We start from the raw sequence: 69,280 nt of genomic DNA, 5'->3' as shown, positions 1-69,280 counted from the left end.
ACAGAGTACTGTCCTCAGACCCGGGCACCAGGGTCCACAGCTGCTCGAGTTTCCCGGGGAACCTCCCTGTGCACGCTGTCCGGCGTGCCGAGTCCTCTCAGGAGCTCTGTGCAGTGAGGTGTTTCCTGTGTCATCAGGTGTGATGAGAAAGTGCGCACACTTGAACGTTCTCGAGATGCTCAAACCTGTGATGCGGAGCCATGATACAGAGGGCTGCATCGCCCAGGGCTGGCTCACACAGACCCAGCACAGTCACCGTGGGAGGAGGAGGCAGGACCATCGCGGGGGCTCTAAGGCAGGGCCCTCCCGCCTCCTACAGCTTCGGGGGGTTCCAAGCATTCCTCCACTCTGGGTCACAGCACTGTGGCCTCTGCTCCGCCTGCCTCGGGGTCTCCTCTAAATGTCTTCCCTCTACTTCCTGTGGGGGCACTTCTTCTGGCCCACTCATACAGTTCATTCAGGGAGGTCTCATTTCAAGATCCAGACTTAACATCCACACAGACCCCTTTTCCAAATAAGGTCACATTTGCAGGTTCAGGATTTGGTCATTGACGTGTCTTTTGAGGACCCCCTTCTGCTCTTCACTGTTTCTGGTAAAGATGGCTCACCCTGCCCTGCCCCAGCACCTTGTGGGATCAGAGGCCACTGATATCACGTAAAGGCAAAGTAGGCCGAGAGGAATGCCCTCAGTGGCCCACAGTGCTGCTGGAGAGCACCCCTGGGCTGGAGGAGGGAGCTTCCAGACCCTGCTGAGGGGCGAGGTGAGGAGAGGCCACTAAGACTGACCCAGGGGACCAGCAAGAAAACAGAGGACATTGTAAAATAAAACAGCACTTGGCTCTTGGGACCATCTGGAGTGAGCGTGTGAAGCCTCCCTGCAGATCCGGGCCCCCTGTTCCCGTGCAGCAGCAGCCCTGGGCCCACTTGGTGAGCGCCTGCTGTGTGCCACGTGTTTCAGGTGCTGGGTGACTGCCCTTCCAGGAAAGGGTAAGATTCCAGATTCCATCCAGGTGCAGCCCAGGACTTTGTGCTGTTGGGGAGGGACTGGGTGGAGGAGCTGCCCGGGGAGACCAGCTCCCGGAGTGTCTTCACACTCAAGTGGCCTGCACAACCACTCAGGTAACACTGATGCCGTGCCCAGGACTCGGGGCCCTGGTTGGTGCTCACTGCCCTGTGTCAGGACGAGCTCCTTTTTCCATCTGACCTCTCAGGCAGCAAATCCTGTGCCTTGACCCTGATGGAATAGGTCTCACTGTTCACCTTCCCTTCCAAAGGAGCCAACAGAAACCAGTCCTTGACTCTTTCTTTTTTTTCTTTCAATACCCAAAAATTGAACCCAGGAGCACCCACTGACGACTCACATCAACAGCCAGCCCTTTTAAAAATTTTTTATTTATTCTAATCAGTTATACATGACAGCAGAATGCTCTTCGATTCATGGTACACAAAATAGAGCCCAGTTTTTCACTTCTTTGGTTGTACAGGACGTAAGGTCACACCATTCATGCAATCACACATGTACCTCATTCCACCGCCTTTCCTATCCCCATGCCCCCTCCCCTCCCTCTTGCCCAATTCAAACTTCCTCCACTATCCCATGCCATCCCCCCACTATGGATTAGTATCCATTTATCAGAGAAAACATTAGGCCTTTGATTTGGGGGGATTGGCTTATTTTGCTTAGCATGATATTCTCCAATTCCATCCATTTACCTGCAGATGCCATGATTTTAGTCTTATTGTCGAGTAATATTCCATTGTGTATATATGCCACGTTTGTTTTTTTTTTAAATCCATCTACTGAAGGGCATCCAGGTTGGTTCCACAGTTTAGCTATTGTGAATTGAGCTGCTATAAACATTGATGTGGCTGAGTCCCTCTAGTGGGGCTGATTTTAAGTCCTTTGGGTATAGACTGAGGAGTGGGATAGCTGGGGCAAATGGTGGTTCCGTTCCAAGTGTTTAAAGCAATCTCCGTACTGCTTTCCAGATTGGTTGCACAATTTGCAGGCCCACCACCAATGTATGCGTGTACCCCAACCCTGTTTGAGACAGTCTGGCCAAGTTGCCAGGCTGACCTTGAACCTTTGACCCTGCACTGACACACCCAGCTTACTCTTTACTCTTGGTGAGGGGCAGTCAATGATCTCCTCTAGGCCCTACCTTCAGGTTGAGTGCTCTCAGGAAATTAAAGGAAGTGATCAGCTTAGGACGGGGTATGAACCCTGTGGGGCTGGAGCAATCCCAAGGGCTTGCACATGCTCCGTCCCCAGCCCCCTCTGATTTTTCTTTTAACCATGTACATCATTGTAACCCATTCAGCCCCATCGTCCTGGATGGGGGACACTTATCAAAACTTACATAAGCAAAAAATAAGTCACTTATATTATCTTTTGAAAGAAACATTTTTAAAAGAGTTATTTTTTGAGAGAAGTAATACGTGAATGATTGGAGCATTTCAAAGTACATATTTTATAATACATGAAAATGTATATGAAGGTTATATAAGATTTAGGTGAAGATTTCTAACTTAGGATAAATGCACTGGGGTCAACTTCACCAAAACATTTGCAGAATTAAAACTTGGGCTTGCTAAGTTCAAATGAAGCACACACAAGTCGGACACGTCCTGCTCGCTTTCTGCCCTGACCATGGGGACTGAAACCTGCCGATGTGCTAGGTGCGGCCTCCCGACTCCTCCAGGAGGCCCTGACTTTGGCCTCTCTTTGTGGTTGATGAAACTTACAGCGTGCAGAACCGTCATTCCCTCTCCTTTTCCCAACAGAAGTAAAGGTGGTTAGATCGCATGTGTGTTACCAGGGATTGAACTCAAGGGGGCTCTACTACTGAGCTACACCCCCAGCCCTTTTAATTTTATTTTGTGTCAGGGTCTCACTGAGTCACCCAGGCTGGCCTCCAGCTTGTGATCCTCCTGCCTCAGCCTACCAAACTGCTGGGATTACAGGCATGCACCACCACATGGTCCACTATTTCCATTCTTAAAACTATCTTTAGTTTCTTTTCCAGCATGAAGGGAGCCCATCAAAAATCTGGAAGAAGTATCAACTGTAACATGCAAATATTTGAATTTTCCAAATTCTGGCAAGTGTGTGGCGTCCATCTGCCAAATATGGTTAGGTATCGGTCCTCTAGGATTGACTCCAAGATTAACTTGTGGTAAAAAGGTCACACAATTTTGACATTGTTTTATTATTTGTCTAGCTTGTTCCTTAGTTATTTTAAAACGCTTTTGTAAAGTATTAGCATTGACATGGAACCTTTTATGAAAATTTGTAGCTTCTTCTAGTGTAGAGAAAATATGTATGTCATGTGTAGTTTTATCTGCTAAATCATTGCCCAAACTAAGGGCTCCAGGCAATCCTGTATGTGCCCTGATATGTCCTATAAAGAATGGATCTTTTCTGTCCCAGATTAGACTTTGTATAGTGGAAAACAAAGAGAAAACAGTAGAGGAAGGGGAAATCCTACCAGCATCTTCAAGGGATACTATAGCATTAACTATATACTGACTATCGGAAAATAAATTAAATACAGAATCTTTAAACATCACAAATGCTTGTAATACTGCATTAAGCTCTACCTTTTGAGCTGATTGTTTGGGTACTAAAAATGTAAAAGTTTGATCAGGGGTAACTACTGCTGCTGTACCATTATTTGACCCATCAGTGAATATATTTGGAGCATTCATGATAGGTGTTTTTCTTGTCATTTTTGGAAAAACTAGAGGATGCGAAGACCAAAAAGACAATAAAGGATTAGATGGTAAGTGATTACCAAATGAAACATTAGATTTACACATGATTATTGCCCAAGTATTTAATTCATTAGCTAACTCATCAATTTGATCCATAGTTTATGGAGTAATAATTTTATTGGGAGAAATTCCAAACACTCCCTTTGCTGCTTTTATTCCTTTGAGTATCAATTGTCCTACAGCCTCAGGATACCTAGTAAGAATAGTGATAGGAGAATAAGATAAATGTATCCACAATAATGGACCTTCTTGCCAAAATACTCCTGTAGGAATATTTTTTGTTGGTAGTACAATAAATAATAAAGGCAAACTTATATCAATTCTATCCAAATGCATATTTTCCATATATGTTTCAATGATGTTTAATGCCTTTCTTGCTTCAGGCGTTAACATGCGGGGTGAATTTGGATCTGATGGACCTATTAGGATATCAAATAAAGGTCCCAACACTCCTTTTGGTATGCCTAGATAGGGCCTTATCCAATTTATGTCTCCCAATAACTTTTGAAAGTCCGTTAAGTGATTTGAGTTGATCTACTCGTATTTGAATTTTTGGTGGATGGACCATGGTTGAGGATAATAGAACTCCTAAATAATTAATTGGAAAATCTAATTGTACTTTATCTATTGCTATCTCTAGATTATAATTTTTTAATAAATTTGTAAGTGTGGCATAACATTCTAGCAATATGTTTTTATCTTTGTGTGCTAATAATACATCATCCACATAGTGAAATATTTGTAGTTCAGGATTTTGATTTCTAAGTGGCTGGATTACTTTGTTAACATAGATTTGACACATAGTTGGGCTGTTAGCCATCCCTTGAGGGAGTACTTTCCATTCATATCTCTGATCAGGACCTTCATGATTCAGTGCAGGGATAGTAAATGCAAAACGTGGACTATCCTCAGGATGAATTGGAATTGAAAAACAAAAAAACAATCTTAAATATCTATAACTGAAACATACCAGATTTTTGGCAAAGCAGACAATTGGGGAATCCCTGATTGAGCAGATCCCATAATAAACAAATCATTATTAATGGCTCTTAAATCTTGCAATAATCTCCATTTACCAGATTTCTTTTTAATGACAAAAATGGGAGTATTATGGGGAGATACAGAAGGTTGGATATGTCCCTCCACTATTTGTTGTTTGACCAGGTCATGGGCTGCTTGTATCTTTTCTTTAGTCAGGGGCCACTGAGGAACCCATACTGGTCTTTCTGATTTCCAAGTAATTTTGATTGTCACAGTGACCCTTCCTGAAAACCCAATCTATGTCTATCTATTTCTTGATCTATTTGTATTGGCGCCGCTATACTTTGTCCTTTTTCTCCTAATCTTTTTCCTTTCCTAAAACCTTGTCTAGTCATAATAGTGGGTGCATTTTGGTTGATGTTATTTGTTAATGTCAAACCTAATTGATCTAGGACATCTCGTCCCCATAAATTTACGGGAAGATGATCCAATACATATGGCTGTATAGTTCCTTCACATCCTTCAGGATCCTTCCAACCTAATACCATTGCACTTCTATGGGGATTAGTCGCCACTCCTAGGCCCTGAAGCATTTGAGTGGCTTGTTGTAATGGCCAATGTTTCGGCCATTCTTGACGAGATATGATGCTAAGGTCTGCACCTGTGTCCAGTAACCCATTAAATTCATGTCCTTGAATATTTAGTTTTAGCATTGGGCGAGAATCTAAATTTAAAGACAGCATAGCCCAATCTACACCTGTGGAGCCTAATCCCCTGGAACCTCTTTGTACAGTACGACTGGATAATTTATCATGTAGGCTGGGTATTATTAGTAACTGTGCTATTCTATCTCCTGGTGAAATTACTGATATACCCTTTGGAGAACTGGCTATAATTTTTATTTCACCTTCATAATCGGGATCAATTACCCCAGGACTGATATCATAAGTCCTTTTAGAGTAGAAGAACTGCGTCCTAACAATAAGCCTACTGTTCCATGGGGAAAAGGTCCTTTCACCCCTGTGGGAATGATTTGAACTCCCATCTCTGGAGTTAGTACTGCTCTGGCGGAGGCACAGATGTCCAACCCTGCGCTCCCTCTGGTTTGTCTGATGAGGGATCTGATGGATAATGTGTCCTGGGCACTACCGTGATGGTGTTGCTGGGTTCCTCCATGGTGTTGCTGGGTTCCTCCATTGCCCCGTATATTTGTGGTCATGGGCCCCGGAGCATTGGACACCTCCTGTCCGTTTTTTGGCAATGGAGCCCGATGCCTTTCTCCATGATATTGTGGATAAACACCTGGTCCTTGTTCGTTTTTTGATAATGGAGTACCTTCTATGGTGGTTTGAGAACGGCATTCATTAACCCAATGTCTCTCTCTACGGCATCGTGGGCAAATACCTGGTATTCTACTCCTTTGATACCTAGCTTTGTTAAACCCTCCTCCTATGGGGTAATTCCTTTTAAAATGTCCTGTTTGTCACAATTGTAGCATGTTTTCATCCTGCATCTAAAACCTGTTGTACTGCAGCTGCCACGACTTGCCCTTGTTCATTAATGTCTACATAATTTAATATATGTGTTTAAATCTTCATGTTTCCATGGTCTAATGACTTCTCTGCACCAACGATTTGCTTGCTCATAAGCCAGTTGTTTTATTAATGGCATTGCTTTTTCTGTATCCCCCAAAACTCTGGTAGCTGTTTGAATAAGCCTATCTACAAATTCAGCGTAAGGTTCATTAGCTCCTTGTATTACCTTAGATAATCGACCTTGTAAATCTCCATGTCCTTGTAAAGTCTTCCATGCCCTAACTGCATCTGCAGCAATTTGTGAGTATATGGCAGGATCTTATGCAATTTGTTGCAGTTGACCCTCATAAGGTCCCTGTCCTAACAATATATCTAGATTTCTCTGAAGATAACCGGCTGCTGTATATCACCTAGCTGTCTCTGTGCAAAATTCCTCATTGGCTACCTTCCATAACAAATATTGCCCTCCATTTAGCACAGATTTACACATGCTAGCCCAATCTGTTGGCGTCATGTCCAAGTTGGTAATGGATTTGACCATGCTTTCAGTGAAGGGTGCTTGAGGACCATAGGTTGTTACAGCCTCCTTTAACTGCTTCACTGTTTTGAAATCTAAAACATGGTGAATTCGCTGCCCTCCTGCCTGTTCAAGTACAGGGCATGCTTATCTTTGAGGTCCTGTCTCAGGATCCCATCTATCAACTACAGGGGTTGGGGGCCCCATAGGTGGAGCAGTTGGTTGGACACTTACACCCTCTGGTGATAGAAAGGTGTTAGTAGCAGCCTCCTGTTGTAACCTTTTCCCTCCTGATGGCCCTTCTTCCTTTAAATTTTCTTCCTCTGTCTGACTAGCTTGAGAGACCTTCTCTTTTGCTTGATCTAACATGTTTTCTACCATAGTCTGGACCTCTAACAATTTACTTAACAGTCTTTCGGTTTGTTTTTTACTAATTTCTGATCCCATATTTCTACTATAAAGATAACACAAAGCAAAACCGAAACAGAATGGAACAAAAATGCATTGTATCAATTTTCCTATTTTTTTGAAATGTATTTTCGTGGTCTATCTTTATCTCTTCCTCAGGGCTGAACAACTTGAAACCTTGAGCCAACCATTTTTCCCAGTTTGCCTGAGAAATTTCTAGGGGCAGGCAGCTTGAAACAAAAACAAAACAAATCAAAACAAGAACACATTGTTTTTTGAAATGGTCACCCATTCTCTCGCCTTCCCTCAGGGGCGAGCAATTTCACTTACCTCTGAGCTTCAGACGTTCCCCGCACGGGCCACCAAATGCCGCAGTCTGGCTGGGCACAAATCACGAGCCACTCAAGCAGGAACAAACTTAATTTCTGAACTCCCACAGCACTCCACGCACACTCCCCGGGAACTCTCCCGAACGCCACCCACGCGGCTCCTCCAGGAACACACCACACACCAACCAGAACTCCCCCCCCCACCCCCCCGCAATCTCCCGGAACACCACCGGGCTGTGCACGCACTCACTCTGGGAACCCCTGGAGAACTCAATGGGAACTCCAAAGTAGTGGGTGCTGAGGCAGACAGTAAAGGTCTAATATACAATTGAATACGCAGCCTGTTTCAATCCAGCATCATCCAGTCACAGCAATTATAGACAGCTTAACTTACTATCCTCATCTTAATGGCGCGCCTCTCAACCATTACTTCTGGCAAAATGCCAGGGGCCATTCCGACTGGCTGTGGCTCTCGGCAGTGTACTTCCATGATAGAGCACTCTGGGTTCAATCCCTTACCAAGACAAAAAGACTCTTGTGGAACTTCCTATAACCTTTGTGTCAGGGAGACGCTCCTGGGCTAGGTCATCTCAGCCTGAAGTCCCTGGAAGCCCACCCTCTGGAGCCTCGCTCTGAGGAACCACTGAGCTCAGTGGCAGTCTCAGAGTGCAGCCCGCGGGGGGCCATTGCACGCTGTCCAGTCCAACCAGGGCCACTCCTGTGCCTCTTGGCACCTGAGGTCCTCATTGCCCCTCACAAGCCGTGGCTTCCTGGACTGGAAACACACAGCACAGGAAGGCGCGCCCACTGAAGACGGCCGCACGTCTCTGGCTCCACTCCCCCTTAAACTTGAACTGGCCTTGGTGACTGTCTTGGCCAGAAGAATATAGCCGGCACGGTGCACAGGGACTTCGGAAGCTAGGTCCTAAGATGCACTACGACACCCTCCCGGGTTATGGGGGGCTTGCTCTGAAAGGATCAGCCCCCAAGTGAGAATTCCACTTCAGCCGGGCGTGGGGCACACCTGGAACCGCGCGGCTGAGGCAGGAGGGTGGCAAGCTCCAGGCCAGCCTCAGCACCTGAGTGAGACCCTGCCTCAAAACAGGAAGCAGAAGGGGCGGGTGCAGCTCAGTGGCAGAGCACCCCCGGGTTGAATCCCCAGCACCAAAACGAAAAGGAGGAGGCGGGAGGATGAGAGGAGGGAGGAGGAGGTGGAGGCAGAAGGTGTCCACTCCTGAGCCACTGTGATGGGGGGAGGCTGAGCCAGCCTCCTTGAGACCTTGGGCAGGTGAAATGCCTGGTGGCTTCCCAGCTGCTCCTGCCTTCAGACTCTAGGTCCCAGACGAGTGAGTGGAACAGCCAACTTGACCCTGCAGCCCCCAGAGGTACGACAAGAAGACAGGAGGAGAAAGTCGCCCTCAGTCAGAGCCAAAGCCCCAAACAGGAGGCCCCGGACACTTCACCCCCCGGCCTCCGTCCCATCAGGCCAGCCTCCCCATCTGCTAGAGCCCCCAGGAGACACGGACGAGTCTCCCCTGTGCCCTGTGCACGTCTGGCCCCCCCTTTGGGTGGTTCCTCGCAGGGCAGCAGAGGCGTGTAGAGTGCACTGTCTTCTGTTCTGCCGATTCCGTTCCTGATGTCACCAACCCCTGAAAGACCGCTGACTGCTGAGGTCACTTAAGTGCTGCTACGTGAAAGTCCACCCTGGAACTTCATGGAAAACCAGGAATTCATTGTTCCTTCTGGTTCAGTGGGTTTGCAACCTGAGTGGCCCCTGTTGGTCTTTCCTGAAATCACTTATGTGACAGTAGTCACCTGGCAGCCAATGGGGGCCGGAGGGTCCAACGCAGCCTCAGTCACGTGTCCGGCACCTGCGCTGGCGGTGCCTGGGAGCCTTCATTCCCTGTCTGTGGGACAGACTGGGCTTCTCCATAGCACCATGGTCTCAGGTTCCGAGAATGGAGGGTGGGCCGCAGGGCCTGTCGGGGGCGCCATCCCAGAAGTCACACAGTGTCCTTTCTGCAGCAGGGCCAGCCCCAAGGCCTGCCTCCCTGGTTGGGAGGAGGAGCGCTGTCACAAGCAGGCCTCCAGGGAGGATGCCACTGTGGGCGTGACCGTCAGTCATGCTCCTGGCCAGACCACCCTGGCCGGCTGCCAGTCCTGCAGAAGACAAAGGCCCCAGTCAGCTGGACGCTGTAGCTGAGGCCCACGCCTGGACTGTTTCTTCTTGCACTGGTGCGACAGTGGAATTGGTCCCAGGGCTCTCTAGCACTGACCGGGCTCCCAGCCCTTATCATGTTTTATTTGGAGGTGGGGTCTCGCTAAATTGTTCACGGTGGCCGTGGGATTGCCTCCTCCTGCTTCTTCCTCCCACATGGCGGGGAGTAGAGGTGTGTGCCACCGAGACCCAATTTAGAGGTGGAGATTATTTTTGTAAGAACAGCTTTGAGGTAAAATTCACATAAAATGCAGTTCACTCTGTAAAATGTGCAAGTCAGGGTTTTCCTCCTCCTACGTTCACAGGGGAGTGCAGCCGTGGCCACATGTAATTCCAGTTATTTTGGAGACAAGTCTTGCCCAGACTGCTCTCCGCCTCCTGCCTCAGTCTCCCCAGTAGCTGAGGCTACAGGAGGGCTGCTGCACCCTGCTGATTGCACTTTCTGAATGCCATCGTACCTGCTGCCACATTTGCCTGGATGTCTGCATCAGGTCTCTTCCCATGCCTTCTCCACATTGAGGGACCTTGTTCTAATGCGAACTTCTGAGTCCCCGGGTTACAGGCGTGCACCACTAGACCTGCTCAGGCCTAATTTTTTTTTTTTGAGGGGGGTTGGTACCAGGAATTGAACTCAGGGGCACTTGGCCACTGAGCCATATCTCCAGCCTTATTTTGTATTTTAGAGACAGGGTCTCACTGAGTTGCTAAGTGCCTCGGTTTTGCTGAGGCTGGCTTTGAACTCTAGATCCTCCTGAGCCACTAGGATCACAGGTGTGCACCACCCCGCATGGCCAGGCCTAAATTCTCAAGCAGCACTAGAGTCTTACAGTCTAGGTGATTAATGCCTACATACATTCCTAGGCCCAGAGCAGCTTTCTCTGATCCCCAGTAGATTTAGGGTGTGCCTTCTCCCCAAGATGACTGTATAACTTTTACTCCTTTCATAATGTTTTCCTAATTTTATATCTACATTAGCATGCCTGACTCTCCTTCTGGGCAGGAAGGTTCCCGAGGACAAGGATCAAGTCTGTTCCAAGAATCCTATTACCCCTGACATATCTGAGCTTCGCTGGATGGTTGGATGGAAAATGGACTGAGGAATGGAGATGGCTGGGTGGACAGATCGATGGGGGGACTGACGGAAGGGCGGGTGAGGATGAAATGACTGGATGGGGGCTGGTGGCTGGAGAGATGGATGGGTGAAGACAGGAGACTGAAGGAGAGACGGGCGGGGGGACAGTTGGGGCGACGGCTGGCGCAGCGACGGGCGGGTGGCGAGATGGCAGAGTGGAAAGGGTTGGTGAAGTCGGATGGAGACGTGGAGGGGGATGGAGCGGGATGGGTGAATGGCGGGTGCAGAGAAGGACGGAGGCAGGATGCACGCCGGGGTGGGCCGTGTGGAGGCTGCTGCCCCCAGGGGCCGGCCCTCGCGGCCACCCCGGACCCCGGGGCCCAGCATGGACGCTCCCGGGCCCTGCGCGCGGCCGGCGGCGGACGGACGGCCCGCAGCCCGGGGCGGGGCCTCGCGCGGACCCGGATGTGCGCCCGCCCGCCGCCGCCGCCGCGGAACCGGAAGCCAGCGGTGCGGGGCGCGGCGGGCGCGGGAGCCAGGCCACCGGCGGAGGCCCCGGCGGCGGTGAGCGCGGCCCTGCGGCTCGGGCGGGCGCCGGCGGCCGGTTGCTGCGCTTCCGCTCGCGGTTTCGGGCGCTGGGCGAGGCCGTCCCGGCCCGCGGCAGGGGGATGCCCGGGGAGGAGCGGGCGGGGCGCAGGGCCCGGGAGGGCGGGGGGCGGGGTGCGGCCGGGCTCGGGGCAGTGAGGGGCAGGGGGGACAGTGGGGGGCAGGGCAGTGGGCAGTGGAGGACAGGGCAGTGGGCAGTGGGGGGCAGGGGGGGCAGGGCAGTGGGCAGTGGGGGGCAGGGCAGTGGGGGACGGGCAGTGGGCAGTGAGGGGCAGGGGGGGCAGTGGGGGGCAGGGCAGTGGGCAGTGGGGGGCAGGGCGGTGGGCCGCTGGCGTTTAGGGCAGTGCTGGGCAGGGCGGTCGGGGGCCGGGCAGGGCGGGTTGAGGGTTTAGGGCCTCGTGGGGGGCACAGGGGAAGCGGGTTGGGTCAGTGCCCCCGAGGTGGCTGGTGAGGTGGAGAGCTCTGAGGGCCCAGTGCCTCCGGATGGCCCCTCCTGGGTGTGTGCCAGTCACCAGAGGGTGCTTCCCTGCGTTCTGTTCCCATTTGGGTCACCTGGGCTGGCACCGCACTTGTGCCTGCTGCCCAGCTGGACAGTGTGTCGGGGAGGCCATGGCCGCCACCTGGGGAGAAATTTAGTTTTCTGCTCAGCAGCTGAGACCTGGCGCTTGGTGTGGCCACCTTTTGAGGTGGCTGGACTGTGCCTTATCCGGGCACCCTGTCCTGCCCTGGCCAAGCAGGGCTGTGGGATGGGAGGGCCGCCCAGCGGCGTGAGTCACGAGCTCCAGGGCCTGAGTCAGTGCCCTGTTCCCTCCGGCTGGAGAGATAGTCATCAGAAACTCCAGGGACAGGGAAGCCACCGAGTGGGCTTCGGGCATTCCAGAATGCGGAGCTGGGTTGCCGGCTCTGGTTAGGCAAGCTCACCTCTGCTGGGCAACTCGGTTGAAGCCTAGTGGAGCTCTGAGCACTCACACGGCACGTGAGCACGGCTGGCAGTCAGCCCTTTGACCTGTGCCGCCCAGAAGGTGCTGGAATGCAGGAGCACCCGGTCCCAGGCCGCAGGGGTTTGCTCAGCTGCCTTTGCGTGGTGTCTGTGAGCAGGCCCACTGCCTGTGCCCAGGCCCAGCCCCTGGTGGCCTTCAGTGGCTTGCTGGGCTGGGTGCACAGAGGGGGCCTGGGCCTCTGTTTCCTGTGCCATAGGGGGAGGGCCAGGAGGCTGAGTGGGTCCCTGCCTGTCTGCCACTGAGTGTCTGATAGTGCAGCTGATCCCCCGGAGTCTCTGCGGCATGGGTTGGTGAGGGACGTTGAAGGGAGGTTGATGTCGGTGCTGCTGGATGGAGCGTCACCTTTTTCTTTGAACAGTAGTTTTCCTGACAGCTTTGTTGAGGTCCGTGCCCTCGCCCATTTAAACTGTAGTTCAGTGCGGTTTAGTGCGTTCACTGAGCATGCCACCACCACCACAGTCACGGTGGAACAGTTTCCTCACTTCAGAAGGAAACCCTAGAATGTGTGATTGTGGTCCAGCTCCTTGGGAGGCCCTTTGCGGGGGGGGGGGGAGGAAGCTCTCCACCCTGTGGCAGACCCTCTCGGCCCGCAGCCCTGGGCAGCCCGGTTGGCCCTCCCCAGCCTGCTTTCTGGGGTCATGGCCTTGAGCTTGGTGTTCTTTAGCATGATATTTTTTAAAGTTCTTTCGTATCATAGCTCGTGTTACTACTTTGTTCCCTTTTATGTATTTCTTTTTAAGTTATAGGTGGACACAATATATTTTAGTCTATGTGGTGCTGAGGATCAAACCCAGTGCCTCGCATGCTCTGAGCCACTACCCCAGCCCTACTTTGTTCCTTTTTATAGCTGAATACTATTCCCATGTGGAGTTAGAGTGCACGCTCCGCATCCCTTCGTCAGTTGGCAGACAGATGGATTGCTTCCATTTTGGGTCATCATGGATAATGCTGTTAGGAGTGTTCACAGACACGTGTCCATGGACCTGTGCTAGCTGTGCAACTGCTGGGCGTGTGGCACCAGGTCTCACTTGTTTTTGGTACTGGAGATTGAGCCCAGGGGTGCTTAACCACTGAGCCACACCCAGCCCTTTTTATTTTTTGCTGGTTCCTGAGGCTAGCTTTGAACCTGTGATTCTCCTGCCTCAGCCTTCCGAGTTGCTGGGATGAAAGGTGTGCACCACTGCGCCCAGCCCCAAGATTGTTTTTCAGTTATTTTCATGAATTTTTAAAATTTAAAATACCGAGAGAATAACGAGTGCAGACTGGAGCCTTCGCCGGCCGTTCTTGGGTCGCTTTTTCCAGCTGCTTGCTGTCCTCCCTGACAGCTACAGAGGCTGGGCTTTCCAGTGGGACCACGCGAAGGGAACGGACGGGGAGTGAAAGCTGGGGGCTGGGAGGGCCAGCTCCGCCTGCGCTGCTGCGGCGTCCTGCCTGTGGCCGGCTGGACCCTCTGGCTTCCTTGCCTCTCGAGGGCTGCCAAGTCTGACGTGGCTGGGGAACCGAGTGCTGCCCTGTGCGGGAGCCCAGCCTCCTCCTGCTCCACAGGCTGCCCCGCGCTGGTCTTTCCTCCCAGACCTCAGAGTGTGTCCATCGTGTTATCTCTAGACCCCGGCGGTAGAGTTGCTGTTCCCAGCCGCGCCCTGCAGCAGCGCCAGCCAGGTGGCAGCAGGCGGGCTCGGCCCTCGGGCAGTGTGCTGGGTCCGGGCAATGTGGCTTGGCCATGAGTGAGGGGCAGGTCCCCGTCTCCCTTCAGGGTCCGCTGCCAGCCGGCTGTGTTCTGGAAAGGCCTCTGTTGGCCCCGGACCGCTGTTGGCAGGTCTCCTGAGCGTCCCCCTTCGTCTCTTCACAGGTAGAACCGTTGCCAGATGCCTGGACACTGCTGGCCCTGTCGCTGTGTTTCAGGTGGAGTGCTGTGACCGGGAAGAAAGGTGCGTGCCCGGGGGCATTCTGATGCCCTTGCCCTGGATGGCGGGCACCCTCCAACAGGAGGGTGTTCTCCCAGTGGGCCTGCAGGGGGCGGACAAGATTGAGACCAGCCTGGGCAGCGTAGAGCAGAGAGGTCTGGGACAGAGGACTCGGAGGCGCTCCTGTGTCGGTGGGGACCAGCCTCTTCCCACTGTGCCCTCCTGCCCACTGGGAAGCCACTGCAGAAGAGATGAGCAGTGGGCTCTGCCGGATGTTCCTTGAAGAGTCTGAAAAAGTGACAAGCCGGGTGCCGTGGCTGTGCCTGTCATCCCAGCAACTCTGGAGGCTGGGGTAGGAGGATCTCAACATTGAGGCCAGTCTCAGTAACTTAGCGACACCCGTTTTCAAATTAAAAAGTGGCTGAGGATGCCGCTCAGCAGTAGAGGGCCCCTGGGTTCAGTCCCTGGTATGGGGGGAACAAACAGGTGCCCCTTCCCCTTCTCACCTCTGGTGCAGGGGGCAACTCCTGGCCCCATGGGACCCCGTCCCCTGACAGGGAGGCCCTGCCTGGGACAGTGTGGCATGGAGGGCAGGTGACAGGCACTGAACAGGCTCTTCCAGTCCTGTTGAGAGCAGGCCTCTCCGACGCCCTTCCGGTTTGGGACACCTGGACGAGGCTCGGTGGCCCGCCCCCTGGTGGCAGGTGGGTGCTGGAAGGCCCTGGGCCTTGGGAGCATGCGCCCTGCTGCGCCCTCGCTGCTCCTGGGTGCTGGCTGGATTCCAGCCCTGTGGAGCTGAGGGAGGGGCCCTGTCCCCAGGCCCGGGCCCAGCGCTGGCTCCTGCGGTTGTTTCATGGCCTGAGTGAACCACTTGGTTTTGAACCGGGGTTGGACTCGGGCCCTTCACCACTGAGCCACGTCGCAGCCTTTGTTTTTTATTTTGAGATAGGGTCTCACTAGATCACTGAGGCTGGCCTCAAACTTGCCATCCTCCTGCCTCAACCTCCTGAGTCACTGGGGTTATAGGTGTGCACCACCAGCTGAATTTTATTGAAATTTCTGAGGAAAATGGATCAATTATTTTTGTATAAAATTTTAAAAGACTTTTTAATTGTCAATGGACTTTATCTTGTTAACTTATGTGTGTGCAGTGCCAACAATCGAACCCAGTGCCTCACACATGCTAGGCGAGCGCTCTACCAGTGAGCCCCAGCCCACCTACAAATTTTTTTTAGGCTAGATTTTACCTTTAAAGTTACAGAAAGGGTCATCTTATCCGTGTCTCTCGAGGTGCCAGTGCTCCTGTGCTGGACCTCACAGCGGGCTGCTGTGGAGGGGTGTCCCTGCCGCCCGCTGGCGCCAGAGCTGGCCTGTGTCTGCTGCTCCCCTGGTGGGCAGTGAAGCCTGGTCTTTCCAGCAAGTGCAGAGAGCTCCTCCCTGGCGCAGTGTGCGGCTCGCCACGGGTGACCTTCGCACCGTTGTGGCCCTGTGCAGCCCGTGGTGGAGCTTTTTCTTGGAAAACCGTGCTGTCACTCAGGGGAGCTAGATCAGGGCATGGTCTCCAGGGGACGGAGGAAGTGCATACCCACCCCACTGTGTGGATCCCTGGAAATTCTTCTCATGAGTTGAAGCCAAGGAATGTTTTTGGTGTCAGTTGACAACCACATTAGAATTTTTTTTTTTTTTTTTTTTGGTACTAAGAATTAAACAGAGGCACTCGACCACTGAGCCACATCCCCATAAATAAAATCCCCTGTTTCGCATTTTATTTAGAAACGGGGTCTCAATGAGCTACTTAGTGCCTCACTTTTGCCGAGGCTGGCTTTGAGCTCGCGATCCTCCTGTCTCAGCCTCCCGAGCCTCTAGAATTGCAGGTGTGCACCACCACGCCTGAGAGGACTTATTTCCTATACTGATGTTGAATGCACGGCCTCCTGTGTACTGGACTAGCATGGCCCTGCCCCCAGCTATATCCCAGCCCTTTTATTAGACAAGGCCTTGTTAAGTTGCCCAGGCTGGCCTCAAACTGGGGATCCTCTTGTTTTAGCCTCCTGAGCAGCTGAGCTAGTCTGTGCCCTTGTGCCCAGTGAGGACTCACAGTACTGAGTTTCTTCGATCCTTAAGCTTCCCTTTGAGTCCCGTGGGGGGGCCAGCCCAGAGGCTGTGGCCCAGGCTGCTCTGTGGGCCTGGGGTGCTGTGTGGCCTCGTGACCTTGGCGCTACTCTTGCAGATGTGGAAGGCCTCTGCAGGCCACACCGTGGCCCTCACACAGGACGCCGCAGCAGCCGACGACTGGGAGACCGACCCTGACTTTGTGGTGGGTTCAGCCTGCCACGCTGCCCTGCCCCCCGGCTTCCTGGTCTCTCGGGTCGGGCTACTGGCCTGGGGCTCACCCTTGTTTCTCTGCAGAATGACGTCAGTGAGAAGGAGCAGCGATGGGGCGCCAAGACTGTGCAGGGCTCGGGACACCAGGAGCACATCAAGTAAGCCCTTGTGCGGACAGGCAGGGGTGTCATGTGTCCTCGCAGGGCCTCCCGCGGGGCTGTGTGCCTGTGGTGCACGCCCAGTCTCTCTCTCTCGGCGGGTGTCCGTGTGTGCAGGACCGTCTGGGCTCCCATCCTGGTCACTGTGGTGGTTTTCTTTGTGGTGACAAAATACCTGAGGAAAGACTTGAAGGAGACGAGACTTCTTTTGGCTCGGGTCTCAGGCAGAGCTGCTCACCGCGCAGCCGCAGGCAGAGCAGGGGGTCGGGGACAACTTGTAGCTCCGGGCTCGTCCCCAGGACCCTCTACAGCCAGGTTCCTCCCCGCGGTTTCCACCAGCTCCCTGCAGTCCCCCCAGCCGTGGGCCCTGGCAGGTCGCAGTCCAGAACCCCTCTGAGCACTGCTGCCGCGGGATTCCGCGTCGGCAGGAGCCTTGGGAGCGTGGCGGGTCCCTGCCAGGGCTGTTGCTGAAGCTCTCCTGGGAGCAGTGGCCTTGAGCCTACGCCCACCCGCCCTCTTTCCTGTTGTGGGGCTGGAGGTGGCTGGGCACTGCAGAAGGGTAGGGCCGGTGCTGTGGCCACATGTGAGGACCCTGGGCAGGAGGGCCAGAGGGCCGCGGGCTGGGCCAGTGCTGCCTGGCGCTGCCTGGCGGGGAGGTGGAGACGAAAGGTCTGCTCCGGGGTCTGGGCTGTGCTGGGCCCTGGTGCGGCGTCTGCACCCGCGTCTTCAGCTGGAGGCGCAGCCCGTGAGAGGCAGACTCCCGTGGTGGCTTCTGCAGAGTTTGATATTTCTGAGGTCGGGTCTCCCCTGGTGCCCTGCTGGTCTCTGGGGTCTGGTGATCCTCCCTGCGACTAGTCCCTCCCTGTTTTGCTCAGTCCCGCCCAGAGGCAGCCTGGGAGGGCTGCGCACAGCTGTGGGCCTTGCCTAGGCTGCGGGGACTCAGGTGGTGTCAGCCAGCGCCTCTCCGCAGCTCCCTTGTTCCCAGGGGCTCTAGAATGTGTTGGGGAGGACACGGACGGCTCCTGGGACTCACAGTCCATCCACCGATGGACTGTGAGGCGATGCCTGGGGTGGAGACAGTTCTCAGCCCCCCCCCCCCCCCCCCCCCCGCCCGGGTCCTTCCCGGATCTTGCAGTGGCATCTGTCCCTCCCTGCCCTGTGGGACATCTGGGTTTCCAGGCCTGGTGTGTATTCGGTCCACTCTCCTGGGCTTGCCCAAAGTCCAGGTGTGGCCTTGGTGTCTCTGGGGCAGACCCAGGAGGTTTTGACACATCTTGTGGTCTGTCTCGCTGTCCTTGGTCTTAAAACTAAAAGTGGCTTGTAGATGGCACATTCAATGTCTCATCTTTGAAGGCGTCAAAGTGCTGGAGCGCCTCATGCAGGAGCCAGCTCTGTGTGTCCTCTGGGCCCTGCCTGTGGTTGGGGACCGGGAGGGGGGCGTCTCGCTCCCTCTGGATGGTGTTTGCGGAGTTGCCCCCCAGCCTGCTCATCTGCTGAGCACACTGCTTCTCCATGCGAAGTTCAGGTAGCAGAGCTGCCTTGGGGGAGCTGGGGGTCCCCGTGCACCTCCAGGCGGCTGTCCCTCCCCATAGGGTCCCCGCTGGCAGGAGGACCATGAGGAGAGCCTGGGGTGGAGACAGTTCTCAGCCCCCCGGGTCCTTCCCGGATCTTGCCAGGGCGTCTCTCCCTCACGTAGGCAGCTGGGCGAGCCCCAAGTGGTGAGACCTCGCAGGCTGCACCACGGGTGGGGAGTCTTGTGTGTTGCGGCTGGAGGACAGGCGCAGGCCTGAGTGCTGTCCCTCCCTGTCCCTGCCTGTCCCTCCCTGCAGCATTCACAAGCTGAGAGAGAACGTCTTCCAGGAGCACCAGACCCTGAAGGAGAAGGAGCTGGAAACTGGGCCCAAAGCCTCCCACGGCTACGGGGGGAAGTTCGGTGTGGAGCAGGACAGGATGGACAAAGTAAGTGGCTGGGGCTGCCCGTGCCAGGCTCAGTGGCCTGGCTGGCACTCGGTGGTGGGCAGAGTAGCCCCTCAGCCTTTCTGTAGATGGAGCGTGTCGAGCTGTGTGTCTGCGGAGTGGCCTGTGTGCGTTGGACTCACCCAGGGAAGCCCCCCCTGCTTTTCCAGAAGCTCTGCAGTAGCGAGGCCCCGAGGGTGGTCAGTTCCACAGCCAGCTCTGGGAGCAGGACAGTCTGGGCACCCTGACCATGATCACCCTCATGGCCAGCGGCTACAGCTCGGGAGGCAGGGCCTGTCTCCTGGAGAGAAGCGGTGGATGGCGCGAGCACCCTGCAGACCTCCTTGTGGAGGGCATGTCCAGGCCCCCCAACACGGCTCAGCTCTGACTGGACGGGTGCTGCCCCTGCTCCAGGCAGGAGGGTCAGCCAGCCTCTGATTCTCCCTCTCTCCTCCCACGCATCAGGTGGGCATGGAAGGCTGTGGCCCTGTCACTGTCCACTGGCCATGTGGACTTGGGGGGCCGGGCAGCACCCAGAATTTGTTTAGAGCTGGAGTCTGAGGAAGCTGACCCTGCGGGAGAGAGACCTGGACGTTTGCTGGGCCAGCCATGGACACCCTGCTGCTGAAGGGCTGCCCGGGATTCTGGGAGAAGCCTGTGACACCATCAGAGTGAGCAGCAGGCTGCGCCCCCCATGCCCAGCCTGTGCTCACTCTCCAGGCTGGGGAGCTTCCGCAAGGAGGGTCTGTGACGGGGCGGGAGCCGTCCCGTGGCGCTGCTCGGTCTCCCTGCTGCTCGGGCTGGGCTGCCGTCCCCCTCTGCCTCGAACCTGCAGCCTGGGCCTTCTGTGCAGGGAACTCCTGGGGCCCGTCCTCCTCTCGCCCCCTCGCCCCCTCGCCCCGGCTGCCCTGCGAGCCTCTCCCTGCCTCTGCCACGTGGCCTGGCTGGGTGTCCCGGCTGTGCTTGCCTATGAGCTGCGCTCCGGCCTGGGCCTGCAGAGGGCCAGGCTCTTCACCCTTCCTGGTGGCTAGCCTGGTGCTTTGTAGGTGCTCAAGGGACTTTAGACTGTGCAGGGCTGTGCTCTGTGGTGTGTACTCAGGGTGCCCAGCCACTCTCCTGGAAGGGCACCCCATCTCCAGCTGGGTCCTGATCCTCAAGCAGCAAACCCCGTGGGGGTGCAGCTGCTGCTGAGCCCTGCCGGCCCTGGGGCCCACGTGTTGGGGTGCGGGCAGCTCTGGGCTCGTCGGAGCACCGTGGAACCAATCGTTTTTTGGAGGGTGGGGATACTGGAGATTGAACCCAGGGGCACTTAACCACTGAGCCACAACCCCAGCCTCTTTTGTTTTTGTAATTTGAGATGGGGTCTCACTAAGTTGCTTGGGGCCTCACTAAGTTGCTGACACTGACTTCGAACTCTCCATCCTCCTGCCTCAGCCTCCTGATCCTCTTGGATCACAGGCGAGAGCCACCGTATCTGGCTGAAACCAATCTCTTGTCAGATCCCAAACCTGAGTGTGAATGGCCTACGCTGCTTGGAACTTGCTTTCTCCAGGAACTGGGCGATAAAAAAGGTCCCCATGTTAGAATTGAGGAAAGTAACGCAGAGTCCAGCCTACTTGAGCAAGCACGTGTTTGCTAGAGGGGCCAGGACAGGAGCTGTCAGGGTTCTGGTGACCCCCATCTCTGCAGGCTGTGCACTTCTGGGGTACAGTGTGGTGGTCTGTCCTTCTCATCTCCACTGCACCCTAGAACCCGGACTCTCCTGTGGGGGCTTCAGGTCGGGGCTCTGCCCTGTGTGTCTGAGAGCAGATGCCATCTGCCGGCGGAGTGCAGATGTGGTTCTGGGGCACACGGGGTCAGTCGCGAGGGTGTCACTCTGGCTGTGTTAGACCTGATTCTTGAGATCCTTTGTGTTGGGACCGTGTGGGGTCCCTTGGCATGGCTGCCTCGTACGTTCCTTCACTGACTCTGGAGGCTGAGGGGGGCCGTCGGCCTCCAGCCTCAGCAGGGCCTGGAGGGAGACAAGGCAGTACGGCTGAGAGCGCTCCAGGTGGGAGGGCGTGCGCTGGTGGCCCCTGAGCCCAGCACCCGGTGAGCCCTGTTGAGGCCAGCCATCCAGCAGCCTGCCAGCTCCTGGGGGTCTGCGGCCCGTGGCCGCAGTGGTGATGGTGGTTGGGTGCGAGACCTGCGGCGGGAGGAGACGGACGTGGGCCTCCTGAGCCCTCCACACCCACGCGTGCCGCTTGTCCTCCGTGCCCATGAAGCTGCCCCTGGTGCTGTCCACTGTGAGCAGCGACTGTGGAGGGCAGGACAGCTTGGGGGCCCCTGTCCCTGCCGAGACTGTCATAGGCACCCAGAGGCACTGCCATCCAGAGGGCTTTGGGACAAAAGGCCTGGGGGTGCTCGTGAGCCCACAGACTGTGGTGTGCTGACCTGAACGGAAGGTCCTGCTCCTGCGCCTTCTCCACCAGGATGGAGGCTGTGGGTGAGCCCACAGTGAGCTGACTCGGTGGCACCAACTCCCTGCCGTGCGGCAGGTGCTTGGGGATCCCAGGGTGAAGCCTGCATTCCTAAGTTGTGTGTGTGTGTGTGTGTGTGTAAGTGCCCCCATTCTGGGGTCACATGGTGACGAAGGGAGCTCACTGTGCAAACAGTCGCTGCCTTGCCCAGTCTCCACGCGGGTGGGTTCTGCGCACGTGAATATGTGTTCTGCGCCTGGCTGGTCAGTGCTCCCCTCTGCTCTCCGGGCCTCAAGTGGGTCTTGGGAGTCACATGTGGCTGCTGGCCCCATGCCCTTTCCTCATCCCTGGACACATCAGCCTCTCCCTGCGCCAGGGCTGTGGTGTGGGCAGCCCTTGTGGAGGTGCAGTGCAGGTCTGCACCTGGGTGTGGAGAGCTCGGGCTGTGCCCCTGCGTGGGCAGGTATGTCTGAGGCCACCTGGGCTCTGGTGTGCGAGGCTCTGTGTGGGCTCTGTTGCAGTCAGCCGTCGGCCACGAGTACCAGTCGAAACTCTCCAAGCACTGTTCCCAAGTGGACTCGGTTCGAGGCTTCGGAGGCAAGTTTGGTGTCCAGGTGGACAGAGTGGACCAGGTGAGGGATGGCGGCGGGGTGAGTGACGGCCAGTGGTAGTGTGTGCCTAGCATGCCCAAGGCCCTGGGGGTGGTCTCCTGTGACCAGCGCCAGAGGTGCACCTGAGAGAAGCCTTGGGGGTGGGGGCCGTTCCTGTCCTGGACGCGACCTGCCACTGCTGTGTGTGTCCTCCGGGCCACTCACTGGGGTAGAGTGTGGTGTGCTCTGATGCTGTGGGGCTGCAGGGAGGGGCCTCTAGATAGGAGCTGGCAGAACACGTTTCCCTCCAGGGACACGGAGCGTGTGGGCTGACCACTGGGGCCAGGACAGTAGCACGCAATAGGCGTTTGCCACAAGGCTGTGGGAGCCCCGTGTGGGACACAGCCTTAGATTTGCCCAGGAGTGTGCCAGTAGGGACCACTGCTGCCCCTGCGCCCTGCGTGTGTGCCTCTATGCAGGGGACACTCAGAGCCCTTGCTATGGAGGGGAGGCCAGTGTGGGGGTGCTGGGTGCCAGAGCTCACTGTACCAGGGCCGTGGTGTCCTCTTGACCTGCGTTTGACTTAGGAGGCCAAAGGTCAAAGAACAAGGAGTTGGAGGTTTCAGAAGCTCCGTGTGTGTCATGGATTCAGGGGGTGGTCTTCGGGCGTTCGGAAGTGACTCTCCTCTTTATTCCCCAGTCTGCTGTGGGCTTTGAGTACCAGGGCAAGACGGAGAAGCACGCCTCCCAGAAAGGTACGCTGCAGGAGGCAGGCAGCACAGCACAGCAGAGGCCGGGTGGCCTGCGGCTGCTGTCTGGTAGGAGGGCTGCGGCCAGGGTGGCCGGATCATCCGGGCCCTGTGCGGTGGGTGCTCTGGTGGAGGGTCTGCTGGGCACCGCCCACGTCTAAGCAGGGCCACTCCTGTAAAGTCAGCTCCTCCAACTTTGGCAAAACCTGGCGACCTCCCTGAGGGTAGGAACCAGAGTGAGTCTCCCTGCTACGCAGCCGGGCCCCAAGCCTCTGGTGGCAGGTCTCCACAAGGCAGTGCGAGCCCAGGCCACCCAGGAGCGCAGAAGCGTCGCCTCCTGCACATGAGCCACGTCCTTGTTGCAGGCATCAGCTGCCGCCGGCTCAGCACTCTGACCCTGACTGGCCGTTCAGTTTTGAAGGCAGGCCTGCGGCGGCATTTCTGTCCACCAGAAGGACCTGCCTTCCAGCCTGCGAGAGCGCCCGGACCACCCAGCATCCCTGTGGGGAGCAGTGGTCGCCATGTTTGGGGTGCCCTGTGGTTTTGCTTAGTTTAACAAAGGCGGCCCTGTAGCCTTCCAGGGCTCATGCCGTCTGCCACTCTGCCTTCTAGACTACTCGAGCGGCTTTGGCGGCAAGTACGGCGTGCAGGCTGACCGTGTGGACAAGAGTGCCGTGGGCTTCGACTACCAGGGCAAGACGGAGAAGCACGAGTCCCAGAAAGGTGTGGGCGCTTGGATGGACTTCCTGTCAAAGTGGTCCCGCTGGGTACTCCTCGGCCCCAGGCACGCCCTTCTCAAGGCCAGGGCGGACTCTCCGGACGGACTGGTTGGCTTTCTAGTTTGAGTGCTGGGGTCGGACCCAGAGGTGCTTACTACTGAGCTGCCTCCCCGCCCTTTTTTTTTTTTTAATATCTTTATTTATTTTTATGTGGTGCTGAGGATCAAACCAGGGCCCCACACGTGCATGGCGGGCGCTCTACCACCCAGCCCCGGCCCCCTTTTTGCTTTTTATTTGGAGACAGGGTCTCACTAAGTTCCCCAGGTTGACCTTGAACTTGGGGTCCTCCTGCCTCAGCTTCCCGAGTTGCTAGGATTACAGGCGTGTGTCTCTGCACCCAGCAACTTTCCTTATTATTATTATTTTTAGTACCGGGCATTGAACCTGGGGCCCGTAACCACTCAGCCACATTCCTAGCCCTTTGATTTTTTTTTTTTTTAGAGAGAGAGAGTGTTTCAATATTTCTTAGTTTTCGGTGGACACAACATCTTTGTTTGTATGTGGTGCTGAGGATCGAACCCGGTCCGCATGCATGCCAGGCGAGCGCGCTACCGCTTGAGCCACATCCCCAGCCCCCTCTTTGATTTTTTTTTAAATTTTATCTTGAGACAAGGGCTCACTAAGTTGCTTAGGGCCTGGCTAATTTGCTGAGGCTGTCTTTGAAAATGTGATCCTCCTGCCTCAGCCTCCTGAGCAACTTTCCTTATTTTCAATGTCTGCTCAGTTCTTCATTCTATGAAGATTCCATGTCTATTTAACCATTTTTTGAGTAAATTTTAAGTTATTGATGATTTTCTGATATTAAAAATCTACAGCAGTTAATATTTTTGGACCTGTTAAAAAACTTGATCCCAGAAACAGAAATGCTAGGCCAAAGGGTGCTACATTGGTGGGTGCTGCCAGATGGTGCTGGAGCTGTGGCCTCTGCTGGCCCGAGCCCTATAGGTGATCCTGGAGGACCTGCCCAGGTGTCTGCTGAGGTCGCGGCTCATCTGGTGCTCACCCTTGCTTGGAGCCTGTGACCCGCGCCTGCGCCTTGTTCTGCTTGGCCTGCCTCCACGTGGCAGGTGTTTTAAACGACTGCCACCATTTGAAAGCCGAGTGCTTACGTAGGAAAACCTCAGGTTTCTTAGAAAAGTACAGCAGAAGACCCTCTGGTGGCCGTGGCCACACTGGCCTGGCAGGTTTGCATGGAGTGCCAGCCCCACGGGCACCGCTGCCTTCGCTCCCCTCTGCTGCGAGGAGGGGGTGCCAGTGGGCCTGTGGGCAGCTCTGCCATGGGCCTGCTGCTTTCCTGGGCTCCTGGGCCAGCACAAGCAGTGCTCCTCAAGCCTGGGTCAGTCCTCTGCAGCACAGGCTCACTGGAGCACATCAGGGTCCTCTGGGACCTGGGGCCCTTTCTCTCGGGACTGACCCCAGAATTTGCACCATTGACGTCTCTGAGGGTCGTGCTTCAGTGTGAAATTGGTGTCTGGAGGCCTTTGCTGTGCGGAGCTGAGGTTTCCGGAAGGTGCTCCGTGGGCGCCCTGTGTCTGGAAGGTGCTGCTTGGGTGGCCTATGGTTGCTTCCACTGATGAGGCAGAGACCGTGAAACCCTGGGGCCCTCCCGGGTACGGAGCCTTCAGTGACCACTGCTGGCTGCCTTCCGGGATGGATGACCCTGGTCACTGACCTGCTGTGCCTGTCCCCTGCGTGTTCACTTTCCTGGACATGCGTGGCCCCTTTGAGTTGCCCTGTCTCCCTGAGGCTTGTGACTGGTGCAGTCCTTCCTGAAGGTGCCACGACCCGGGGTGCCGTGGTCCTGCTGCAGGTTTCTCGAGAGCACCTTCCTTGGTTCTAGATTACTCCAAAGGCTTTGGTGGCAAATACGGAATCGACAGGGACAAAGTGGACAAGAGTGCGGTGGGCTTCGAGTACCAAGGCAAGACGGAGAAGCATGAGTCCCAGAAAGGTGGGTGCCCCGCAGCCCTGCCCCACGTCCGCAGGCAGGTGTCCGTCACACGTCTCTTGGGCCTGTACTGCTGATGGGCAGCTGAGGTGGGGTGGGACCAGCCCAGGCAGCACAGTGAGCCCTGTAGAAACAGTCCAGACCTGGCTCTTAGCAGGAAACCTCATGTTTACACTTCTGTGGCTCTCACACCCGTGTCCCGCGTGACTCTGCGTCACGAGGCTGTGCTGCTTCTATGGGGCCTGTGGGTTGTTTCCTGCTCCTCCACGTGGCCGTCCCCACAAGCCCTGGTCATTCAGTGGTCGTGTCCTGCTCCCCTGCGTTGGAAATGAGCTTGCGCCTGCGGCTGCTGACGCTGCTCCGTGGCTTCTGTTGTGCACGTAGACTATGCGAAAGGGTTTGGAGGAAAATTTGGTGTGCAGACAGACAGACAAGACAAGTGTGCCCTTGGCTGGGATCATCAGGAGAAACTGCAGCTGCATGAGTCCCAAAAAGGTACCGTCCCCTTGCCTGGCTCAGGTCCCTCCCCGCATGCGTGTGTTCACTCCTCGGTCGTCTGTGTCACGTCTGCCGTGTGTCCACGTGTCGTCTGTCCTCACTGTGGGAATCTGTCCCACGTCTCGCACCCCTGAGGCAGAGCAGTGACGAACCCCTCCTCCTGGTGGGTGCCAGAGCTGGGTTGGCCCCCCGTGCCACGAGGCGGGTGCCCTAGGTGTCCCCACCCTTGCCGTGGCGCGGCAGCACCAGGCTCCCAGCCCGCGGTGCTCGTCGGTGAGGTGGACTGTGGCTCGTCTCCTTCCACAGGGTGTGGAGACCCTTCCACGGGCGCTGGCCCTGCGTAGCTCCAGTGGGTGGGCAGTCCCTGGCGTTGACGTGTCTCTCCTCACGAGACGCGTGCGTCAGCCTGGAGTGGCCCTGCGGAGTCTGTCCTTAGCTTCCCTGGCCGCGCCCGACGTGGCCTGCTGTGTGCCTGTTCTCGAGCCCTCGGCCACCGTCGGCCCGAGCTTGGCTGGGCTCTTGCTTTCTCGAGACGAGGTGTCCGACCTTGGGCCATGGCGGCTCTGACTCACCGGCTTCCTCTCTGGTTCTTCTCCCCACTGTCGCTCTGGACTTGCAGAGTATAAGACTGGTTTTGGAGGCAGGTGGTGTTCAGTCCGAGAGGCAGGACTCCTCTTCTGTGGGGTCTGGTCACAAGGAGAGACCAGCCCAGCACGGGTCCCAGCAAGGCACCATTGCCCCCCGTGCGCCCCTGCAGTGCATCCAGTTCCAGCACAGGCTTCGGGGTTCCCCACGGGTGCTGCTGCGTGTCTCTGGGTGGGTGGCTGCTGGCCGCCGTGGGGTCCTCGGCCCACTTCCACACTGGGAGCAGCTCCCTTCCTTCCCAGTTCTCTCTCCCTCCGACATTATCCAACCTGCCTCGATAGAGACGTGAGTCTGCAGGGCCCTCCCTCCAGCTGCACGGTGCGGTCAGGTCTTGGAGGCACCCCAACCTGGAGTGCCGCCCCACGGAGCCCAGCCTGTTGCCCCTGAGCGAGGGAGAAGGCAGCAAAGGCGTGGGACAGACGTGTCACGTGTGGTCTCTGTGTTCTGTTTGTGGTGGTGTTTTCTGGGCAGGGTTGAGGAACCATCCACATGTGGCTTCTGCACAGAGCCATGCCGTGGTGCTCGGAGCTGGAGGAAGACGTTTCTAAACAGACCTCCGCTGTCTGAACAGCCGGCACATTTTCCCTTAGTTATTCCATCCTCTCGGAAGCTGGGCTGTGTCACGGGAAGCTGGACACGCAGCCGGAGGAAGAGCGGTGCTGGGGCTGGACAGCTGCGGCTCAGCTCAGGCCTGGGTGGTGGAGGCGCTTTGGGTGGGCCTGGCCGACAGCATGGAGGTGGCCGGCGGTCCTCTGTGGCATGGAGGCCGTGTGACAGTGTGGCTTTTGTGTTGGGCGTGTGTGGCTGCAGCTGGGCCCTTTGGCCGGTAGAAGTTCCACATGGAGTTTTTTTTCTTTTGAAAAGCAAGAGAGCAGACTGCGCCCGAGCCCCTCTAGTGCTCAGAGCAGGCGTGCGGGACGCAGAGCGCAAGGCCCCTGCGGGTCGGAAGACTGCTGTCGACCTGGCGCTGCAAGGCCTGTCCTGTGCCCCCTCCTTGGCCTCCTCCCGCCAGCCTGCCGCCTTTCCCCACCCGTGCCCCGGGAGAATGCGGGCAGCATGCCGCGCCTCTGCCCCGGCCCCGCCTGTGCACTGGACACCGAGGTGGACGCAGAGCTGGCCTTGCCAGGAGAGCCCGCCTCGGGGCTCTGTCTGCTCTGGGCGCGTCCCTGCTGTCCCCGGCCTCTGCATGCCCTGCTGTCCTGCCCCTGCTAGAGTCAGTGAGTCTCCGTTCTGCTGCCTTGCAGACTACTCCAGAGGATTCGGCGGCAAGTACGGGGTGCAGAAGGACCGCATGGACAAGGTACGGCTCCGAGACCGGGGTGTCGCCCTCTCCGCCGGCAGGAGTGTGGGGGCTCCTGGGTGTCTGTGGAGCTGGACGCGCTGTGGAGGTCCTCTGGTGGGCACTCGGCTCCTGGTTCTGGAAGTGCACCATCGGGTCGGGCGTGTGCTGACACACGGTGTCCTGTGCTCCCTGGGCAGAGAGCGTGGCCTGGAGGCTGTGCCTGTCCCTTTCATGGTTGGGTCTGGGCCAAGGCAGCTCCGTGCTGGGCCGTGGCCTGGTGCAGAGTAGCTGGGCCCTTGCTGGAACTGGGTTGTCTGGGTGAGGGCCTCTGGACGCCTGCCTGCGTGAACTTGGACTGGTGGCCTTAGGTCAGGTCACTGGCCACTTTGAAGAGCTCAGGGCCACGTGAGGTCTCTGGTCAGAACAGATCCTGGCCATGGTTACTGCAGAGGCCTGTGGGACAGTGCAGGTCAGGGGGTCTGTCTCTGTAGCCAGGAGGCACACTGCTGTGGCATGCTGTTGTCCTCGCACCAGGCGTCCACTCCCTGGTGCTGGGTGTCGGGCCTTGGGAGCTGGTCTGGAGCCGTGAAGTGCATCCTTCAGGTCTGCACCCTTCTCAAGGCCGTCAGCGCTGTTCGAGACCCGCGGGCTCCTCGAGAGCCCATGGGTGCCCCTCCTGGGGCTGCGGAAGGTGGGGCCGTTCCCTGAGGCCGGCGGCCCTGCCCTCCCCCTGCCCGCTGGGCTGTGCCTGTTCCCTCTCCTTCTTCCGTGCTGCACTGGACCCTGGCCACAGGTGGCACTGCTGGCCTCGGAGCTCTGCTTCCAGGGCCCACAGCTGACTTGCCCCAGGACGGCCCTGGGAGCAGGGCAGTGGCCCAGGGAGGGGTCCCGAGGATGTGAGGGTCGGAGCCTAATTTGAAGGGACGGGAGTGGCCCTGGAGGGGCTTAGCTGGAGGGGCACGAGGGGGTCTCGCCGAGAGGTACCTGCTGGCCTCCTGGTGGAGACTGGGCTGTGAAGAGGCTCCAGCTCCGGGCAAGTGGGGCTTTGGTGGGGAACGGGTGGCCAGGTGTGCGAGGTACGGAGCCGCAGGCTGGGTTGGGCTCCCAGGCCTGGGAGGAGGGGGGAGTCAGTGGGGCTGGTGCAGCCCTGGAGACCTGCGGCCCTGTGGAGTTGGTGGCCTTAGGAGGGCTGGGCAGTGATGGAGGAGGCCGGGTGACGGAGGAGCTGAGCTGGGGCTCCTGTCTGGGGCTGAGGCCCCTGGGAAGGAGGGGGAGGAGCAGCGGGCGAGTCAGATTGTGGCTTTGAGGTCGGGAGTTGCAGTTCCGTTTTGTGGTGTCTGTGGTTGCTGTGGACGGTCATGAGGTGGCCGCTGGGCTCCGAGCACCCAGGGAGGAAGTGCTTCCGTGGGCCTGGCGCCGCCTCCCCAGCCCTGTGGGCGGGGCCCTGGGTGGAGGAGCCTGGCCGGGCGCCCCGGGCGTGACCGGGACCCGGCTGGCCGCCCCAGGAGCGAGGTGGGTTGCTGAGGACGGGTCCCGGGTGGTCCCTGTGGCGGCCGTCAGGGTAGGGTGATGACCTCATGTTTGCTGAGGTGCCGGCGGTTCCTTCCCAGAGAGGAGGGAGGTTCTTCCAAGGTCACCATGGACAGGCAAGTGACTCAAGGTCAAAAGTGGCTGCCCAGTGGACCCTAGAGCCAGCTGGACTGGGGGAGGGAGGAGGAGAGGCTCCAGAGGGCAGCGAGCAGGGAGGCCGGGGCTGTGGCCCAACCTGGGCGGGCCACGCGCTCGCTGGGGAGGAAGGCTGAGCAGTGAGGTGGGGACTGCGGTGGGGACGGCCGACCTGGGTGATGGCAGGGGGCCCAGAGCAGGCCTGTAGAAGCTGGGGAGGGCCAGCACCAGAGGGTCCTGACCTGCCGCCCTGTGCTTGTCCCAGGAGAGGCGTGTGTGGGAGAGGAAGGGGTTGGTGGTCTCCTGAGCCTCTTGGTCACAGACAGGCTGAAGTGGGCCCAGGTGGAGACCTAGTGCCCAGTCTCGGAGAAACTGGGCACCGGCACTGGCGTCCATCAACGCTGCCGGCCTGTGCCCAGGTCAGCCATTATATAGCTGGTCTTGTGTGTGGGACAGGGTTGAGGGTCCTGAGGGTGGGGACAGCTGGCCTCCAGGCTTGTATGTGCCCAGGGCTCTTCCCCTCAGAGGCTTCGGGAGGAGGTGGGGGAGGCTCAGGAGGAGCCCTGAGGAGGCCTGCCCCTGCAGTGTGAGCCGACTCGTGCCCAGCAGCTAGCGTGTGCACGTGTTTCCTGGCCTCTGAGGCAGAGGGGACAGTTGTGGGCTGCCCAGGGTCTTCTGGAAGATCTGGGGCCCTCGACTTCTGTGAGACAGCAGCTGTTGCTGTGCACCGAGGGGAGAAGGGTGCCCTCCTGATATCCTTCCCGACTCCCTAGAACGCCTCCACCTTTGAAGATGTTGCGCAGGTGTCCCCTGCCTACCAGAAGACTGTGCCTGTTGAAGCCGGTGAGTCCTGCGCAGAGCCGAGCTCCGTCAGGGAAGTGCACTGGGGAGGAGGTAGTGCCGGAAAGGAGCCAGAGACAGAGAGGCACGTGGGTGCCTAGAATGAACTCACAAGCAGGGTGGGGACCCTCAGGGACACAGTTAAGCCATCTTTGCTTTGGGCAGTGTCTATCAAAACAGGCCTTACAACATGCTATTTCTGAAGGTGCCCCTTAAAATCGCAGGACAAGGCCAGGTGTGGTGGCACAGCTATGATCCCAGTGACTCAGGAGGCTGAGACAGGAGGATCGCAAGTCAAGGCCAGCCTCAGGAACTTAGTGAGGCCCTGTTAAAAAAATAAGAGGTGCTAGAGATGTGGTCCAGTAGTACAGTGCCCTTGGGTTCAGTCCCACTCCCCATACCTGGAAAAAAGAGCAAGCCAGAGGTCACTGTCAGTTCACTGCGATGCCCTGGGTCACTTGACAATTTTGGAAGTCACTGAGGCCCCAGAGAACCCCCACGATGTTGGTGAGACGTGCTGATCCCTGCTGTGTCACAGATCAGCAGAGGAAGGTCTAAGTTAATCCGTGTGAAGGTGGAAGACCACGCATGTTTACCTAGTAGCCTTCTTTGTGAAAAGTAGCGGCAGCCTCTCCGTCTGCCATCTGTCCCGTGCAGTAAGTCAGGCTGTCTGTGAATTCCAGCGGGGCTCGTGACAGGCAGGTGGGAAGGGAGGGTCTTGGCAGCCTTGGGGACATGACCCGTGTCCTGTGACACTCCTCTGAGGCTCACCCCGGGGACACGCCGGCTCTCTGGGTCGAGCTCGTGCAGCCTGGGACATCTTTCATCGCACAGAAGAACTGCACCCGGCGCCTCTGTCCCCGCAGTCTGCGGGACGCTTGTGCTCCGAGGCAGCTGTGGTTCTCTGGACGTTGTCCGTTGGCAGCGGACGCTGTGGGAGCGCTTCCTGACAGCTCTTCCTGACAGGGCTCTGCTCTGTACTCTGGAGGAAGTGGCTGCGGGAGACCCCGTGGCTGTAGTTCACCTGCTGCCTGGAGCCTTGGAGACCCTGTGCCCTTGGCCACTGGCAGCTGCGGCTGTGCGTGGGAGCTGAGGCAGGAGGGTCGCAAGTTCAAGGCCAGCCTCAGCAACTTAGCAGGGCCCTGGTTCAGCCTGGTGCCCAAACCCAAAGGCACAAAGAGTCTGTCTAAGGTCAAGGTTTATTAAAGTCAGTACTTTTCCTGCCTTGTGAAGGTCAGTGAGGCTCGTCTGTTTTCCACCCCTGTGGGCAGTGGGAAGGATGACTGGTGGAGCAGGGCTGGAGTGGGCAGGGGGCCCTGAGATGCCACTGGGCTCCCCCTGGTGGGGACAGACAGCTCTCTGGGTTCCTCGCCCTGGCGTGGCCAGCCTGGACGGGGCCCGGAGGCAGACGGGCTCGCACCTTGCTCTGCAGCGACCAGCAGAACCAGCAACATCAGAGCCAACTTCGAAAACCTGGCCAAGGAGAGAGAGCTGGAGGACAGGCGGAAGGCGGACGCCGAGCGAGCCCAGCGGGTGGCCAGGGAGAGGCAGGAGCAGGAGGAGGCCAGGAGGACACTGGAGGTGAGTGGAGGAAGGTTGCTGTGCCTGGCCAGGGTGGGGCCCCGCGCTGTGCCAGCCTGCCTAGCGGGGCATTCCAGAGGTTCTTGTGCAGAATGTGTCCACCCGAGGTGGAGCTTGCCGGCCCATGCCCCTGGGTCTGGGGCTGTTGGCGGTCTGCCTCTCAGAGCCCAGCCCCTGACCCACGGGAGGGCTCACGTGAGGAGGGAGGTGTCTTCTGCAGACCCAGTCTCCATAGTCCTGTCTGCCGCTTCCCTGTGGTCCTGGAAGTGGACTTCACTGGACGAAGTGGGTGTGGGCTGGGCATGGGGCACGGAGGTGAGGACCGCCTTTTTCTGAAGCATGTCCAAGACAGGCGCACGTCTGGGCTGGGCCCTGCTCAGCCCTGCTCCCCGGGCACCTCCCTCAGCCCTGGCAGCCGTGGGTTCTGAAGTGCAGGACGGAGGAGGCTCTCCTTCCCTGCCTCTCTCCAGAGGAGCGTCTCCCCCAGAGAAGTGGTCAGGGCTCTCAGGAGCCTCGGGCAGAGCCGCGGATGAGGAAGTGAGGGTGCAGGAGCTGGCCATCCTGGCACCGGAGGCGCTGTGGGCACGCCCTGCCGCCTGGTGCCAGCCGCCCAGTGGAGTGGCAGCCAGCGGGAGCTGGGTGACTAGAGCTGAAGGCCTCCTCCTCAGTGTCACCGGGGAGCTTGTCTTGGTTGCAGGACCCACACACATGCTTGCTCGCCGCACTCTCTCCCCGGACCTTGTCCTTTGGCGCTCGCGCCCTCCGCACCTCGGCTCTGGGGTCAGCCCCTGCCGAGGAGGGTCAGGCTCTGTTGTCCAGGGAGGTGCTTCGGGCCTCGGGCTCCCCTGCTGTGGTGCCCTCTTCCTCCCCTCAAGCTCACACCCAGGCCCTGGGCGGAGAGGCCCAGGAGGAGGGTGCTGAGCCCTCCCCTGGCAGGAGGGCCTGCAAGAAGCTTGGTCTCCCTGGTGTCCAGCCCCGGGCCAGTCCCTACCAGCCTGACTTGGGAGGGTGTGGCCTGCAGGTGTGTTCTGATCATCTGGAACCCACAGCTGTGGTCACTTATGGCTGCAGGCCTGGTCTTCTCCCGCCCAGGCTGGTCCTGCCCTCCAGGACTCAGGCAGGACCTGAGAACTCGTGGCGACCTTGTGGCTGGTTCTGTGTGGCCAGTCTTGGTGATGCGGGGCTTGTTGGGCCACGTGAGTGAAGAGAACTGCACTCGGGGTCCCAGGGCCAGGGCAGTGTTCTTGTCAACAGAAGACAGTGTTACTGTTGTCCCCCGAGACAGAAGGGCGGGGGGGTGGAGTGGACAGATGGGGCTCAGACCCTGCTCTGCCGCTGCCTGCTGGGCGTCCCCAAGCACGCTGGGCTGGGCTGTGCAGCTGCTGTGGTCTCCTGTGGCTGCTGTGGCACCTGCACTCACATCTTGAGTTCTGGAGGTGAGGGATCCCAGTGTCAGCGGAGGTGCACTCCTTTGGGTCCCAGTGGGTCAGGGCCTGTGGCAGCATGGGGCCCACTGATGGCCCAGAGTAGTCCCCCATCAGACCCTGACCCTGCCATGTCTACAGGGACCCTTGCATGTGGGGTGGCAGTCAGGCCGGGCTGGGGACCGTGCAGTGCTGTGTCAGCCCCCAGGCTCACGCCTGCCTCCGCTGGCAGATGTGCTCCCCACCTGGGGCCCCGGGAGCCCCCACCTCACGGCCTCCCCTCAGCCCGGCTCTCGTCGAGTCCTCAAGAAGAGGAGGGCAGAGGGGCTCCCTGTGTGGCCACCGAGGCCCTGGTGCTGCCGTGGCTGGAGGCGTCTGGCCCTCCTTTCCTGGGAGCGTGAGGTTTTCTGCTCCTGTGCCAGGCTAGGGCCTAGGCCGTCCTCTCGGGCAGCGTGGGCAGGTGGCTCACTCAGCCTGGCTGCCGTGTCCACTGCAGGAGCAAGCCAGAGCGCAGAAGCAGACGCGCCCCGCGTCTCCCGCTCCGCAGCCGGCCGAGGAGAGACCGCCCTCCAGCCCTGTGTACGAGGTGGGTGTCCCCGTCAAGGTGTGAGTGAGGCTGACTTAACCGTCCCCCCCCCCCCCCCCCGGCCTTGCCAGCATGAGTGTCCTGTGGCCCAGGGTGCTTCCTGGCTCTGAGAGCTGTGGGGGCACAGTGGCCTGGTGTGCGCACTCAGGACTGAGGGTCCTCTCCCTGGCACCTGCTGCCACGCCACCCGTGTGGGGACTTGATCCTGGAAGCTCCCTGGTGGACGTGGCCTTGAGGTGTCCCACCCAGCCACTGTCTCCCGCTGGACCAGGTCTTGAGCGACTGGTCCCTTAAGGAGGGGCGGCCACATTCTGGGGGATGAGCAAGTGGGTGTGTGGTGGGAGGCCCTTGGGGCCACATGCCTTGAGCTGGCTGCCACCCCTGTGGTCGCCTTGGTGCCAGGCCATCTTGCCACCGGGAAGCCGCCTGGCCAGTCCTTGCCCTGCACCCTTCTGTGCCCTCAGTGCCCAGGAGGAGGTGGACGCCGTCCTTGGCCTCCTGGGGCTCTCCCTGCCTGGTCACCCTCTGTGGGTTCTGAGCCGTCTGCCTGGTGCTCTCGGACCCTCTGCCAGCCCCCCTCCTGGGCACCTCTAGAAGGAGCCTGCTGAAACCACCCTTGACCTGCAGCACAGGGTCCAGTGGGGTCCGGAGGGCACAGGCTCTGAAGCAGCAAGGTGTTTGTTTCCCATGAATTCCCAGGGAGCCTGGTTCTCCTTGGTCCCCTTTCTGCCCTCCACACTTGCTTGGCACAGAACTGTGCTGTCCACTCGCAGTGCTGTCCCGGGCAGTGGGCTCTCAGAGCAGGCTGGTTGGCCCCAGAGGGAGGTCTGGCAGCAGAGGGGGCCTCTCGTGGCCTTCAGCCTCTCCAACCCAGGACAGAGCAGCCGAGCCTGGGGGGTGGTGCTGGAGGGGCAGGTTCCCACTAGCCGGGGAGGCTCGGACCGTGGGGTGCTGCGGCCAGGGCCGCTCCTGGGGGTGTGTCCTGTCCTGCTGTAGCTAGGAGGCCGCCTGTGCTCCTCCCTCACTGTGGCAGTGTGGCTGCTGCTGTCAGATGCGCACATGGCCCAGGAAGTTCCCATTTCCTGCCCCCAGGACGCGGTCTCCTTGAAGGCAGAGCCTGGCCACAGAAGCCCCGTGGGCGAGAGCAGCCCTGAGGCTGAGTACAGCACAGAAGCTGCAGACTACCAGGAGGTCGGCGGCCAGCAGGGCGTGGCCTACACGCCGGAGGCCACCTATGAAACCACAGAGGCCCCCAGCCACTACCAAGCAGGTAGGGTCCTGTGCCGGCTCGCCCTGGGGGAGGGGCTCCCTGGGGAATCCCACCCTGCGCTGTTCCCGCTGACTCTGTTCCTCCCTGGGATGGGACTCCTCCAGACACTGCAGTCCCCGGCAGCAGCCAACCCTGTCCTGCTCCCAGGGGGGTCCCTGATGTACTGGGTGGGGGCAAGGCCAGAGCAGGGTGCCTCTCCTCCTGGGGGAGGCTGGTCTTCTCAGCCCGATGGTGCCAGGGCAGCCTGCCTCTGCCATGCTGAGGTTGGCTTCGCTGGACGGGTGTAGACTTCCTTCAGCTCCAAGGTCTGCCTTGAGCTCCAGGTGGGCAGCTGGGCGCCTGGTCACCTCCTCCCACTCACTTTCGCAGCGCGGAACCTTTCCTCCCGTTAGTGTTTTAATTGTAGAAGTTAACTCTGAACGTGGCCATGGCGCCTGTTATCATGTCCCCGGGTGGTGTCAGAGCTTGGAGCCTGTGGACGTGGCTCTGGGAAGCCGAGTTCTCAGCCTCCTCCTCAGCCTCCTCCTGGAGGCCTGATCCCTGCGGTGTGGGCGCTCTCCCTGGAGGAGAGCAGGGCCGGACCCGGTGGCATGCCCACCTGCTCTTGGTGTGCTTGCAGAAGACGGCACCTACGCCGAGTACGAGAACGACCTGGGCCTCACGGCCACTGCCCTCTACGACTACCAGGCTGGTGAGGCCCGCTGCGGGGGTGGGGTGGGGGTCTTCCTGTCTGGGGGGGCTTGGCTTCTCCGGGGAGAGTGAGGCTTGTTCGGGAATAGCATTAGCGCTCTGGGGAGGACGCGGGGCAGTGCCCGGAGTCCCCGTGCCTCCCTCAGTGCACTCCCTCTCTGCGACCCATGAGTTCCCAGGGAGCTGCAGGGACCCTGCCACCCCTAAAGACCCTGGTGTGCATTTCCAGAGATCAGGGATGGGGTCCTACCCCGCCAGCAGGGAGGTGACACCGCCGCACACCCAGTTCACGTCTGTCCTGTCGGGGCTGGTCCCCGGGCTGGTCCCCTTGCTCCCCGGCCTCCCCAGGTCTGGGCAGAGGCTGTGCTTTCAAGGCAGGGAGGGAGGCCAGGGGAACTGCGGGCGCCTCCCATGCCAGGCTGCCTGGCGCCCTCTGGGACCCAGGTCCACAGCACCCTGTGTTCTCGTAGCTGAGCGCACAGCCCCGCTGGGTGGTGCTGTGGTGAGGCTCCCCTGGGCTCTCACCTCCTCCGACCCCCAGCCTCCTGAGAGCGTGGCCCTGGCCCCTTCCTTCTGCACAGGGCTGGCCTTGCTCGGGAGACCCTTCCCCCAGCTCTGCTCCTTTCTGTACCCCGCTCTGCATCGGGCAGGTCTTCAGAAGACTCCCACCCAGCCCATCCGCAGGCTGCCTGGCACTCCCCTCCTACCTTTAGGACCCCTTCCTGGCCGTCCCCCACCAAGGGCCTGCCCCGCGGCCCCTGACCTTAGGCGGTGGCACCTGGCAAGCTCCTGCAGGGAGGTTAGGAGGAAGGCCACCTGCCAAGGAGCACGGGGCTGGGCGTAGCATTGCGCCCCAAGGGCCCCGCTGGCTCTTCTGGGGAATGACGCTGTGGCAGATTCTTGGGGATCCTCCCCAGCCCTTCCTCCAGCTCCATCTGCGCCCTGGTCTGCGCTCTTTCCCCAGCTGGCGATGACGAGATCTCCTTCGACCCCGACGACATCATCACCAACATCGAGATGATCGACGACGGCTGGTGGCGTGGGGTGTGCAAGGGCAGGTACGGGCTCTTCCCTGCCAACTACGTGGAACTGCGGCCCTAGGCACCCTGCGACGCTGGCTGGCACCAGGCCCACACTACAAGTCTGCCTTCTCGGGGTTTGGGTTTGGGGTTTGTATCTTGGTTTCTTTTGTTTTTTTTTCCTCGAGGGTGGGGCGGGGTATACACATTACGTTTATATTTAATACTTCGGCTGATGCTTTTGGAAATGTTTATGCCACAAATTTGCTAATATATTGTAATCATGTTGCTTAGGAGGAGGCGGGGCGCGTGTCCTCGCCTGTCGAAGGTCTTTGTGCCGAGTCAGCTGTCACGTGCAGCGACCTTGGCCTGTGGTCCTCGGGGCTCAGTAGGCATGTGCCACCGAGACAGGCAGGAGCCTCTGGCCCTGTGTGGCTGCCCTGGTGGAGCAGGAGCAGGAGGGAAGGGCTGCCGTGCCGTGGAGGCACACGGGAGCACGGGCTCCCACCGGGTCCATGCTGCGCTGCCCGACAGCAGAGACCCAGCCTTCTCCTGAGCCACCCCTGGTCTTGTCCTTGCCTGTGTACTCCCTGGCACCCTAGTCCCCTGGAGGACTGTGGTGCCTCGCCTCCTGCCCCACGTGGCGTGTCCTTTGCCGCTCTCCTGAGAAGGGGCCACTACGAGCCCCAGCGGCAGTGCTGGGCTCAGCCTCAGCTGCTACCAGATTGCCTCGCAGCCCTGGGTCCGGGCCTGACCTCCGCCTCTGGCCAGGTGGCCGCGGGAGGCCGGGCCAGGACAGAGCGAGCTGTCATTAGGGAGCTGTGCTGCTCCTGCCAGAAGGCCACGTTCAGCTCCCGCAGAGCCCGACTGGCTGACCCGGTCAGAGCATGACTGCGGAGGAGCTGCGTTCCCGCCCTGGTACCCGGGCAGCTGTCCTTGGAGCTGCCACCCAGCCTGCCCCATGTTCATGTGCAGGGCAGCAGGGGGTGGGCCAGCCTGGTGGGGCCACAGTCCAGCGGATGGACGGCAGGAGCGTCTGGGCTCCCGGGCGCATCCCGGCCAGGGCGCTGCTCGCGAGGTGTCTGCTTTCCCACGCAGACTGGGTTTTGTATGCGACTCGTTGTCAGTACCTGAACCCTGTAGCACCCTCGTAGGTTTGGCTTTTTTAAATCAAATATTCAGAATAAACTTCTTTCTGACCCACCTGCTGTGCAGTCTGCTTGGGCCGGGCGCTCTGTCCTCGGCAGAGGTGGCTTGCTTCCTTGGTGTCTGCACCGTCTGCTGTTGGGCTGGCTCACACCCGTCGTCAGCAGCTCAGGCCAGTGCAGGGCCTTTTTTACAGGGTGTGCTCCTCAAAAGCACTTTTATCCAGGCGTGGCGGTGCACACCTGTAATCCCAGTGGCTCAGGAGGCTGAGAAAGGAGGATCACAAGTTCTAGGCAGGTCTCAACCAATCTAGTGAGGCCCTAAGCAGCTTAGTGAGACCCTGTCTAAAAAAAAAAGGTGCTCTTTATAAGCTGAAGTCACCAACTCCTCATGCGAGGATTCCCAGGGAAACAAAGCAAAAACTGCTGGGTGAAGATTGTTTCTGACTTGCCACTCTCACATCTCGGGTGGGTGCAGGTAGCCAGAGGGGTGCTTTTCCTGGAGGGACAGCCCGTCAGTCTGAAGGAGGCAGTGGCCCTGGGCAGAGAAGCTGGTGGCTGCTGAGAGCCAGCTCCAGGACCTGTCAGGCAAAGCTGCGGGTCGGTGAGGAAGCAGCCGTGGTGAAGGGGATCCTGATCTTGGGAAGCCCCCGAGAGGGGCAGAGCTGTGTGCCGTCCACAGCCAGCTCCACGGTTGCTCTCCTTGGGTGGCGCTCAGACCGCGGGGTAGAGCAACACGGCCTGAGGCTCCGTGTCAGGCCTTTCCTCCTGGAGGGAGTGGAGCCACCCCGTCATGCAGCCTCCCCCGTCCCGGGGGCTGGGTGTCACCGCTCGTCCTGAGGTCCTGGTGGAGTGGCCACTGCTCTTCCTGTCCTTCATGTCCTGCTGGTCTCTGGAGGCAGGGCCTGCAGCCCTGCTCTGACCTGGCTGTCCTGCCTTTCTCCCTGTGGCCAGAGTGGTGGCCTTGGCTTCCAGGCTGACTCAAGGGTCTGCTGCAGCCCCAGGGTACAGAGTTGTGTCTTCCTGCACCTTAGGAAGTGCACCGGCCGCCATGGTCTACTGCCCTGGGCCTGGGGCCCTCCGCTGTGGCCTCGTCTGGTGAGAGCTGATTGGTGGTTTCCGTGGGGTTACAGGACCTGGGGACCCTGGTCCCACTCCGCCCCTGCCTTGGAGCCCAGGCTGAGCTGCTGCTCCCTCCAGCCTGAGCCGCCGTGGCACCCCCACACCCCGAGCACAGTGGCTGCTCCTGAGTATTCCTGGGCTCCAAACCTGAGAACCAGCCTCCTCCTGTGACACTGCGGTGTGGGCCTCCACCCCAAGGGGAGGGCCACGGGGCCTGTCCACGTGTGGTTTGGTGGGAGAAGAGTGCTGCTGTGGCCACCTGCAGGAGGCAGGTCTTGAAGCAGGGGCAAGGCCACCTACCTGATGGGGGAGGACTGGGGACAGGGTGGGGACAAGGAAGTGGAGCCTGGGTGCCCGTGGGCCCTGCCTGTGGCCATGGGCGTGGGCAGGTCTCTCTGGTCTGCTGATTCCTAGGCCGGGTCCTCGAGTCAGGCACAGGCAGCGCTCCCAGATCACACCTGCTTCCCTCTGAAGTGTGCGCTCTGTTAGAATCACAGCCATACCCGTGTCAAGGTCAGGTCCTCCACTGGCCCCTTTGGCCTGAGGGACACACACAGGCTGGTTCTGGGTAGGGGTAGAGAGTGGCTGGCTTCCTCCACGTGCCTGCACGGAGCAGCCGCGTTCTGCAGGAAGTGCTGGTCACTGGTTGCTCTGGATGGAGAGAACCGTGTCCAAAGAGGGGCTGGTGTCACCAGAGTCACCTTGCCTGACCCGAAGACAGCTAGTAACAGCCATCCGGCCGTCCTGCTCACTCTGCTGTGGAGTTGGCCACCAGGAAGATGCCCTGAGAGGAGCCTGCGGAGTGCTGCTGGGGCTGCCCCCGCGCCTCCTGGGCAAACTGGCAAGTGGACCGGTGCCCGGCTGCCCCACAGATGGGGAGCTCCAGTGTCACCCGAAGGGAGAGTGACAGCAGCGTCAGTGGTCAGGTGTCCACACACACACCTTGGCAGGAGGTGCTGAGCGTAGGTGCCTGCAGCCCCAGTGCTCGAAGGCCAGGAGTTCTGGGTGGCTAGGGCCACACAGGGGCCCGACAACAAGCAGGGCATCTGGAGGGCAAGCGGGTGCGTCTCCAGGTGCCATGTGGGTGTGCCGTGTGCCCGCTTCTGAGAGGCGAGGGGCCTTCACCTGCCCGCATCTGACCAGCTTGCCCCCAGGAAGGACCAGCCCTGCCTTTGCCGTGGTTGTGAAGTGGCACTACCCTGGCTGCTGGTCAGATGGCTTCTCCCAGCCCCGTCCTGCTGTGCGGTCCGACCACGCCCCGTGTGTCCCCCCCCCTCCTGCTAGGTCCATGCTGGGCACAGGGGTGCTCAGTGAAGGACGTGCTGGCACCCCTGTGTCACCCCGCCAGCGTCACTTCTTGGCAGTGCTGGGGAACAAGCCAGGGCCTCACACTGTGGGCGGCCTCACCCCAGAGCCACATTCGGCCACCTGGTTCCTTGGTGAATAAGGATCGTGTGTGCACACAGTGAGCGGGTGGTGCTTGGCTGTGTGTGGGATGGCTGTCGACCTGCTCAGGGCTTGCGCTCGTTTATTGTGTGTGTGTGAGAACACGTCAGTGAACTCTCGGCACTTTTATATGTTTATTCTACTCGTAGATGGACACAAGGCTTTTATTTTACGTTTACATGGTGCTGAGGTTCGGACCAGTGCCTCACACATGCTAGGCAAGCGCTCTGCCACTGAGCCCAACCCCAGCACCTCTTGGCACTTTTTAAGAGCTGCACCTTGTCATCAGCTGCAGTCACCACACTGAGGACAGATCTCTAGAACTTTCTCCTCCTGCCTGATGCTCAGTCTTTGCCCAACACCTCCCAATTCCTCCTCCAGCCAGCCTGGGCCCCACTGTTTGGGGTCACGTGGCACTCCCCCCTCCGTGCCTGGCTTATTTACAACTCAGTGCCACCTTCCACCACCCGGACTCACTCTTCCAGTGGTAATGACATCTGTCACAGAGCCTCAGGCTACCACACTGGGGAAGGCCCAACCTTCTGTGTCAGATGGGAATCCAGCAAAAAATTCTCATCCAACTGGTGAAGACAAGAAGGGAATTTGTTGGCTCATAAATATATGAGCTGGCTTCAGGCAGGGTTGGATCCACTATCTCCCTTGTGTCCTCAAGGCTTGGTCTGTGTCCCGTGGGTCTGTTTTGTCCTGTGCTTCAATTGAAGTCAGACTCAAGCAGCCTTGAGTGGACCAGCTCTTCTCACAGCCCATCAGCAAGGGCGTGTCTCCAACCCACTAGTTCTAGTGCAGATATCAGGATCTGTACTCTGCTTTGCTTTTACCTTTGCAGTGCCGGGAGTGTACCCATTCCCCAACCAATGCCTAGGGCTGGCCAGGCCTGGTGACATGGGCTGCTCCTGCGAGGTGGGACTGGCCCGGGGAGGGGCTTCCACCAGAGAAACAAGGTGGCCTTCACAGAGGTGAATCATGTGACAGGAAGCAAGGCCCTGGGGCACACCCACTGTGGGACAGCCCTGCTGAATCATCTGGTGCTAGGGATGGGAGCCCGGGTGAGGGTCCCTCCCAGGCACACCCCAGCCCGGGTCTTCGCAGTGCTCAGGAATTCCTTGCTCTCGGCCAGCTGTGGCAGCCCAGACTTTCCTTGGTGTCCCAGTGATGTAGAAGTGGCCAGAGCTTGGCCCTGAGCACCACCGGCATCCACTGGGTGGCCACCCCAGCTGGCCAGCCCGTCCTTTCCCAGGATATGAGGCACGTGTTGTCTTTGCTTTGCAACCTAAAGCACAGGTGGCGGAGCAAGGAGCCCCGAAGCTCGGGATCAACTCCAGCGTTCCCCAGTTCATGACTGTAGGACTCGGGTGCCGGGGTCACGCATGTCCTGGCCTGGCGGCAGGGGCTTCCCGGGGACTTGGGCTGAGGCCGCCACAGCGCCACCATTGAGCGCCCCCTCCCTGGCCGCATCCGGCAGCGCGCAGCTGCCCAGAGACCCTCTCTGGCGTGGGGCGCAGCAGGCGGCTGGGCAGGGAGAGTGGGAAGCAGGGCCGCGGGCTGCCCTTGGAGGGGTGGGTTCTGGGTTCTAGCTCAGTCTTCCCTCTGCCCTGCTGTCCCCCGGTGACCGCAGCATCTAACCATCCCTCCGACGGGCAAAGGGTTCGCTTCTCGGCGACCCGGCCGGCGCTTGCTGGTTTCTGGTTTTGCTTTGTCTTGATGTCAGCCATCCCAATAGGTGGCGTCAAGTGCTTCTCCAGTGTTCTCTGATGGACTTTTATTAAGAGGTAGATTCACATGCAGTTATCAGAAGTGACAGAGATTCTGTCTGTTACCCTTGATGAGAACATCGCACAGAACCGGAGGGCCCCATCCCAACCAGGGTGTGGCATGGCGGTGTGGGCACGGGCCACCTGCCCCAGTGCCCTCTGGCCACCCCCTCGCGCCTGTCAGCGCCTGCAGCTCCGCCCTTTTGGGGCGTGGTCTCTGGGGCATCTGGAAGCGTGTGGCCTTTCCAGTTGGCTGGCCCAGAGCCTCTGCCCCTGCTCCCCAGCCCCTGACCCTCAGGGAGCCAGGGGACAGTGAACGTTGAGGGCCGATTTAGGCTGACGTGTTTTTTGGTGCTGGGACTGGAACCCAGGGCTTCCCGTTGCTCGTGTGCTCTGCCTTGAGCTGCGCTCCCGCAGGACAGGTCTGGACTTCTTTCTTGTCCAGCGAGGCTTGGCCGAGCTCCTGCGGGCCCGCCCCATTCCACCTGTGGGGGGCAGTGGCCAGGCCCGTCACGTGTGTGTCCTACCCCAGGTACGTCCGTGGCAGCTGTCTGAGAAGGACGCAGTACAAGTGTCCATCCCCGGGACCTCTGTACAGGGATGGCTTAGAGCGACTGTTGGCCCGGAGCCCCCACCAGGCTGCGGGTCGACATCCAGGGCATGGGTGACCTCCAGCAGGCGCCAGAGGCCCGCGCCCAGGAGCTCACAGCAGCGTGGCTTTTTAAACTAAACTTAAAAGGCTGGAATAGTTTTAGATTTGCAGATAAGTTGCAAATTTAATATAGAGAATTCTTGTATATTTTCCCCAAACCACCAGTTTCTCCTTAAGATTGACGTCTCCCTGACTCGGTGGTGTCATACCCACGTGGCAACGAACATCAGTTACTGCTTAGCCACGGGCAGCGTCTCCGGCTGTCCCAGCATGTCCTGGAATGCCCTTTTCCTGTTCCAGGACCTATCCAGGATCTCACATTACACACAAAAGCATTGGGTTTTTTCCCTTAAAAAATAAATATATTGAGATAAAAATTGCACACCATATAATTCATGTATTTTGGGTGTACGATTAGATGCTTTTAGTGTGTTCACAGAGTTACAGAACTATCTCTGCTATTCAATTCCAGCACATTTTTATCATTCCCCAGAGAAACTCTGATCATCAGTTGGTCGCCTCCCAGGCACCCCAGCCTCTCTCTGGCCACCACGGTCCCTTCTCGTCTGCTGCTGCCCCCCGCCCCCTGCCCCCATGTGTAGTAAAGTGGAGTCTCACACTGGGACTGGCTTCTTGGACTGTCGCTGTGTTGAAAAAGAGTATTTTAAATATTTAATACAGACTTGATTTTGGGCTCACAACAAAATTGAGAGCAAAATCCAGGCGGTTCCCACACCCTGTCCCTGCACGCGCACAGCTGCCCCGCTCTCGGCAGCTTGCCCTACACCATGGCGTGTGCACCCAGAGGGCTTCGCTCACCCTGAGGTTCACCCTTGCTGTTGGACAGTCCTTGAATTCGGACAAAGTTTTCCCGATGTGAAGCCCCTGTTACGGGACTGCCCTTAAAATCCTCCCCTCCAAAATGTCTTTAGTAGTGAAAAGTGGGAAACAGGTAAGCATCCATCAGTGGATGGACAGGTGCATACATCTTAATGTATTCGTATAGAGTGATTCTGTCCGGCTGTGAACAGGAACCCTGCGGATGTGTGTCATCCTGGACTGTCACACGAGAAGCTGGAGAAGGACTTGTCGCCAAGAACTGGATACCATCCATGGCTGCAGCACTTCCCAAGGGCCTTCGTGTGGGGCTGCAAGCCTGTCATTCTCCAGCAGGGAGTAGAGTGTCTATGGAAGGTTCTAGACCATGAGCACTAACCCTACATGTTGCTTATGGACACATGCATGCAATAAGAGCATAAAACACGCACAGAAATGCTGACTAAGTGCAGGGCATCCTGGCCTCCTGATGGGGGAAGCAGGTGGCAGTGGAGGGTTCCCATTGGTATTTGCCATGTCCAGCTGGGAGGTGGACATGTGTTGGCACCTCTCCATTGCTTTGGTGTGCGCGGTGGCTTTCATAATAAATTTTTAAAAGAGCAAAGATCAATGCAAGAGTGTGTGTGGAGGGAGCTATATTTGGGGTTTTCAAAGGATTCATCTATATTTGCTCCCAGACGCATGCTCTAGCCCTGGACAAAATCCTAAATAGACCTGAGCTCTCAGGGAGGGACCCTGTGGATAGGGAGGGGAGGTTTTTCTCTGATAACTTTTGAATTTTCCATGACATGTATTATTACCTATTTATTAAAAAGTAATCCAACTTATCTTTGGATATTCGTTTTTGCTTTTCTGGGCAACTTCCCACCTAGGACCTCATTGCCTTACAAAGGTCCTGGGGTTACAGGGACTGTGGCTGTGTTCACTGGGAGCCCCACAGAGAGGCATCCCTTAGCTGGTGGCTAGTTCCTGGGGGAGGCTCCTCCACCCTGGGCAGTGGTGTCAGTGGGCCACCTCCCCCGTCTGGTGAACCACGACTCCGTGGCAGTGAGGATGGAGGGCTTGCAGGCCCAAGGCACCCTCCTGAGCTTCAGCATGACCAGATGGGGTGCCACAGCTGTCGTGTCCACGTGTGGAACTTGGGCAACTGTGAGGTGGCCTCAGCTTCCTCCCGTCTCCCAGCGTCACGCAGCTGGAGGTCCGGAGCAGTCTTAACTTCTGCCAGCACTGCGCCCTGCCTGCCACTTCTGATGAGCTGGCAGCAGGAGGGGTAACAAGTCACACATCTGTCCCATTCCCAGGGAGGCTGCGGTTGCTGCCAGTCCAGGGGCCGTGGTGTGAGGGCCACTGCCTGTGCTTCCTTTGTGAGCCCTCGGGGATGTGCAGACAGCAGGCCTAGCAGCTGCTCCTGCCACCAAAGTCACCTGCATACTGGGGCTGCACTCTGGGGGATCTGAATAATTAACTGCCCTGCAACTGTGGGCAGCTGTGCTGGGTTGTGGGAAGTGTCGTTTGCCCTACACCATCCCCAGTGTCTGGGCTGCACTCATGTGGGAGATGGAGCCCCTCATCAGGCTCAGACCAACCTCCCAGAGGTGCTGCTGACAGACCAGGACTCCCCAGAAGTGTCTCAGGTGGGGTCCTCATGCACTGTGCTGGGCTGTGAAACCATGGGCAGTTCCTCACCAAGTTAAACACCGGTGGCCAGGACCCCAGTGGGTCTGGTTCACACAAAGAGCTGAACAAAGGTGTTCAGACAAAACATGCGAATGCTCCGGGCAGCACTTTCCACACTAGCCTGTTGAGAGCCACGGCCAGGTCAAGATGGTGCCTGGAATTTTTCCAGAAGGGGCGGCTCCTGCTGCCTCGGGTGCCCGCTACTTTTGAGTTCTTGCGGAGTTCCCGTTGAGTCCCGTTGAGTTCTCGCGGAGTTCCCGTTGAGTCCCGTTGAGTTCTCGCGGAGTTCCCGTGGGTTCTGGAATAAAGTTCGTTCCTGCTTGAATCTACAAGTGGCTCGTGACCTCCCGGTTATTTGTGCCCAGCCAGACGGCGGCATTTGGTGGCCCGTAAGGGGAACGCCTGAAGCTTGGGGGTAAGTGAAACTGCTCGCCCCTGAGGGCAGGGCGAGAGAATGGGTGACCATTTCAAAAAACAATGTGTTCTTGTTTGGATTTTTTTTTTGTTTTTGTTTCAAGCTGCCTGCCCCTAGAACTTTCTCAGGCAAATTGGGGAAAGTGGTAAGCTCAAGGTTTGAAGTTGTTCGGCCCTGAGGAAGAGATAGAGATAGACCACTGATACACATGTCAAGAAAATAGAAAAACTGATACAACAAATTTTTGTTCCATTTTTGTTTCGTTTTGTTTCGGTTTTGTTTTGTGTTATCTTGTTGGGTCACGTTATCTTTATAGCAGAAATATGGAATTAAAAATTAGTAAAAACCAAACCCAAAGGGTGTTAAGTAAATTACTAGAGGAAGGAGGCATCTCAGTAAAATCAAGAACAGTTAGGGCATACGTTAAGACGATACAAATGTGTAGCCCATGGTTCATTAAAGAGGGGCTGTTAAATATATCACAATGGAACCATCATGGTGAAGATTTAAAAAGGATAGAAAAGGAAAGCCCAGGAACTCTGCCAGTTGGCACATTACCATTATGGACGTTGGTACAATCTTGTTTGCTTAGTCAAGGAGAAGACATTTTAGATCAAGTAAAAGAGGAGGCCTCTCCAGTTAGTCAGACAGGGGAAGAGAGTTTAGAGAAGGAAAGGCTATCAGGAGACAAGTTACAACGGGAGGTTGCTACTAACACCTTTCTATCACCAGCGGGCGTAAGTGTCCAACCAACAGCTCCACCTATGTATACGGAGACAACATGTGCTGAGTGGCCCTCAACCCCTGTAGTTGATAGATGGGATCCTGAGAGAGGACCTCAAAGATTAGCATGCCCTGTATTTGAGGGGGCAGGAGGGCAGCAAATTCACCATGCTTTAGATTTCAAAACAATGAAGCAGCTGAAAGAGGCTGTAACAACCTATGGTCCTCAAGCACCCTTCACTGTAAGCATGGTCGAATCCATTACCAATTTGAACATGATGCCAGCAGATTGGACTAGTACGTGTAAATCTGTGCTAAATGGAGGACAATACCTGTTATGGAAGGTTGCAAATCAGGGATTTTGCACGGAGACGGCTAGGCGAAATGCAGCAGCTGGTTATCCTCAGAGAAATCTAGATATGTTGTTAGGAAAGGGACCTTATGAGGGTCAGCTGCAACAAATTAGATATGATCCTGCCATATACTCATAAATCGCTTCAGCCAAGGTTAGGGCATGGAAAACTTTACAGGGGCATGGAGATTTACAAGGTCAATTATCTAAGGTGCTGCAGTCTGGCGGGACACAAATCACGAGCCACTGAAGCAGGAACAAACTTTATTTCTGAACTCCACCAGCACACTCCAAACACACTCCCCGGGAATTCTCTCGAATCACGCGGCTCCTCCAGGAACCAACAACCGGAAATATCCCTCCTCCGGCACTTCCCCAACTAATGGGAACTCTCCGGGAATCCCCGCGAGAGCTCAACTGGAACTCAACGCCAGAACTCAAAAGTCATCATCTTAATGGCTCGCTAGTGTCAGACCTCTCAACCAATACTTCTGGCAAAAATGCCATGTGTCATCCCGACATAGCTGTGGCTCTCAACATCTCCCCCTCTCTGTTTAAACAACAAGCAATGTGGCTTAGGGACTGTGCCTGTCTTAGGTTGTCCAATACTACATACGGTCCTTACCCGTCATCGGATGAGCTGAACTGAAGGCGTCAGCCTCCTGTCTTAGGTTGGTACCAATGCAATTGGATCTTACCCATCACTGACTACCGGTCCAGCATACATCCATACTTGTGGATAGGCCTTTGCACCAGTGTGTGGGGGGGTGAGGTTCTTTGCCTCACCTCTGTTGGCCCCCAAATTTGGCCTTTGCACCAGTGTGGGGGGTGAGGTTCTTTGCCTCACCTCTGTTGGCGACCAAATTTTAGACCATCACTAGGAGAAGGGAGGAGGATACAGAAATGCCACGACACCAAGCCAATTGACGGCTCCTATGGAAAAATTGTATCACCGATGACACCATCTGCAAAGATACGCCAGCACTACCACAATTCGCTGCATCAACAGATAGTTCACAATGAATACAAGTGATACATAGTCCAGGCAAGTTCTGCAAGCAGTTCAAAGCAGAGGAATCCATCAATATGGCCATTTCCTCCCAAAGTAAATCGACTCCTTGATTGAGCATCACTTGTTGAGTTATTATTCATTGATGCATCAGTTTATACAGTTTACTGTGATAGCTATCGAAGAAGCTGTAGTTTTGTTAGGGTCTGTAAACAAGTCAAGATGGCGCCTGGCAGTTTGCCAGAGGGAGTGGTTTGTGAAGTAACACCAGCAAGCGTTACTTCACAATAAGGTTGCTTATTGGTTGACTGCTGTATCTAGTTTATGTTAATTTGATAAGCTGTGTGGAATGTATATATACCCCTCCTGTCCTACAATAAACGGCTCCCACTCCTGCTATATCAATGTACACAAGTTGCTCGTCACCCCCCGGTTATTTTGCTGCAGCCGGGCTGTGGCATAGTTTGGTTTTATCCTTGTCTTCACCAGCACTGGGATGAAGATAGGAATTCTGGCAATGGTGGCTAAAAAAAATTATGTAACATTCCAACAGGTACTAAGAAAACAATTTTCTTAACAATTTACATTATCCTGAACAGAATTATTAAATATAATGAAAAGGAAAGGTGAAAGTAACCAAACAGATCTGTTAACCTCCTTATTTGTTCACATATTAAAACAATCCTCAACAGCTGTTTACCCAATTTAAATTAAACCATTAAAATCACGTGAATAAAAAAAATTCAGATCCATTTTTTCATGAGTGCTCCTCATATATGATATATGGACATACACACATACAGACATACAACACAAAACACAAGTGTGCACACATAACATAAACACATAAGACAATAGTAAAGGCCCTGTAGCTTTACACAGGTGAAATCTCCATTGCAGTGTTTAAAAATTCCACAGTAAAAAATAAAACTGATCAGAAAAACATTAACCTAGGTCTGTATGAGCTCAAAAAATAAAATAGAACTTTATGATGTGGGAAAAGGCAATAATAAAATAGATATTGAAAAAAGGATCCTGGTTAATCACTGTCACAGATGCAAGGATAGCCAAGCTGGAGTTCTGGATATCAGCTGTTATGGATTAGAGTCAAATCATCTTCTTTTTGGTCTGTAGAAATCGCTTTGGTTAGTCTCTCTGGAATACAAATCGGCTACTGTTCTCCCTGTGGAAACACACAAACAGACCTCCAACTCCAGACAATCACTGGGTCAGGACCTTAGTTAATCTCTCTGGAATCCAAATCGGCTGCTGTTCTCCCTGTGGAAACACACAAACAGACCCCCGACTCCAGACAATCACTGGGTCAGGACCTTTCCATTGTCCTGTTAGAATATCCTTCCAAAGTACCTTAGGCTTATGTACATTTTTTGGACACATATGAGTTTCTGCAGCACTAAGCCCTGATGAATCCAAATTTAAAAAGTTTAGAGTAAAAAGGGTTATTTTAAGTTTATCTTTGGGAGATATATACCCCTTCCCAATTCCCTCTTTTTGCTTTAATAAGTACATTTGAATAGTTTGATGAGCTCTTTCAACTATGCCTTGTCCCTGTGGATTATATGGGATTCCTGTTATATGAGTAATGCCAAATGATGAGCAAAATTGTTTAAAAGAGGTAGAAGTATAACCAGGGCCATTATCTGTTTTTAACTGTTTTGGAACGACCACAGTGGCAAAATTTTATAAGCAATGAGCTATAATATCTCTAGTTTTTTCTCCGGCATGAAGGGAGCCCATCAAAAATCCAGAAGAAGTATCAACTGTAACATGTAAATATTTTAATTTTCCAAATTCTGGCAAGTGTGTGGCGTCCATCTGCCAAATATGGTTAGGTATCAGTCCTCTAGGATTGACTCCAAGATTAACTTGTGGTAAAAAGGTCACACAATTTTGACATCGTTTTATTATTTGTCTAGCTTGTTCCTTAGTTATTTTAAAACGCTTTTGTAAACTATTAGCATTGACATGGAACCTTTTATGAAAATTTGTAGCTTCTTCTAGTGTAGAGAAAATATGTATGTCATGTGTAGTTTTATCTGCTAAATCATTGCCCAAACTAAGGGCTCCAGGCAATCCTGTATGTGCCCTGATATATCCTATAAAGAATGGATCTTTTCTGTCCCAGATTGGACTTTGTAAAGTGGAAAACAAAGAGAAAACAGTAGAGGAAGGGGAAATCCTACCAGCATCTTCAAGGGATACTATAGCATTAACTACATACTGATTATCAGAAAATAAATTAAATACAGAATCTTTAAACATCACAAAAGCTTGTAATACTGCATTAAGCTCTACCTTTTGAGCTGATTGTTTGGGTACTAAAAATGTAAAAGTTTGATCAGGGGTAACTACTGCTGCTGTACCATTATTTGACCCATCAGTGAATATATTTGGAGCATTCATGATAGGTGTTTTTCTTGTCATTTTTGGAAAAACTAGAGGATGCGAAGACCAAAAAGACAACAAAGGATTAGATGGCAAGTGGTTATCAAATGAAACATTAGATTTGCACATGATTATTGCCCAAGTATTTAACTCATTAGCTAACTCATCAATTTGATCCATAGTATATGGAGTAATAATTTTATTGGGAGAAATCCCAAACACTCTCTTTGCTGCTTTTATTCCTTTGAGTATTAATTGTCCTATAGCCTCATACAGGCTGGATACCTAGTAAGAATAGTGATAGGAGAATAAGATAAATGTATCCACAATAATGGACCTTCTTGCCAAAATACTCCTGTAGGAGTATTTTTGTTGGTATTACAATAAATAATAAAGGCAGACTTATATCAATTCTATCCAAATGCATATTTTCCATATATGTTTCAATAATTTTTAATGCCTTTCTTGCTTTAGGTGTTAACATTCGGGGTGAATTTGGATCTGATGGACCTTTTAGGATATCAAATAAAGGTCCCAACACTCCTTTTGGTATGCCTAGATAAGGCCTTATCCAATTTATGTCTCCTAATAACTTTTGAAAGTCATTAAGTGATTTGAGTTGATCTACTTGTATTTGCATTTTTGGTGGACGGACCATGGTTGAGGATAATAGAACTCCTAAATAATTAATTGGAAATTTAATTGTACTTTATCTATTGCTATTTCTAGATTATAATGTTTTAATAAATTTGTAAGTGTGGCTAACATTCTAGCAATGTGTTTTTATCTTTATGTGCTAATAATACATCATCCATATAGTGAAATATTTGTAGTTCAGGATTTTGATTTCTAAGTGGCTGGATTGCTTTGTTAACATAAATTTGACACATAGTTGGGCTGTTAGCCATCGCTTGAGGGAGTACTTTCCATTCATATCTCTGATCAGGACCTTCATGATTCAGTGCAGGGATAGTAAGTGCAAAACATGGACTATCCTCAGGATGAATTGGAATTGAAAAAAAAAAACAATCTTTAATATCTATAGCCAAAACATACCAGGTTTTTGGCAAAGCAGACAATTGGGGAATCCCCGATTGAGCAGGTCCCATAATAACCATCTCATTATTAATGGCTCTTAAATCTTGCAATAATTTCCATTTACCAGATTTCTTTTTGATGACAAAAATGGGAGTATTATAGGGAGATACAGAAGGTTGGATATGTCCCTCCGCTAATCGTTGTTTGACCAGGTCATGGGCTGCTTGTATCTTTTCTTTAGTTAGGGGCCACTGAGGAACCCATACTGGTCTTTCTGATTTCCAAGTAATTTTTATTGTCCTAGTCACTCCTTCTGAAAACCCAATCCATGTCTATTTATTCCTTGATCTATTTGAATTTGTGCTGCTATACATTGTTCTTGTCCTCATAATCTTTTTTCTTTCCTAAAACCTTGTCTATCTGTAATAGTGGGCGCATTTGGATTGATGTTATTTGTTAATGTCAAACCTAATTGATCTAGGACATCTTGTCCCCATAAATTTACGGGAAGATGATCCAATACATATGGCTATATAGTTCCTTCACATCCTTCAGGATCCTTCCAATCTAATACCATTGCACTTCTATGGGGATTAGTCGCCACTCCTAGGCCCTGAAACTGGATATGATCAAAGGGGTAGAATACCGGGTATTTGCCCACAGTGCCATAGAGGGAGACATTGGGCTAATGAATGCCGTTCTCAAACCACCATAGAGGGTACTCTGTTATCAAAAAATGGACAAGGACCAGGTATTTACCCACGATATCATGGAGGAAAAAATTGGGCTCCATTGCCAAACGGACAGGGGGGCCCAATGCTCTGGGACCCACGACCACAAATATATGGAGCAATGGAGAAACCCAGCAACCCAATCAGGTAGTGCCCAGGACACATTATCCATCAGATCTCTCATCAGACGAACCAGAGGTAGTGCAGGGTTGGACATCTGCGCCTCCGCCAGAGCAGTACTAACTCCAGAGATGGGAGTTCAAATCATTCCCACAGGAGTAAAAGGACCTCTTCCCCAAGGAACAGTAGGCTTATTATTGGGTCGCAGTTCTTCTACTCTAAAAGGACTTATGATAAGTCCTGGGGTAATTGATCCCGATTATGAAGGTGAAATAAAAATTATAGCTAGTTCTCCAAAGGGTATATCAGTAATTTCACCAGGAGATAGAATAGCACAGTTATTAATAATACCCAGCCTACATGATAAATTTTCCAGTCGTACTGTAGAAAGATGTTCCAGGGGATTAGGCTCCACAGGTGTAGATTGGGCTATGCTGTCTTTAAATTTAGCTTCTCACCCCATGCTAAAACTAAATATTCAAGGACATGAATTTAATGGACTACTGGACACAGGTGCAGACCTTAGCATCATATCTCGTCAAGAATGACCAAAATATTGGCCATTACAACAAGCCACTCAAACGCTTCGAGGCCTAGGAGTGGCGACTAATCCCCATAGAAGTGCAATGGTATTAGATTGGAAGGATCCTGAAGGATGTGAAGGAACTATACAGCCATATGTATTGGATCATCTTCCCGTAAATTTATGGGGACGAGATGTCCTAGATCAATTAGGTTTGACATTAACAAATAACATCAACCAAAATGCACCCACTATTATGACTAGACAAGGTTTTAGGAAAGGAAAAGGATTAGGAGAAAAAGGACAAAGTGTAATGACACCAATACAATTAGATCAAGAAACAGATAGACATGGATTGGGTTTTCAGAAGGGGCCACTGAGACAATAAAAATTACTTGGAAATCAGAAAGACCAGTATAGGTTCCTCAGTGGCCTCTGACTAAAGAAAAGATACAAGCAGCCCATGACCTGGTCCAACAACAATTAGCGGAGGGACATATACAACCTTCCGTATCTCCCCATAATACTCTCATTTTTGTCATCAAAAAGAAATCTTGTAAATGGAGATTATTGCAAGATTTAAGAGCCATTAATAATGAGATGGTTATTATGGGATCTGCTGAATCGGGAATTCCCCAATTGTCTGCTTTGCCAAAAACCTGGTATGTTTTGGCTATAGATATTAAAGATTGTTTTTTTTTCAATTCCAATTCATCCTGAGGATAGTCCACGTTTTGCACTTACTATCCCTGCACTGAATCATGAAGGTCCTGATCAGAGATATGAATGGAAAGTACTCCCTCAAGGGATGGCTAACAGCCCAACTATGTGTCAAATTTATGTTAACAAAGCAATCCAGCCTCTTAGAAATCAAAATCCTGAACTACAAATATCTCACTATATGGATGATGTATTGTTAGCACACAAAGATAAAAACACATTGCTAGAATGTTATGCCACACTTACAAAATTATTAAAAAACTATAATCTAGAAATAGCAATAGATAAAGTACAATTAAATTTCCAATTAATTATTTAGGAGTTCTATTATCCTCAACCATGGTCCGTCCACCAAAAATTCAAATACAAGTAGATCAACTTTAATGACTTTCAAAAGTTATTAGGAGACATAAATTGGATAAGGCCTTATCTAGGCATACCAACAGGAGAGTTGGGACCTTTATTTGATATTCTAAAAGGTCCATCAGATCCAAATTCACCCCGCATGTTAACGCCTGAAACAAGAAAGGCATTAAACATCATTGATACATATATGGAAAATATGCATTTGGATAGAATTGATATAAGTTTGCCTTTATTATTTATTGTACTACCAACAAAAAATATTCCTACAGGAGTATTTTGGCAAGAAGGTCCATTATTGTGGATACATTTATCTTATTCTCCTATCACTATTCTTACTAGGTATCCTGAGGCTGTAGGACAATTGATACTCAAAGGAATAAAAGCAGCAAAGGGAGTGTTTGGAATTTCTCCCAATAAAATTATTACTCCATAAACTATGGATCAAATTGATGAGTTAGCTAATGAATTAAATACTTGGGCAATAATCATGTGTAAATCTAATGTTTCATTTGGTAATCACTTACCATCTAATCCTTTATTGTCTTTTTGGTCTTCGAATCCTCTAGTTTTTCCAAAAATGACAAGAAAAACACCTATCATGAATGCTCCAAATATATTCACTGATGGGTCAAATAATGGTTCAGCAGCAGTAGTTACCCCTGATCAAACTTTTACATTTTTAGTACCCAAACAATCAGCTCAAAAGGTAGAGCTTAATGCAGTATTACAAGCTTTTGTGATGTTTAAAGATTCTGTATTTAATTTATTTTCTGATAGTCAGTATATAGTTAATGCTATAGTATCCCTTGAAGATGCTGGTAGGATTTCCCCTTCCTCTACTGTTTTCTCTTTGTTTTCTACTTTAAAAAGTCTAATCTGGGACAGAAAAGATCCATTCTTTATAGGACATATCAGGGCACATACAGGATTGCCTGGAGCCCTTAGTTTGGGCAATGATTTAGCAGATAAAACTACACATGACATACATATTTTCTCTACACTAGAAGAAGCTACAAATTTTCATAAAAGGTTCCATGTCAATGCTAATAGTTTACAAAAGCGTTTTAAAATAACTAAGGAACAAGCTAGACAAATAATAAAACGATGTCAAAATTGTGTGACCTTTTTACCACAAGTTAATCTTGGAGTCAATCCTAGAGGACTGATACCTAACCATATTTGGCAGATGGACGCCACACACTTGCCAGAATTTGGAAAATTAAAATATTTACATGTTACAGTTGATACTTCTTCTGGATTTTTGATGGGCTCCCTTCATGCCGGAGAAAAAACTAGAGATATTATAGCTCATTGCTTATAAAATTTTGCCACTGTGGTCGTTCCAAAACAGTTAAAAACAGATAATGGCCCTGGTTATACTTCTACCTCTTTTAAACAATTTTGCTCATCATTTGGCATTACTCATATAACAGGAATCCCATATAATCCACAGGGACAAGGCATAGTTGAAAGAGCTCATCAAACTATTCAAATGTACTTATTAAAGCAAAAAGAGGGAATTGGGAAGGGGTATATATCTCCCAAAGATAAACTTAAAATAACCCTTTTTACTCTAAACTTTTAAAATTTGGATTCATCAGGGCTTAGTGCTGCAGAAACTCATATGTGTCCAAAAAATGTACATAAGCCTAAGGTACTTTGGAAGGATATTCTAACAGGACAATGGAAAGGTCCTGACCCAGTGATTGTCTGGAGTTGGGGGTCTGTTTGTGTGTTTCCACAGGGAGAACAGTAGCCGATTTGTATTCCAGAGAGACTAACCAAAGCGATTTCTACAGACCAAAAAGAAGATGATTTGACTCTAATCCATAACAGCTGATATCCAGAACTCCAGCTTGGCTATTCTTGCATCTGTGACAGTGATTAACCAGGATCCTTTTTTCAATATCTATTTTATTATTGCCTTTTCCCACATCATAAAGTTCTATTTTATTTTTTGAGCTCATACAGACCTAGGTTAATGTTTTTCTGATCAGTTTTATTTTTTACTGTGGAATTTTTAAACACTGCAATGGAGATTTCACCTGTGTAAAGCTACAGGGCCTTTACTATTGTCTTATGTGTTTATGTTATGTGTGCACACTTGTGTTTTGTGTTGTATGTCTGTATGTGTGTATGTCCATATATCATATATGAGGAGCACTCATGAAAAAATGGATCGAAATATTTTTTTTTATTCACAGGGAGGACAGCAGCCGATTCCAGAAAGACTAACTAAAGCGATTTCTACAGACCAAAAAGAAGATGACTTGGCTCAAATCCATAACAGCTGATATCCTTACATCTGCGACAGTGGTTCTCCCACACCTGGAGGGTAATGAATAATGAACACCATTAAGGCCTATTTCAAATGTAAAAATCCTTAGGGCTTGCTTGTGGGAATACCTTCAGACCCATATGCGAGTTACAGGAAGAAGGATGGGATATCAAAAGAAGAGTCAAACCCAGGTGGTAACCAGGATGTTTTTTTCAATATCTATTTTATTATTGCCCTCTCCCACACCATGAAGTTCTATTTTGTTTTTTGAGCTCATACAGACCTAGGTTAATGTTTTTCTGATCAGTTCTATTTTTTGACTGTGGAGTTTTTGAGCATTGCAATGGAGATTTCACCTGTGAAAAGCTACAAGGCCTTTACTATTATGTTATGTGTTATATGTATTGTGTTATATGTGCACACTGTGTTTTGTGTTGTATGTCTGTATGTATGTATGTCCATATATCATATATGAGGAGCGCTCATGAAAAAATGGATCAAAATATTTTTTTTATTCACATGATTTAAACGGTTTAATTTAAATTAGTTAAAGAGCTGTTGAGGATTGTTTTAAAATGTGGTTAACAGATCTGTTTGTTTACTTTCACCTTTCCTTTTCATTATATCTAATTCTATTCAGGATACTAAATTGTTTAGAAAATTGCTTTTTTTAGTGCCTGCTGGAATGTTACATAATTTTTTCTTAGCCATCATTGCCAGAATTCCTATCTTCATCCCAGTGCCAGTGAAGCCAAAGATAGAGGATGACTTAAAACCAAACTACAGCTTCTTCGATAGCTATCACAATAAACTGTATAAACTGATGCATCAATGAATAATAACTCAACAAGTAATGCTCAATCAAGGAGTTGATTTACTTTGGGAGGAAATGGACATATGAATGGATTCCTCTGGTTTGAACTGCTTGCAGAAGTTGCCTGGACTATGTATCACTTGTATGCATTGTGAACTATCTGTTGGTGCAGTGAATTGTGGTAGTGCCGGGGTATCTTTGATGATGATGTCATTGGTGGTACAATTTTTCCAAAAGGGGCTATCAGTTGGCTTGGTGTCGTGGCATTTTGTATCATCCCCTTTTTGCTTGTAGCAGGTTGTTTACGGTGTTTGTATAAAAACCACTATCCACAATTATGGCCAAATAATGCTGGGCCTGTTGTCAATGACGGGTAAGATCCAATTGCAATGGTACCAACCTAAGACAGGAGGCTGACGCCTTGAGGTCAGCTCATCTGATGATGGCGAAGGACCATATGTAGTATTGGACAACCTAAGACAGGCACGGTCCCTAAGCCACATACTTGTTGTTTAATTAAACAAAAGGGGGGAGATGTTAAGAGCCACGGCCAGGTCAAGATGGTGCCTGGCATTTTACCAGAAGGGGCAGCTCCTGCTGCCTCGGGTGCCTGCTACTTTTGAGTTCTCGCGGAGTTCCCGTGGAGTTCGCGTGGGTTCTGGAATAAAGTTCGTTCCTCCTTGAATCTACAAGTGGCTTGTGACCTCCCGGTTATTTGTGCCCAGCCAGACTGCGGCACTAGCCAAAGGTGGAGACAACCCAAGTGTCTTCCCACCAATGAATGGATAACAAAATGTGGTCTAGCGACACAATGAGATGGTATTCAGTTGTGATAAAAAATGAAGCTCTGGCACATGCTTTACCATGGGTGAACCTGGAAACATCTTGGTAAGTGAGAGAAGCCAGTCAAAAAGCACAGCTATCACCTGATCTCATTCATATGAAATTCCCAGAATCAGCGAATCTAGAGATATTTGGCAGACTTCTGGTGCCAGGGGCCGGGGGTAGCTGGGGGTAGATTGGAGGAGGGGTGCCTCTGCTTACAGGTCTGGGCTTTGTGTCTGGGGTGGCAGAGATGGTTGCACAACACTGTGAATGTACAGTGCTCAGTGAGGGCTCTGCCCCCATGCATTATCTGGTCAGTGGCTGTAGCTTGCCCACCTGTTGTCCATTTCTAGCCTGCCTTGTTAACGCAGCCCCCATTCTGTTCCTGGCAGCACTGTTTCAAGATAATGCTCAGTTTTCCAGCCCACTTTGCTTCTAGGGATGAGGGGTGACCATAAGAAACCTGGCATATGGATAGATGTTTTTGGTAAAGCGTTGCCTTTTTGTTCAAGGGGACAGATATGGCTCTCATGGTCTTGCCCTGTCTTCCTGCATAAGAAGGGCCAGGGTTGTGGCTCAGTTGGTAGAGTGCTTGCCTAGCATGTGTGAGTCGTTGGGTTCGATCCTTAGCACCACGTTTTAAAAACAAAATAAAGGTATTGTGTCCATCTCCTATAAAAAATTACGAGGAGGAGGAGGAGGAGGAGGAGGAGGAGGAGGAGGGGACTGTAATGTGTGGAGGAAGAGCAGTCTTTGGTTGCTGTGAGGTGATAAATTTGAGGGAAAGGCTGCTGAGAGGATCTCCTTGGGGACCCTAGTGAGCCAGGGACTACCCACTTCTCCCAGACGCACTTCTGAGAACAGTTAGCTCTGGGTGCTAGGGCAGTGAGCCAGACAGAGCTAGGCCTTCCTGGAGCTGCAGGGGAATAAAATACTGTTCGTTTAAGCTCCCCCACTACTTTATCTTTGGGAGCTAGGATGGAGCCAGGGCCTGGTGCACTTTGGGCCAGCGCTTGACCACTGAGCCACACCGCACCGAGTCAAGCAGGGCACCAACTCCTATCTATTGCTTAAACTGTCTGAGGGCCTCCAGCCTCAGAGCGGAGGCACTCCCGCTGCGTCAGGCGGTCCTGGCCACACTGCTCAGGAGCTCCTGAACCTGGACATGGACAAGGACTTGGAGCTTGGAGCGGCTGCTCCCTAGGCAGAGGCGGCCTTCTCTGCCGCCCGCCTCCATGCCTTGCTGATTGGCTGGAGGGAGCCCCGCCCACTCCAGCCTGCCAATCGTAGGCTCAAGCTGTTGACCAGAGATTGGTTGGCGCGGCACGTGGCCGGCGGGCCCAGCATGCTCTGCGCGCCTCCTGGGAGCTCCAGGCGCAGAGGGTTCTGGGTGGACGAGGCGGTGGAGCTGCGCCCGGCTGCCTGGCCCCAGGCAGGTTGGGCGACTGGCCAGGGACACGCTGGGTGGCGCTGTGAGAAGGCCAGGCCATGGCTGCTCCTGCAGGCGAGGCCCAGCGTGGTCGTGTGGGCTGCGGAGTCCCCTGGCCTCGGCGTCGGGCGGTGGGAGAAGCCGGCGTGGCTGCGGTCTGCAGCCGCGGGCCGAGGCGAGGCCGGCCGAGAGGAGCCTGTCCCCGCGCAGTGCTGAGAGGTGAGGTGCCCTCGCGGCCGCCCTGCTCCGAGTTCTGTGGCCCAGGAAGCCCTGCAGACACCCGGGAGGCTCTTGGGTGGCACCGGGGATGGAGCAGGCGAACACGTGGCCGTCTCTGTCCCTGCCAAGGGCGCACCGCGGGTGCGTTTCATGCTGAGTGCTCCTTGCTCTTTGCGTCCTCCTACCTGGCCACCGTAGCAGCCACCCCCTGCTCCTCCAAGCCCTCTCGAGAAAGGTGGCCCTGCTGCCTGCAGGGTACCACTTGTTTCGGGTTGTGTGATTTCCCCCAGGTCCCAATGTCTCTTTCAGGGCCTTCGTGGTCACTTTTTATAAACTCTTGCTTGGAAATGGGACATTTATTTTTAGCTCGCCCAGATGGCAGCTCCAAGGCCAGCAAAGAAGGTTGTGTTCGCTTCATGCCTCTGGCTTTATGTCAAGCTTCAAAGCCAGGGTGGTGTGTGATCCTGCAACTCCTGTGTCGCCGTCATTTGCTGGGCCCTTTTCTGACATTGGAGGTGACAGGGAAGAGGAGGAAGGGACTGCCCCCGTCCTCACTGGCAGAGGGAGGTGTGGAGGAGAACATGCTGTGGTGGGTCAGGAGCACCAGAGCTGGTTCTGGCTGCCATTCCCAGGGCACCTGTGGGTTCTCACTGCAGATGTGGCAGAAGGTTTCTGGGTGATGCACAGTCTTGAGCCGCAGAGCTTAGCAGAAGGGCCTGGGGAGGAAGGCCCCAGGGCACTCTGCACTCCTAGTGAGGGCTCAGTCTTCAGGGACATGTGGAGTGGTGCTGGGTCTCCAGACCTCATCTGTAGTCTGGAGTGGTAGACGAGGTGGACGAGGCGGTGGAGCTGTGCCCCGCTGCCTGGCTCCAGGCAGGGTGGGCGACTGGCCAGGGACACACCGGGTGGCGCTGTGAGACGGGGGATCATCAACTGTATGGTGATATTGGTGATATTACCTCTTGGGATCCCTGTGAAAATTAAGGCAGAGGCCACATGTAAGTGGCCATGTCTTCACCCAAGGTCCTCTGTGCCTGAGGGCCAGGGTTCCCTGGTTGACGGAGTTAGGAAAGCAGATCACCTCTGAGTTGCCTCTCTTTCCCACAGTCCTGAGCTGACTCAGGGGGTGGGTTCCTGCCTTGCTTGGCTTCTGAACCTGGCCCTGCAGAAATGACTTCAGAAGGAGGGTGGGAGAGGGAGTGTTCTTGTCACTGTCAGTTTGTGACTTAGTGCCAATTCCAAGGGCACCTGTGGGTTCTCACTGCAGACGGACTTAGCCCGGGAGGCTACACTACACACCCTGGTCTCTATTAGCTGTGGACCTTGGCATGGCTTGTTTTTTTTCTTAGTGTCTACCCCATAGCACTGTTGGACACTCTGGGCAGCGTTCTGCCTGGTGCTCAGCACCAGCAGCACTGGGTAGGCGCACTGTGATGCCCAGCTGGACCACCTCTGGGGCTCTGTGCTGGCCGATTCTAGTGTCTGCCTTATGCTGTGTGTTCTTCCTGCTGTCTGGGCTTTGGGGTTGGGAGAGTGTGGATTTGGTCAGCCAAGCAGGCAGGACTACAGCTGGGCAGTGGAAGGGTGGCTTACCTCCTAGGAGTGCCAGGACAAGGGTACAGATGGCTGCTGAGGGCCCTCCAAGCTCTGCGACCTCGCCATGTCCATGCTGTCCCCTTCACATAGGCCTGAGGGGTTGGCTACCTGGCTGTCTCTCCTGGTGGCCATCCTGCCCAGTGGCTACAGGTCATGCTCTGCCCCACTCTGACTCAGCCCCTTGGCACATGCTCCTCCAGAGGAAGCCATGGCTGTGGAAAGTGGAATGTAGCCCTGAGCAGCTGCAGCCCCTTTCTGACCACTGCCTTTAGTTTCCCAGATTGCTGGCTACATGTGTCCCTGAAACTACAAAATCTGGGTACACAGCTGATTCTGTCTGGGGAGCAGTAGTACTGACAGTCCAGCTAGGTTAATGGTGCAGGGGAAGATTCCAGATCTGAGGAACCCCTGCTCCCTGAGCTCTGTGTGTGTGGCTGGACAGCTCAGGGACACGCAAAGGACACAGCACAAGGCACCTGCCCTCTGGAGTGTCAGCAGCTGCTGCAGGGGCCCCAGGAATATGGGTGCCACTGCTCCCTCCTGGCAGAGGAATCCCACAGGCAGAGTGCTAGCTCCTGGCAGATGCCCAGACTTATCTGAGATGCCACATGCTCAGGGAAGCATCCATTGAGCAGATGGAGCCGGTGGTGAGGAGGCCAGAGCTGGGCTGACGGGGTGCTTACATCATGCTCCTTTCAGGAGACAGGTGTGTCTAGTCCCTTAAACGTATGAAAAATGGGCATAGTGTGATGAATGGCCTAAATCCACTCCATGACAGGATCTCTGGGAAAATGATCAATAGCTGACCTGGATAAGCATTGCTGGCCAGCACCACTGGGGGGCGACACAGCACAAGGGAGGAAGGCCGCAGACCCCTGCTGTCAAAACGCTGGCACAGGAATCTCATGCATGTGGGTATTTTAATTAAATGAAAGTCCCGGAAGTGATAGCATTTTAGTGGAAAAGTAATTGATGACACAATCTTGTTTCAATGTTCTTTTATTTTTTAGCTTAAGCGTCTGTGGGCATCCCACAGTCTTAGGCTGAGACAGGATCCAAACCACGGCTAGGTCTTCTCGACATTTCACTGCTCGACTCGCCTTTGTCTTTACCTTGTGCATTGATATGGGCTTCTCAGTTCAGAAAACAAGGCACTAGGACTATTTATCAGCTACATTGATACATTGAAGGTATGTTTATCCTTTCATTAAATATACAGCATTTGAGTACAATATGTTTTTATGCAGATCAGGTTCAAAACACCCAAGGCACACAACTTTGTTGGTTTTTTTTTCTTTTTTTCTTTTCTGTATTTATTTGAAGGCTCATATTAAAGTTTCAGAATTGCTACGAACAGAGAGTTCCAGAGTAGAAGCAATGAACAGTGACTGTTGTAGTTTTAAACATCAAACAGTGAGGACTGGGAGATGTAGAACCATGTTAAGGGACCACACAGGAGCAAGGTCACGGACACAGCGGCTTGAGAGCTGACATGATCAGATCTGCTGAAGTCCCCACCGAGCATAGGCAGCCCCTGCACATGTGTTGAGAGGCCTTTTCCCCACTAGCAGATGTCCATGATGGCTTCAGACATGAGCACATCCAGCTCACTGGCTGCTAAAATGCCTCAAATCAAGTTCAAGTAAAAGAAAAAGTCTTCCAGTGACCCCCCCCCCCCAATAAGACAAACTAACACTCATCCAGGAAAGAGGCCTGGGAGAGACCTTGGGATGGTGCCCTTGTGGGGTACAGGCTGGGGAGGACTCCCAGGAGAGGAGGGAGGGACCAGGCACCTACAGAGGCTGTAGGTGGGCTTGGTGGACCAAAGCGCAGCAGTGCTGTGTAGAGGCAAGTGAGCCAACACGGAGCCTCCTAGGAACCAGGGCCTGTTTCCCCTGGAGAGGCCTCAGTGGCTCAGTGCTCAATTTGAATGCACTTTCCTAAAGCAAGTGGGACAGCCCGGGATTCCTGGCTCAGGCTTATTCACCAAAACAAAATTCCTTCCTGCTCTAGAACTTGATATGTTGCTTGTTCAGGGTGACCAGAGAGGGTGTCCAGGCCTGCAGCTCCAGGGCCTGTGGCTAGAAGAAGAGCCCGTGGGTGTGGGCCTCTGTCTTGCCTGGCCCGGCCTAGAGGGTGCTGCTCCCACCCACGCACAAGCAGCACTCAGGCCTCAGTGCCGGCTCACAGACATGTCACGGAGCCAGCCGGATGTGGCTCAGCTCTGAAATGACACACATTTCTGTCAGGACACTGAGATTAAGGAAATGGAACCAAGCCAAGCGAGCTCAGTGAAAGGAGCATTTGTCCTCTCTGGTGACAGACATTACCTGGTCCATTTTAGGGAGGTAAAGCCGGCTATGGTGTCTCCAGTAACTTAATTAGATTGCAAGTTTGGCAACTTTTTGTTTAGTTCATTCAGTTTTCACTGTTCACAATCAGAACCACAACCTTAGTGCAATAGTATATTTATTTTTTTACAGTAATTTTGGTTGCCGTACAAGTGATTGAAGGATTGGGAGAAAGTGCAAATTACAGGAGCTTTTTGTTTTGTTTTGTTTTGTTTTTTAATAAAATCTAAAAAGAATTAAAGCACAAAAGTAAGAGCAACATGGAGGTGTGAATGTGTGTGGTTACACAGACTGTAGTGGGAGACATGGTATTTAAAAAACAAAAACAAACTGCCAATGGGAAGATCAGTACTGGTGACCTACACACAGAGAAGTCATTGCCAGATCAACTGGGTAATGCTTGCTTGTTCAATAACTCAGGAAAAAAACCACCATTTTATTAACTAAAGTACCACAAATAATTCACTTTGTGATGTGTAAATTCAGCAAATCAACAGTCACATCGAGTTATTTTTATATTATATGGATTAACTTAAAATGTGCACAAACGTCCTGGAGAAGGTATCTTGGCAGGTATACATAATTTACATCTGGAGAGATTTTGGTTTGTATACATAATATTACAGAAACTGGGCATGTAAATGCAGTTTGTTTAAATTACAGTATATAACAAAAGTTGATCTGAAAATCTGGAGTACTATTAACATGATCATTATATGAGCAGTTTAAGTTTGTTCCCGGGGTAGGGCCTGGTCCTGACGTGTCCCAAAGGGGGAGAACAGTGGGCGGCAATTTGGAGTAGGGACTATTGCTTTCTATAGCAAAGTCATCCAAGAGAGCTAGAGGCCGATTCATCGTGGCAGCAGGCGTGTTTGGTGGGTCGGGCCGGTCTGAGAGGGGCTCCTATTCCTAGGATGAGACGGCGCGAAGGTGGGACTGATCTCGGCCCTGAGGCTGTCAGGGAGCTTGCTTCTGACCAGCCGCCGTGGCTGGAAGCCTCTGAGGGAGCAGAGTTCTTGTTCTGTCTTTTTGCCCAGTGACCGCATGCCCAGAGCCACAGGCCTTGTGCCTTGTGTTCTGCCTGGCACTGAGCACAGCCGGCAGGCCCCGCAGGCCAGGAGCGGCCCCGCGAGTGCAGTGCTGACATTCTAAAATCACAAACGGGAGACACATCTGAAAGGCCTTGGCAGGCGCTGTGGGTCTGGGCTGGGTTTCTCTAGAGCACTGTGGGTCACCTTGAGTTGGAAACCAAAGCCGTGGGATAGAGAGCCGCAGCAACCAGGCACACCCAGGGGTCAGATTATAAAGATGGACCTGTGAGGGTCTGGAGCGCAGGAGGCCCAGCCTGGGTTTCCAGATCAAGGGCGTGTGTGTGTGCGCGCGTGCGTGTGTGGGGTGTGTTTTGCCTTTGTTTTTGGAGGAAACTGTTTAGTGTGAATTGTAACCACTTTTGAAGAAATAATCATCCTTCAATGATGAAGTTCTAGCAAATATAGAAAATATAACACAGCTCTGCTGGTTCAGATGCATCCAGATAAGTTTGATTTAAAAAGGTCATACTTGTATAATTATTCCACAGAAATAGTATCATTAAATCACAAAAGTGTTTTTTCTTTAACTTTCTAGCACTGAAGTGCACAAAGGCTGCCTAGTAGACCAGCCACTTTTTTTCTTAAAATATTGTGCTTATAAACTATCTGTACACCTATTTAAACTTGCAGTAAAGAAAGATTTTTAAATTACTAAAGTTCACGTGTTCATTCTAGAGTTCCAGACCTCATCAGACACGTGGTCGTGAGCATAAAGAAAAAAGGAAAAACCATGTTCTATAATTAGAGATGGGCTGGGCTAGTTCTGAAATCATAATAAAACCAAACCTGACATTCATGTCTCCTCCAAAGATGGGAGAGTGTGCGGGAAGCCTGGTGATGTCTGGTGGCCCGTGTTCAACGGGTGGCCTCCCTTAGGTGCTAGAGGTATGGTTTCAGGACGCGGGCTCGGGCAGGAAGCAGGCAGGCTCCGACCACAGGCCAGAGTGCTCCCTCCCCCTGACTGCCTGCACACATCCATGTTCCGCCCACACCCAGCAGCCCACCTTCTGTTCACCCTGGTCCTGGCCACAGTCCTTGCCCACGGGGTCCCAAGACCACATTGTACTGTTAAGACAAGCTGGTGGGATTCCTGGACTCCTGGAGAGGAGGTGAACAGCCCCTGAGTGCCACTTTCCCCAGCCTCCAAGAGCAAAAGGGCTGGCTTAGCCCAGACACTTGCCCTTGGCCGGGCTTAGTGAGGCCGTAGTGCCCTGCCAGCTCCCAGAGAGGACATGGCTCCCCCAAGGGGCACATGCCCACACAAACCACGTGTCTTCTTGTCCTTCCCATTGAAGTGGGTGCTCAGCTGTTCTGGCCTTTGCAGAGCTCAACAGGCCTTCAGTGAAAAGGCTTCCAAGAGGCAGAGCCCCTCTCCGCCCACGCAGACGCTCTTTGGCAGGCAGCCGCTCGCGTCCCGGAGGAGGCTGGGGTCCCAGGCAGCTGCACGCTGGCTGGTTCCCATGGCCAGGCCTCCCTTCCTCCTGGGGATCGTGACTTTGTGCTTTGACTAACTCCATGTGACATCTGTTTGGCCACCTTGGAATTATGCTAATAGATTTGCAGAAATAAAGAAAGAAAGCTAAGCAAAGCCGGGCACGATCCCACTCAAATGCCCACCACTGCCAAGAACCTCGTGGCCGAAGAGCTATGGAGGCACATCACAGGAGGAGATGGGTACAGGATCTGGACAGGGAAAAGCGTTTTTCTACCTTTCAGGCCCAGGAAGGGCACCCACAAGCCTCTGGGAGCATCTCACTGCACGCAAGTTCGGGGAAGAGGTGGGAGCCAGTGAGCTCGGAGTGTCCTCCGAGAAGCCACAGGACTGAGGACAGGCCTTGTGCCGGGGCCTGGGGTGATGAGAGCTGCCCAGGAAGCAGAGGAGGGAGGCTCAGGAGGTATCTGGAGTACGCTGTCTGCCTACGAGAGCAGGGGTCCCGCGCCAAACCGACGGAGCCTCGTGGACCCAGCAAAGCGAGGCTGCCTGTGTGCTGGGAGGTAGGCTGGGAATCTTCCCGTGTTGGAACTCCCTCCCCTGTCCCCTTGAGACAGAAGCCACCCAGGAACCCCATGTGGACAGCCAGGCCTCCAGGCCTCGGCTCAGACACACCACGGACGCCCGCAGCATTTCTTTGGGTACCAGGAGACAAACCCATGGAGCGGGGTTGATGCTCAGACTCCGCTTGGCCTTCAGATCCCAGCGTGAGCCCATCTCTACTTATAACAGGGAGTCCGGGCGGGAGCAGCCGGCCTTATCTGTCCAGCAGCTGCTTGAGAGCACGCTCTAGGTTCATCCTGTGCCCGACCCGCGTCACCCCGAGGTCTATCAGGTCCTCCTTCTGGAGGTTTGGTAGGTGGCTGCCGTCGATCTCGTTGTCCATGAAGGTCTCTTTGTGCTCACCCAAGTTCAGGCTCTCCAGCCAGTCGGCCACATCTGGCTTAGTCCACAGGTGCACAGGTTTAGTTGTGAAAGGCTTATTTGAAATTGGCTGCTGCAGTATGGAGGGAGATGGCGACCTGCTGCGACCTGCTGGGTTCAAGCCAAATAGATCCCCGGCAGGGGGCTGGCTTGGAAGGCTGAAGACATCCGAGAGTGTGGGAGAAGGAGATGCGGCAGCTGCCGACAGCGGGGCGGGCAGGATCTCCTTGTTCATCTCGGTTGGCGAGACCACGGGGCTGGGGGCACGTCTCGCTCCTGAGGTCCTGCTCTCGTAGTCGGGGGGCCGGCTTTGCAGGGTGATGGGCTGCGAGGTGCCAGGTCGGACGGTGAAGGTCACTGTCGTGCTCCGAGTCCCTGAGACGGTGCTCATGACCTCTGGGCTTCTGAAACAGCAACAGAGAAAACCGTCACAAGCCAGGTCACTGAGGAGGACAGGGGAGGCACCACACCACACCAGAGTGCCCCCTGGCAGACGCACTGGCAATGAGCAAACAGTTTGCCATGCCCTGGGCAGGAGGAGGGGAAGCAGGGGCCTCGGGGACACCACAGCACACAAGCCTCCCACTCGGGTGCACCTCTCGAGGGCGCGGCACGCCTCTGCTGGGGCCAGTAAGGGTTGCACTGGCGAGGACCCTCCCTCAGCTGCCCGGCAGTCCTTGGTCTCAGGACAAGCAGGGATGGGCCTGCTTCAGCACAGAGGGCCCTGGCTACAGGCCACTCAGGCTTGGAGGAAGCCCTCCCCTGACCCGGAGGACGAGGAGCGGGTGGTCAGTGTGTTGCGCCACAAGAGGTCAGCTTCACCAGTGACCAGTGACCCTGCCCGATGCGGACTGGACTCTTGATGCAGCATGGTTAGATTCACTGAGGGGTCCCCCTCATGGACTTGCTAGGAGGGTGGGTGGGCCTCACTGGAGCAGATGTCTGAACAACTTTGTTCCCCTGTGGTGGCCATGGGGGTCCTTGGAGTGGGCAGGAAAGCCCTCAGAGCTGGAGAGACAGGCTCGACTCTCCTCCATCCCACCCCGACTGGCCCAGCGGGAATGGCTGGCTGCCTGGAGCGCTGGGGAGGACCTGTCCCTCCTCGCCCGGATGGGGCTCATGGCCGATGAAGTGTCCCTTGCTGGCTTTTGAGGCCTCTGGCAGCAGTTCTGTAGCCACCCCTAGGAAGGACATGCACCCCAGTGGGCCCTGGTTCCTGCTCTGCAGCCCTGGATGTCCTGCCACCTGTGCTCACAGTGCTGCAGAGGTGCGAGCTGCTCTTTCTCGCCTCCTGGGCTGTCTCGTGTGACTGGACAACCCGCTTTCCCCTCTGGACAGACCCTGCTCCAGGGCCCTCAGGAGGAGCTCTCAGAGGTGCCTGCTGCGCCTCACTCTGTGCACCCCTTGAGCTGAGCCCCACATGTTCCCCGTCGCCTCCCGGGAGACCAGTGGGAAATGCAGCCTCCTGACCCTCTCAGACCTCCTGAGGTGGACTGCTGGGTCTGGGCCATCTGTTCTGATGGACCCTGGGCCTCGGGAGCCTTGCTTAGGCCCTGCTGAGTGCCCATGGGCAGACCCGCCACAGAGCCCAGCAGTGAGAGGGCTGCAGGCCGCAGGGGGCTGTGGTTGCTCTCCCGGCCTCTGTCTCAGCTACCGTGTGTTAGACGAAGTCACCAGCCAGCCAGCCACTGGCCCTCGCCTCTGAGGTCATTATCACCATTAAGTACGGGACGTCCCAGGGTGTGGGAGGCCTGTGCTGTGGACTGCCGCAGCAGCCCTTTGGTGAGAAGGGTTGCAGGGGCTGGTGGGCGTGCCCTAAGGACCAGGGTGCCCAGACACCCAGGTGCTCACAGGTAGTTTCCTGGAGGGTGGGTGTCCCTGGTGGGCAGCCCCATCTAGGATCTGCCTGGGGCGGGTGGCCATTAGAGGTACTGGCATGTTGGTTGTACCCAAAGGTCTGAGGCAGCCCCAATGAGACACCGAGACTCAGTCAAAGGAAGACCCTGGAGCCCAGCAGGCCCTGCAGGCTGGGGAGGAGTGGGCGTCCTAAGGATCTGGGCTTAGGGTCTGCAGGGGAGGTGGGCTGGGAACACACAGCCCCACCCTCCTCAGGTAGGGTTGTCCTGCTCCAGGTCCAGCTGGAACAGGCTGCAGCCCACAGGGGTGAGCAGCCTGTCTGCCCCTCTACAGCTGCAGGGTGGCATTTGGGGAGCCAGTTGTTTCTACTTTGCAAGAACAACTGGGCTAAGAAAGTTAAAATATTAACTTGCAAGTAGGTGTGCAACCTGGCAGGAGTGGCTGCTGGGGTCTGTCCCAGCCTGGGCTTTTGGGAAGGGGGAGGGGTCTGAGGTGAGGACTGCCAGAGACACTTCCCTACACTTCCTGCAGGGGGCGGGGC

General features: G+C 54.5%; 2 protein-coding genes across 15 annotated transcripts in view; one reads left to right on the top strand and one right to left on the bottom strand.

The window, feature by feature from the left end:
• The first annotated feature begins 11,283 nt into the window (after nucleotides 1-11,283).
• Cttn (cortactin) lies at nucleotides 11,284-38,012 on the top strand. The gene is made up of 17 exons (XM_046444930.2): nucleotides 11,284-11,398; nucleotides 14,291-14,369; nucleotides 16,576-16,662; nucleotides 16,755-16,828; nucleotides 18,658-18,787; nucleotides 21,765-21,875; nucleotides 22,534-22,588; nucleotides 23,195-23,305; nucleotides 25,202-25,312; nucleotides 25,694-25,804; nucleotides 27,697-27,752; nucleotides 30,173-30,242; nucleotides 31,672-31,820; nucleotides 33,741-33,830; nucleotides 34,923-35,100; nucleotides 35,720-35,791; nucleotides 36,755-38,012. Exons 3-17 carry the CDS (start codon nucleotides 16,576-16,578, stop codon nucleotides 36,889-36,891), a joined length of 1,542 nt encoding a protein of 513 aa, XP_046300886.1. The 5' UTR covers nucleotides 11,284-11,398; nucleotides 14,291-14,369; the 3' UTR covers nucleotides 36,892-38,012.
• A 25,464-nt stretch (nucleotides 38,013-63,476) lies between these two features.
• Nucleotides 63,477-69,280, bottom strand: part of Shank2 (SH3 and multiple ankyrin repeat domains 2) — a 402,506-nt gene continuing 396,702 nt past the window's right edge. For 13 of the 14 annotated variants that reach the window (XM_058579387.1, XM_058579384.1, XM_058579386.1 and 10 more), the window contains one exon: nucleotides 63,477-67,286. In XM_058579387.1, the coding sequence (XP_058435370.1) occupies nucleotides 66,716-67,286 (571 nt within the window). In that variant the 3' untranslated portion in view covers nucleotides 63,477-66,715. The remainder of the gene's footprint in view (nucleotides 67,287-69,280) is intronic. The other variant, XM_058579391.1, reaches the window with a different exon arrangement.

Source organism: Marmota monax, unplaced genomic scaffold (assembly GCF_021218885.2).
Source record: "Marmota monax isolate L192 unplaced genomic scaffold, Marmota_monax_Labrador192_F-V1.1 WCK01_AAM20220418_F8-fsc00038, whole genome shotgun sequence".
NCBI classification, from domain to species: Eukaryota; Metazoa; Chordata; class Mammalia; order Rodentia; family Sciuridae; genus Marmota; species Marmota monax.
Note: the sequence above shows the minus strand (reverse complement) of the source record. Positions and strands in the feature narration are given on the sequence as shown.

Coding starts and splice junctions, on each gene's coding strand:
- Cttn (XM_046444930.2), top strand. CDS start 16,576: ATGTGGAAGGCCTCTGCAGGCCACACCGTGGCCCTCACACAGGACGCC. Junction 27,753..30,172: donor AGAAGGACCGCATGGACAAG/GTACGGCTCCGA, acceptor CCGACTCCCTAG/AACGCCTCCACCTTTGAAGA. Junction 31,821..33,740: donor AGGCCAGGAGGACACTGGAG/GTGAGTGGAGGA, acceptor TGTCCACTGCAG/GAGCAAGCCAGAGCGCAGAA.